The sequence below is a fragment of the Lampetra fluviatilis genome, chromosome 42 (assembly GCF_964198595.1).
Source record: "Lampetra fluviatilis chromosome 42, kcLamFluv1.1, whole genome shotgun sequence".
In the NCBI taxonomy this organism is placed as follows: domain Eukaryota; kingdom Metazoa; phylum Chordata; class Hyperoartia; order Petromyzontiformes; family Petromyzontidae; genus Lampetra; species Lampetra fluviatilis.
The window spans coordinates 376,770-447,052 of record NC_136316.1 but is presented as its reverse complement, the minus strand read 5'-3'; the positions used below and the strand labels follow the sequence as shown (position 1 = coordinate 447,052).

The following is a 70,283-nucleotide window of genomic DNA, read 5'->3' as shown; positions in this document are numbered from 1 at the left end:
CATGTCCGTCAGCCTATTCTGTGTATTTAGAATTTGTACCTTCTCCCTGTGGACGTGCGGATTTTTCTCCAGGTCCTCCAGTTTTTCCCTCCACATGGGTTTAGAGTATTTGGCTGCTATACATTTCCACGTGATAAGCGACTTCGTTGAGCGATCATTTGTGGCCAGGTCGCTTCTGATAAACAGCTATAGAGCTCAGCGTACCTTACCTGGTAAAATAAAAAGTTTTTACTTTTTACTTGCCCCTACAGCCTGTGAGGCTACACGGGGGGACCTTTGTCTGTGTGCGGCTGTACCTCATCGTATGTGTAGTCCCGCTCGGAGCCAGCCCATGCCGGTCCCGACATGCCCATGGTGAACGACACACCGTCGTCATCCAACTTGTCATCGTCGCCTCCTGCAGGAGATGGAGAGGAGTGGCAGTCGGACATCAGCAGAGTAATCAGAGCAGGCACAGACACGAGACACTAAACCAGTGGCTCGCCATCGAACAAAGGCGGTCACACCGCATCGCGCGCTTGCAGATGAACTTCTTCGGCCATCTGCAATGCTCTTCCTTCTGATACTAGGAAGCCACTGGAGCTATGCACTTTTAAATCATCTAAAGTAACAAAGTAATTTCTTTCGAACTTATTTTTTTGTTTAGTTTGTTGTCTTTACCCCGCATCTCCGATTACAACAGTTATCTAAGTACGGTGCGAAAGAAGTTCAACATATACATAGATACAAATGGGAAAATACAATTTGCCTGGAAAACTTACAATATACATAAGTAACGATAAAGTAGACAAAACCACTTTAAAATCTCAGTCAGGCGCCTACTTCATAGCCCTCGAGTGACATCACTGCTGTTGCACGAACACAAAGGGGTGCAAACGTCACGATGAGGGCCTCATCATGCACCAAGCCGCTCGCTCGTGTCGCGCGGCTACAAGATAGGGGGGCTGTTCTATTCCTGAGCTGCGGCACATTCCCTTGGGGCCCTGCGCGCGCGTGGCGGCGGCGGTGCTGAAGAGCGCGTACCGTCGAACATGTCGTCCCCGTTCTCCAAGTCCTCGATGATGCGCTTCTTGGGCTTCTTCTTCTTGTTGCCGAGCCCCAGGTCCAGGTCGCGCTCCAGGTCCCCGTCACTCTTGGGCTCCTCCTCTTCAGGGATCACCTCGTCCACCTCGGCCAGCAGGCCCTCCTCGCTCTGTCGGCATCAGCGGCGTAGGGAGGGGGACAAGGCGGAGCGAGGGGGTGCATTTAGAACGAGGGGGGCGGCACACGGAAGTAACGATAGGAAAGAGGATATGGACGAGACGGGGGAAGCACAGAAGGAGGGGTGATAGATGGGATGGGATGGACACGTAGGAGGAAGCAGTGACGGGAGCGATGGGAGGGAGTGATGAGAGGAAGCAGTGATTGTAGCGATGGGAGGGCGCGATGGGAGAGAGCGATGGGAGGGAGCAATGGGGGGAAGTAGTGATTGTAGCGATGGGAGGGAGTGATGAGAGGAAGCAGTGATTGTAGCGATGGTAGGGCGCGATGGGAGAGAGCGATGGGAGGGAGGTAGTGATTGTAGAGATGGGAGGGAAGCAGTGATTGTAGCGATGGGAGGGAGTGATACACATGTGCAAGAGACACAGGAATAAGAGATTCGCCTTTTTTATAAAGCCACTTGTGGAAATTCCGCATTCTCATGGTGGGAGTGAAGTCTACCTGTATGTCCACTGTTAACTTCTCATTATTTTAATCCACCTTGTGCGTATGATGGCGAGTGGTGGCACTGCGATTAAAACCACTGTCACAATCCCAAAAACCTGGGCTCAATTCCTGGCCGTGTACAACACCAGTGGGGTGGTACCTGAACCTGCCCTTGAGTGCCCCTGAGTTGACACCATCTTAAATCAGCGTGTTGTGGGCATGCGTAAACCTCAGCAAAGCCGGGAGGGCTACTGGCCACACCACCCTGTCGAGTGTTAGACTGACCTTACCAGTTTCTCATTGACAGCACACTCATCTACAGTTTTTATGAGGCTAAATGGGGGCTGTTTTTCATTGTGTGTGTGCGTGTGTACGTGTCTTTGTGCGTGTCTGTGTGCGTGCATGCTTGTGCAGGTGTGTGTCGGCGTGAGCACGTATCTATCCGTGCACGCGTACGTACGGGCAGAGCAGCATCCACCTCCTGCAGGTCAAATGCCTTCTTTTTCTTTTTTTTCTTTTTCTGGCTGAGGTCGAAGTCATTGAAGACATCCATGAGCTCTGCAATAAAAATTAAAAGCACACGAGATGAAACAAAACGTTAATTGGCCGCATTCAGCAATGCGATTGCGAGCGTGCAGACTTGTGCTTGAGTAACTGCTCAACAAGTTGACTCCTGACTTGATTGCTGCAAGATACGACCGTGTCCGTCCAGTGCTCGCTGAGCTGCATTGGCTTCCGGTTGCCGAACAAATGCATAAGGTCGTACCCGTTACACACAACGTGCCAGCCACAAATGAACCGCAATACCTTGCCGATCTCGTTAAGGAGCATAAACCATCACGCGAGCTCCGCTCATCCTTGCAGCGGCTTTTGGCTGGCCATCAAACAAAGACGGTCATCGCATGCTTTGAGAAAAGCATTTGCAGCCGTCTGGAATGCTTCCTTCCGAATATAGGAAGCCACTGGAGGTATGCACTTTCAAATCTCGATTGAAAATAGAACTGCTTTTTGTGTTAAGTTTGTCCTTCCCCCACACCTCTGATTAGCACGGTTGGCTACGTATGGTGCGAAAGAAGTTCAACATGCATACATTTAACTGCTGTAACTCACCTGCTTTAAACCAACAGTGCAGGGGCAGATAGCACTTTTAACTTCTTTTGGTGGGCTACAGATTAACAAACACCTTAGTGTTATCCAATAAGAGAGCGTCAAATACTGCACGTGCCAAACGAGTACAAAGCGGCCCTTGCAGTGAACGTAGAGATTGAGCACGGTCATAAAATTTGAAACACTGTTGCCAAGTCAACAATATTCCCCTCGAGCACTCGTTTAGTGCAGCTAAGATGCTCGTAGCGACGGAAACACGTAATTTGCGGGCCGTTTTGAAAGTGGTAGGCTCATGTGGCCACGGGCTGTATCTGGCCACCCACGCTGTCGTAGAATAATAATAATGTGATTTATTTAAAGAGGAAAGATTCACAGGCTCACAAGGCCTTTTGAGGAATGGCCCTGCATTGGGAATGTTTGGTCAATTCCATGACAGTGTTAGGTGTCAGAGGGAACCAGAAAGAGCGGGGAAAACAAAAACCAAGAGAAAACCTTTGAGTGGCAATAACATTCAAGGATCTGCATAGATGGGTTCGCAGACCTCTTTGTATATTGTTATCTCCTGGCCAACTCTCAGCCAAGAGGGTTCTCTTAGGAGCCTCAGAAAAAAATCTGATGATCCACAAACCCTTTTCTGTGAGAGTAGGATCACAGGCGCCGCCTTACACATGCAGCAAGCAAACAGCTCGCTCGGCGGGCTCACCATCAAACATTTCAGAGTGCAAATAATCCCGGTTGGGGTTAACATCTCTGCCTCGTACTAATTTGTAAGAAGTCAAAAGTGCTCCTCTTATGCAGGGGACTGGTCACCGCCATGATACGTGGGACATTTCCACCGCCGTCTCAGGGCCGCAAGGGCAAATGAACAGATGTTTTGTGTAAAAGAGGGAACAATATTTTGGAAGCTACACAGTTTCCTGTTGAAGCTGCGGGGTAACGTTGTGGCTGTGGGCTCATGCGAGGTTGCGTCTGGATGCCTCTGTGCAGTAGAAGCGTGCTGCACGAGCCAGGGGTACACTATCGCGTCCTCGATGTCATTTGGCTGCCCTCCGTTTGTAATGAACACTGTACAACACCCACGAGTGCTGCGGTGGTGCTGCTGTGGCATTGCTCCCGAACGTAACGTTTTCATGAAACAAAAACATTTTACCTCGTGGATATCTACCTAGGCTGTGCATGGCAGGCTATCCAATATGACTTAAAGCTTTCGTGACAGCAGGAATTCATACTCTTTGGGTCTTTCGGTAAAGTCACGTAGACAGAAAAATAATAAAATCATTAAAAATCACTACGTTTCGACCCAAAGAGTATCATATGACTTAAATATTATATTGTAAAAATATATATAATTAAAAATCAAGGTTAAGTCTATCATTACGGCACTCGAATTGTCACTGCATTAAGTCAATGCCACTGTCATGACAGTGACATCAGTAGATGTATACAGTGGCAGGCCTGACAACAACTTGAAGGTCTTATTTTACACTAACAACGCTTCAAGGTACGAAAGGGGGAACATTTTCGACCTGGCAACACTGCGTTTCTAAATTGGCACGCTCAGTCACTGCTATCTCACTACAAGGGCCCTCTTGCGGTGAGAGAAGTGACTGCGGTGTGCGCCTATTCATGTGGGGTGGCCCGCCAAAGGCTTTTGAAAGTCTTATTCAGTCCTCAAAAAGGATAGGTTCCCAAGCTCCTGCTTGACATTGTGCCAGCCTAGTAACATCCCAGGAACGGACACCCACATGTGTGTCCTTATGAAATGTAGTTGCAGGTTGTATCCGGCCAATGAAATTAATTTGGAGGCCTACTTTAGACCATGACGGCGGCCCACAAAGTCCAGAAATGGTCCTCACACAGACCACACAAAACTAAGTTGCAGGTCATCTCCCAGCATGTGAGCCAGATCAAGATAAAGTCACAGGCCAGTCATAAGTTCCCTACTCTTCATTTAATCTACACAATTTTTTGTTATTTTACCAGGTAGGGCCCACGGAGCTATCTATGATCGTTCGACGAAGTGACTTTGTGTGGAAATGTATAGTTGCCAAATACTCTAAAAGGCATGTTGATTCTATATATGGAGGGCAAAACCGGAGGATGCAGAGAAAAAATCCACACGACCACGGGGAGAGACAGATGCAAACTCCAAATATACAGGCATCAGGGTCAGGATCGAACCCACAACCACCTGCATACCAGGCGAGGGATTTAACATCTCACCAACGCGAGGCCCTCAATCATGTCGACCCAGGCACAACCCCAGATCGAACCCCCACGCACCAGGCACCCCCCCCCCTCACCCTTCTTGGCTTTGCTGTCCGCATCTGCATCGTCGAGGTCTACTCGGTCTACCGGCTCCACCGGTACCGGCACCGGCTCGATCGTGTCCGTCGTGGCGCCAGCAGACGTGTCTTCGGGGTCCACGCCATCGCCGTCCTCCTGGACAAATGGCTTCTTCTTCTTTTTCTTCTTCTTTGTTAGGCTCGGGTCGAACAGCTTGATCTGATCGGTGCCACCGTTAGAGATAGAAAGAACAGACAGGGAAGAGAGGGCAGGGCAGACAGGCAGACGTGGAGCAATGGATTAGTCAGACAAATGCCAGGGATAGACAGATATACAGACATTCAGAATGGTGCACAGACACACAAGATCCTCCACATAGCTTTTAACAGACTGTCAGGACAACTGCAGTTAGCGAGCACCAATGAAGGCTGGCACGGCACACAAGGGGGTGAGTGATCAGAACCACACTAGACCGATTGTCTCCCCAGTGCTGATGTTTACACACCATGCCCGGTACTCATTTGAGGCTGAGTCAACTGAGGGGAGGCCCTAGATTGGTTTTGATATTGGCTGTGAGCAGAATTCGAAATCGGGTCGCTGAGTTCTTAGCGCAGTGTGCTAATTACTATATTACCACTCACCACACAGAAACAGACACACAATCAAGTGGACATAGAGACACAGACAAAGTTAAACACGACTCGGCCTCGTGTACATTATACACTGCTCGTGTTGGCTATGAGTCATGCACGCACCTTGGCCAGAAGTTAAAACGACATTCTGGGATCACAGCACAGTACCTGCACTAACCTCTATTCCTCTGTTAAACACGTACGCAAGAACACAATGATTCTAGGATCATGGTGGTTAAAGGTATTTGGACGTTTGTGCTGTACAGTTGGTTCACTGTTCATTGGTCCTGTAGAGCTGATCATCACTGACAATTTTACCCTCACTGGGATTTGACCTCATGACATTCTTAGCATCTTGCCAATGTCATGGGTCTTTGACATATTGCGACTAATCCATCGCAACATATGTTGCGCCATATGTGTTGTTACTAGACCTGCCTTACTTGACCTTATGAATCTAAGGAATTTAGCTTCATATCTTTAAAAAATCCTAAGAAATACGTTTTTATTCAAAAACCAACTCGGGTTACTGCTGAAGAAAAAAAAAGATGGATATTAGTAGTGGCAAAACAGCACAAAACAAAGTTAATATTCACCATTAAATTACTAAAATAGTTTACATTCCAATCAGTCCACTGCTGGATGTGGCCTCCCCTCGCCGTGTCGGTGGCGGGGATTGTTTGACCATACTTCACTACGCTGGTCTGAGCAAGTTGCTGAAGTCGGGGGCCTAGGAACGATTCATATATCACTCGCCATTGATGTCAACGCTAACCACTCCACCCTAAAATCCACCATAAACGCGGCTTCAGAAAACATTGATGGACAATGATGATATTTCTGGCAATCGCTGTTCTGTAGTGCAGAGAACTAAAAGGTTATTTTGACCAAAACATCATCCCGTCACATCTTTCTTTTTGCAAAGCAGTGCTGATGAATGTGTTGGGTATTTTTACTACTCGAATTGCTGACACATGACTCCTATTTGTCATTATGAAGGCTCAGCTAAAAAAAACCCATTGCAGCCACAAACAACACAATCACACAGCGCCTTGCAGCTAAATGACATCAACACTAGTGTAGCGAAAACAAACCTTTCACCTCGAGATATATGGAGGCTTGCTTTGCCTTCACAAAATATATGTAAGTTTCAGTGAAAGGATTCGTAAACAAGTTTACATGTTTCTCTCAACTGAAAAACAATGCCAAGGGGAAAACCTGAGGACACAGGTTGTGCATGTCGCGTGGCAACCCGCTGCTGGATGAGACCTTCCTCACGCCATTGCAGACCATGGGGGGCTATGTTCTGCATGGCCAACCAAGGCGGTCACCACACCGCACGCTTTCAGATGCACTGACGACGCGTCCGCCTGGAAGACTTCTCCCTTCTCATATTAGGAAGCAACTGGAGATGTGCACTTTCATCATCTAAATTGACAAACTCAGTTCTTTAGAACTGCTGTGTGTTTAGTTGTCCTTTCCCGCCACCTCCGATTAGCACGGTTGGCTACGTACGGTGCTAAAGAAGTTCAACGTACATCTGTCCGTTGTTCAACATGATGGTGAGGGCATGTTGGTTATGTTCGTTAATGAGGGGAGGCGTAGACATGGGCAGGCATAGCCATGGGGAGGCGTAGACATGGCAGGCATAGCCATGGGGAGGCGTAGAGGTAATCTCCTGTAGACCAATGTATGCTGCTGCACTGCGCTCTCCTGGCCACCACGCAGACCCGCAGGCACCGACGACAACCATGCGGCGCTTATCGCATAGCGATTGCCCAGGCAAGCACTATAAACAGGGCTCACACTTGCTTAGCTTCTGAAATCTGACGTGTGTATGTATCGGTTTTTTTCTTTAGATTGTTTTCTACCCAGCAAAGCGGAACTGTTGTTGCAAGTCGAGTTTTCTAGGGGGGCTGCTGCTGCGCATCGCCCTTTCAACGTCTGTTTTGAACAACTGAGAAAACTGCTCACAATTAAAAGTATTTACACATTTTCTTTGTAAAATCGAGATGGTTTGCCCACTCTGTCAGAAGAATTTACATCATGGCAAAAGCCATCCTCCAGTGATGACAATACAGAGTCTTAATTGAGTTATATTATCCCGTTAAAAGAGTATTAAAGGATCAGAAGTGGCCTATCCGAGCATGGTGGCAATTCCACATGCCTATGACATGATCATTGTCTACAGAGGACGGCGAATCTTGGCACGGTAGTAAATGTAAGTCCACCACAGGCCATGAACTGGACCCGTGCTAAGCGCTGTAAACACGGCCTTGCGTGTAAGTATTACATTGGGTACACCTTCAATGTGCCGATAACCAGGTATTCACTGCGGTTGAAATAATGACTAATCCGCGCTTAACGATAACAAAAAACTCAATCGGATTACTTTACATAATCATTAATCATTTTTGAATCAAACTCGCAAAGGAACCGCGAGCGGCGCTGCCGAAACGACGACGCATTTAAACGTGTCGAGACGGCCAACCCAACTAATGAAAGAGTCCGTGTATAATCGCGTATAATTACAGCACATTTAACACAAACAGAAGGCATGGATGGGGGGGGGGTGCTGCCATTGCGCAATGGTTGGCGTGACGGTCTTGCAATACGGAGGCCGTCGGTTCGATCGCTCAGTAATCAGCAGAGACGCACTCGGTTTCAAGTGTTGGGCGCTCCGAATACGCCTGGGCCAGCGTCGCGCTACCCCCCGTGGAGGCTCTTCAGCCAGCAGTGGAGTGAGGCTGGACACGTTGTTTCAGGGCTACACTTTTACCCCTTTTAAGCCGCATCGGGAACCCGTCAAGAACCCCGCACGTGGCCGAACCAGCGACAGCTCTCCGCCTCAAGGCCTGGCTCTGCGTCGAAATAAAGCTTCAATTAAACAAATGTTTACACGAAATGCCCTACAATCCGAGGCGAGGCAGCGACTCGACTTACAGTCAAGACCCCCCCACCCACCGCCGAGGCGACCGACCGCCGTTCCGTGCAAATGAACAGAGACGTGTTCCCCCTCCACCCCTCTCAGACGCGGCGCTCGCGGCCTTCGCGGCCTTGCAAGTCCAGGCGGGCCCCGCGCTCGCCTGGGCCGCGAGCGCCACGCCGGTCGCCCGCTCGCCCGCCCCGCGCCGCACGCACCTCCTCGTCCGACATGTCGGCGGCCGCGCGATGTTAGTCTCCCTCTTCCTCGTCAAAATCCGCCGTGAAGAACTCGCTCCGAGCCCAGAGTTCCGCTGCTTCCCCAGTCGCCGCCGACAGGGAGCGAGTTGCGTCAGCCGCGTGGTGGACGCGAAGCGACCCCGTGGTGGGTGAGGGGGGGAGGAACCGGATCCCTCGGTAGGAACCGGATCCCGCGGAACCGCCTCATGCGTCGGGCTGCGGAACCGGTTCCCGGAGGCTGACCCCGCCCACCTCCCGGGTCCCATTGGCGGGCCACGGGGGGCGGGGCGCAGGTGGTGGACCCGGATCTCGGTCTCCAATTTGCCGGGGAATCCCGGATCCGGTTCCAGGATTTTTTCCCCCCAACCCCTCCCGTGTGGCGTGGCCCCGCCTGCGTGACGTCATAGACACGCCCGCTCCGTCCCGGGCCGCGTGACGTCACACGCCCGCCCGCTCTGAAGCAGGCCGCGTGACGTCACACGCACGCCCGCTCCGAAGCGGGCCGCGTGACGTCATACGCACGCCCGCTCCGAAGCGGGCCGCGTGCCCTGACTTGTTCTCGATTAAAAATCTAGATTGTTCTCGAGTATTTGTTCCACAGTTTGTGCTCTGTGTGTGGCCTTCAAGGGACATATATATTACAAATGTATACATATTTTGTAATAATGCAAAATAACAAGCGACGTTTCGGGCAATGCCGTTCTTCACTTCACGTGCTGTGGGCAATCTCGTGAGCCGCTGTCGTCTGCGCTCCACTGCAGGAATAACAAAACGACAGTATACGAGTTGCGCAATCCAGGATTCATTCAAGACCGCTGAACTCGTCCTGCGCAATATCGATGTCTGTTCTGTTGTTCCTGTACACCTTGGCTCTTGTTGTTGCTGTTGTTGTGCTCACGCACCACGGATCTCGCTTGTAAAATAGCCGTGAAAGTGGCTAGACGGGATCATCCGTGTAAACAAAAATTGTATTCACTTAAAACTCTCCCGAAGCGCTCCTTGTGACCACCGCTCGACTGTGGCATGAAGCTCACGAACATATTGCTGCCATACGCATTTCATTACATTTGTTTGGTTAGATCGCTTCAGTAAATGTGTTGTAAACCCTCCTCCACCCGACACAGCCAATTATTAAAGTTGTCACGTGATGAACAAATGCGTCAATTGATTGCTGCATCATCAGCACACCGTGTGTTCAAGAACGTTCCACAACATTTAACAACTGGGTACAATTGTTACCCTCTAACGAGTTAAATATTCATCATGTCCTGTACGGAATGGTAATTGCCTGACACCATCGGGTTCTCTCTTGACATTTATAAATATGCGTTTAGAGTAATATCTGGTACAAAAGATGTATTACCGAAGCTCTCAACAGAAGGTGTGTACAGGATTAACTGCACGTGTGGTAGATGTTATGTTGGGCAAACAAGACGAATGATCAGCACGAGACTAAAAGATCATAAAATTAAATTCTCCCAAATGCAACTGTCAGCAGTAGCAGAACACGCGTGCCAACAAGGACACTCAATTGATTTTGAAAATGTTGAAGTTCTGTGCAAAACTAGCTACTACTGGCTAAGACTAATTAGAGAATCTATCGAAATTGAAATAAATAAAATAATTTTAACCGTTCGGATAGCTACCGCCTTAGTGCTGCGTGAATCATCAAATAATACATTATTTAAATGCATGCCTACAAAGGGCAGCGTACTTCAATAAGGATTGCCGTTGGTACGGCTATTTTAATACACAAAATAGACAGGAAGGATACGATCAAAGGGTTCGCATAATACACATGCATAATATACTTTGACTCAGTAATCCCCCCCTCCCCCACGTGGTGTAAGAGCGCAGACGCGTGGTCACCACATCTACGCCTCGATATAAGGAACGAAACAGACTTCTCCGCAAATCTGTCTATCGCCTGATGAAGCAAGTTGTAATTACTGGCGAAACGTCGTACTCAGATTTCAAATGTTGTGGATTTGCTCTCCAACACACCGGTGTGCTGTACTAGTGACGAATTGGCACGTTCTGTTTACGTGGCAACCCTTACTAGTTGTCTGTGTCGGGTGGTGTCGGGTTTTAACGACACATTTGTATATTTACGCGATCTAACCCAAAAAAACTCTATTATGGAGTATTTGGCTGCTATAAATGTCCTCAAGATAAGCCACTTCGCTGAGCTATTATTTGTGACCAGGTCGCTTCTGAAAAAGAGTGAAAAGGCTCAGTGAGCCTTACCTGGTAAAATAAAAACTGGTTTTGGTTTTGTCTATATTGACGACGATAAACCTTTTTTTCTGTTAAGTGCAATCGCTGGCGTCCATTATTAGAAGATGCAGAACTACCATCAATGCAAAACTATATATTTTTCTAATCTACAATTATGTATAGATTCACATCTTTATTCCTCAATATAAAAAACCCCATAAAAAACTTAAACATCTAATTGAACAAATTATTTGGCCACACCGATATTATTTATTACAATGAGCCAAGAATGTCTGTGTGTCCCGCACGTGACGTCACTCCACGTCGACCAGCCCCCCTCATTAATACTCATGAACAGGTGACGTCTTCCAAATGGACACCCCCCCCCCATTAATAATAATTAGCGGGTGACGTCACTCCACATGGGGGGGCGAGGCGCCTCCTCCCCCCTCCTCGGCGTCAACTCACAACCCTCACGACAAAGGCAGAACCCTGACGTCACGCGGTCTCCGTCACGCTATTGGACGTCGTGATGAACAAGGGATTATCACCTTTACATGAAATAAGTCTGTCACCGCAGCCTTACAAATTGCACATGAACTGATGCAATGAATATCACGTCGCGTTCTGCTTTTCGCTTGCAAGTTTCAAATTTACTGAAATACACCCCTCCTTGGACGGGCAAAAGGCGAGTTTCATTATGTTGTATGAAGGGATGTTACCCGAAACGTCGACTATGATGTGTTAATTTTTAAGCCACAATATTGTCGACGAATGTGTTGAGTGATTGTTTTATGATTGTCTGTCTTATATAGATATGAATAGATATGCGTGTAGGGATTTTAACATATGGTTCAGGGAACAGACACAAATCATGAACATCAATGCCGGACGCATCTGATAGAAGAGACTGGTGACTGAATTGCAGCCATTCAGCACGTCCGAGATTGGATGTCCACAGCAGGAGATGACAAGAGCTCTGGGCCGTGTGTGATGGTCACAGAATGCGGAGGCCTTCATACAGCAGTGGATAGACAGTGGCTGAATTATATGTTTTGCTTTGTATTTTTAAAGCCCTGTCACCAGTTAAAAAATAAATATCACTTGACATATAGGTAAGAGACTTGACTTCTCGCATACAAATTCTCCAAACCTGCGTGACATCATGTAACCAAGTCTCTATGTGACGTGCTCACAAATCCGCGAGGGGGGTTGACGTCACGCGCCACCACGAATATTCCGAAACGTTCGCGTGACGTCGTAGAAAAGTAACCACGCCCCCTCTCGTGACGTCATCACGGTCCCAGGCTACCCGGTGCTCCGGGCCCCGCTGAGGGAAGAGCAGAAGTGCGGCAAATCCCCTCGCATCCGCGCGCTTCTCCGCCTCGTCAGCCCCCGAAACCCCGGCCGCGGCTCTCGCGAAGCGCTCCGCCGTGCAGCGCGAGCGTTCTTTTCGCGCGGCGTGCCCCATCTCGCTCGCGGAGCGCGGAGACGGAGCGCCGGGTCGGGCGCCGCGGACTGCAGAGGCGCCACCATGGCGGACGCAGATTACGACAACGGTGGTGAAGAGTCTCTGTACGGGCACGAGGAGGGTGAGAGCCAGCCCGTGATGGACGACTCGACGGATGGCGCGACCGATGGAGTGGACGACTCGACCGTAGAAGACCCCGTGAGTTTTTAAAGGGAAAAAAAAGTTGAAGGCGAGCGGAAGAAATGGACGAGGGGATTATTTTTTGGCGCGCATTCACCTCCTTTGCGCTACTAAAGTAGGCCCCTCGCCTAGGCGGAGGCCAGGCTTCTCTGTGCACGCGTGACGTGTAGGCCGACGCCTCGTGCGATTCTAAATTTACGATTTTAATCGCGTTTATTTACCCTGTGTACATAATTGCTTTGTTGTAATCTACTGTTAACTAGGCGGCGTGTCGCTGGGCGTAGCGCAAGGTGTGTGTGGTTTTAATGTTGAACAATGGAGCCGGGGCTCGTGCAGAGAATGAATGAACTTAAGGGGCGCCAAAGGCAGAAAATTCGTGAAAGATGAAAAATTAAGGGGCCGAAAAGCCAAGCCGTCATTTAACATAATGGAGACAGATGTGCATCAACAGGATTTTCGTCTGCGAGCGAATGATTGATTATGGAGGCCAGTGTGGGATATAAGGAATGTGTTTTGTGTAATTAGTATGCGCATGTGCGCGTGTGTACGTGTGGTTGCGCCTACATGTTTATGTACGCATGCATTTGTATGTGCACACTTTGTATTTTAGCAATAATCTAGCAGTTGCCCACTTAACAGGTCTTGCTCCCATTGTTTTCCTGGCGATGCAATGATCTTTGTCTTGTGCGTACATACACCTCGGCGTGTTCGTACAGTGAGTACACGTTTGTGCATTGTTTAGCGACCCAATGTGCGGCACTGGTCGTTGCCTGATTCACTTAAATCTGTTCATGTACGTGTGTCGGTACCATACGTGTGCCATGAGCTTTGCCGCCTTTATTGAACCGTCGAGGCACGATTCGGATGCAATTCATGGACGTTTGTAAGAAAGCCTTCGCAGCTCGTCGGATTTTTCCAGGATAAATATTCTGAATCCGGTCATGTTCTCCTTTAGTGATGCGAGACCCCATTCAGATTATATTTGTCCAGTTTTCTCACTGCATTGACTCTTATTTAACCGAGTGATGCATATTGAGATTAATTGCATTAAGTAATATTTTTGTAAGTAGTTTTAAGACATCACTGATATTCGTTAACGCTTTTCAGTTGTCATTTCCTGTGGTAACCCACTCATTGCATCATGTCCACGGGGTTAACTGCTGTTATCCGCTGTGTATTTGGCTGCTGTGAAATAATGAAAAAATTCCAACTTGTTTTCAGACTCTCATAAAATAACTTAATAGACTTTGCCTTTAAAAATCCATGCGTAAGAGGGCGGAAGGATGTTGGGCTTAGCTATATCTTAAGTTCTTATTCACGCGGATTCAATTGGTATGCCCTCTACAACTGGGGAAACCGTTGAGATTCATGACTTTACAATATTGGTTGTTCAGTTGGTGGGAGTCCTTTAAGATTCATCACTTCTCTTGCAAGGGGGCCCTTTTTGATAGGTTGAGGTTACTAAGAGTAATTGGCAGGCGCTGAGAGCTGTATACTATTCACTTGAATTGGGCCTTCCCCATTAGTGTAGATGGCTAACTTTTGGCACCATGATTCAAGAAGCCCTGTGGCTAGTTGTACAGGATTCTCTAAGAGAGTAATGGCTGTGGTTTAGACATTCATTGACCAGTGAATTAGTACAGGTTTGTGAATTGTAATATAATTCAGTGATAACATCTTACATTTCTATACTACCAGCCATTGGTCTCAACATGCATTATTACGAAATTGTTGTGTGTTAGAGCATAGTGAATGGAAAATTTAAAAATATATAACATGTAAAGATGGTATAAATAATCAAACTTGTCTGCCCCCTTTCCGCAGAACACGTCATTACATTCAAGTCAAAGTGTCTCCAAGCTCAAACATCTCTTTGTCGGTCCCAGTGGTGAAAATGGCACATTTCAGTGACGGCACAAGTTGATTCGTAGAACCTCTCTTGCATTCCCACTAAGTGGTACTCTTGTCGATCAGCTTCAGTGATTGGGTGAATCGACCCCTAGGTTTGAACATGCAACCTTCTGCCTGTGAGCCAGCCCCTTTGCTACAATGTGACATGGTTGGCTACAGTGATAGCAGTAGCCCAATTGAATGACATTTGTTGCATTACAATTTTCAGTTAATATTTTTGGTTTACAATAGGCGACTCCTCATGAGATGATGATGAACTTATGGAATCTCGTTCGACTGATGATACTTGATGTGAAGTAAGATTTCTGATCATGAGGCAATTGTCAATATAAATTAAAACACGCTCACCGTTTCTGTGCAGGAGCTTGCAGTGCTGTCTCATACGCTATATAAATCTAAATAATATAAATCATGAACCACTTAATGTGAAATCAAGAGGGCATCCTATAGGGATGGACTGGTTCCCACCATGGAAACTTGGGAATTCTACAATCGAGACTGCCGATGGAGATGAGCATTGCCCAACACTCGTTGAGCATGGAGACACTTTCACTGGTGTTTAGCAAAAAGAAAGTGACAACTCTTATAATTTTGTTGTCTGCACCATATGGTTGTTGGATTGCCATTAAACTAGTCTTGAAAGAGTCGATTCTGACTACAGTAATGAGTCAGACTTCTACTAAGCACACCTTGTTGAACAATGTTATGGCCAAGACATTTTAAGTCCACACACAAACGTATTCAAAGTACATGCATGTTTCATAACACTGCATACATTGCTGGCATGGAGAAGTGATTGATTGAGCTGGTTGCTGCTGATCATCATGCCTCAAGCCTTGGGTCAAAGGTGCCAGGAATGAGGCCTTTCTGCTCTTGAAGGAATTTATTTCACCTGGCCAAATCAATGTTGGACTTGCAAGTTTTTCAATAACTTACAGTTCCCAATTGTCTCGTATTAATAAGTAAATTCACAAATAGCTAGTTTGTATATTGAAACTTAGTTGCTGGAGGCAGGGTTTAACGACGTGGCAGTATTGCTGAAGGTTTGACGCATACTTTTAAACAAAAAATCGTGTATTTTCTTACGTCTCAGTCTCCGTTTAAAATAAGATTATTTTCTCCACCTGCTTGCATTCCGGAGCTAATTACACATTGATGGAAACTAAGTTTGTACTGCTTGGCAGGAAAGGCAGCTGAAACGCAACTGTTTTCTGCCAGTTTTGTTATCTGCAAATATTGGCAGAAAATTAAGCAATTTATATAATGGCTCTTGACTTAAATTTTACACACTGCTCGCAGAGCCCATTTTTTTTTAAACAGCTAGAATTTCCTCGTGATTTATTTATAGGATGTTTGCTAAGGTAGGTGAATTTTATTACAATGCCACGATATGTCAGATTTTGTTGCAATTGAAACAGGTCAATCTGAAGGTGAACATTTACCATATGTTCTGAAGGTTCTAAAGTGGGAAATGGCAAAAGGACTGAAAATTAAGACGAACAATCTAATTGAATAACAGATAAATGTCATGTTGCTTGAATGGAGCATTTCAAATGCCCAATGGTCTCAAAACTATTAAATATGTTTTTCTATTTTCCTTTTTTTACATTGCTCCTGGCAGAACTTGACATCTGTATTGTCTTTAAAGTGACGGGGCAAACACATCCTGAGATGCGGCGCAGTGCATAATGTGCTTGTAAAAGCAATTTTTTTGGCTCTGCTTATACGATAGTCGATTGTGCCTTGCATCCTAGGCTCATTGCTCTTCGAGCTGATGGCTAGAGGACTCCCCCATGATTGGCCATAGTCTGTATTTATCGTTGAACTGTTGTGACAGATTTTCATATGCGTCAAGAAATTGTCGGAAGCATAAAAAAAATATATACATTGACCATTGTCTCCTTTGGTCCGGAAGGCGACGGCGATATGGGTGCACGTGCATAACCAGTGGGAGTGTTTGTGCCTGCGCCTTGTGTTTGCGTGTGTGTGGGTGTGCTTTTTGTGTTGCTGTGTGTGTGTATGCGTGCGTCCGGGTGTGTGCATGTAGGAGCTGGAAGCGATTAAAGCACGAGTCCGCGAGATGGAGGAGGAGGCTGAGAAGCTGAAGGCTATGCAGAATGAAGTGGAGAAACAGATGAACCTCAGCCCCCCTGCAGGTACCGGTTTAATTCACATGAAGTATTAACGTCAGCCCCAGTCACACTCCGAAACTATCAACTGTAATTGTCAATACAAATTTGAAAGGTCTTGGACAAATTCGAATTTGTAGCATTTAGCTTAATCTAATGGTCGCTCCTGCTGTAGTTAACTAGTCCAGTAGTGGTTGTTGGATAGACTGACATCTTCAATAAGAATGTGGTATTTAGACCACTGTCTCTCATCTTGTCACGCCAGTAGAGATGAACTCTGCCACGTGCTCGCTTGAGCAGAGAGACTCTTTTGAGTGCAAAGTAAAGTTATTTTTAAAATTGTAGTTTTGAATACTTCTCGCTCGAACATGCATGCTTCCTCGTGACGTGATGATCAACTTTTGGAATCTCGTTCGACTGAAACAGTTGATGATAATTAATATTTCTGATCCCGAGGAACAATGCCAGAGATGGGAAAATGCATTTTTAGCTTGTCATAAAAAATTACTTTGTAAAGACATAAAACATAGTTCTGCTTATATTTTTTTACTGTAAGAATGTGGGTCTATGCAAAACTGACTTTGCCCAAAGGTGCTCATGAATGTGACCGAGTGGCTTCGTAGTCTGCTTGTGCTGCTTCTCACTCTCAGCCTCTCTCCACAGCGGGACCCATGATCATGTCGTTTGAAGAGAAGATGGAGGCAGATGCACGGTCCATCTATGTGGGAAACGTACGTGGGTCTCCATGACTTTCCTTTTAACAGATTCTTTTCCGGGGAGACAGCCTGGAGGTTCTAAGTAGACGTGCAGCTGTCAATAACATCAATAATGCAGGTGCTAGGAGGCCACGTCAGCTCTGAGCCAGCACCATTTGCGATTTTTTTTTTCCTCATTGCAGTTGCTCTGCAAGGCCCAAAATACCAAGCAGATTTGGGTAGGGATATCAGCCATGGTAAAATTAGATTTTAAAGTTTAGCGACAGCACTTTTACTCTTAATCTGATGGTTGTGAGCTCAAATTCTCGGCTGGGTCGACATAGCCCATCGTCTCTATGGGGCCAAGAGAATACCTCTTTGTGGGACGTCGCCAGTGGTTCACATTGAGAAGCTTGCAAATTGGTTCTCTGATTGATACTTCCCTTTCCATTGTAGGTCGTTGAGGGCTGACAACTAACATGAGCAAATTGTTCATTGCTTGTTGGAGCAAGGAAGACTCTTTTACTCCCTTCTGAATGGGCCCTTACTTGGATTTATATATATTTATAGATACTCTTTGGTTCTGTCGGTAAAGTCACGTAGGTATAAAAATAATATATAACTAAGTTAAATCACGACGTTTCGGAAGCAACACAAGCTTCCGTCATCAGGTGGGACAACCACAGCAAGAAACAAAAATTACTGTAGTGGGCAAAGAAAGCTGTGTGTGACGAGATATTATATAAGGTTTATATATTATTACAATTTTCAGTCTCTATTTTCCTCTAAAATACATGTTGCCTCGTGAAATGATGATCAACTTATGGAATCTCGTTCGACTGATGACAGTTGATGTGAAGTATTAATTCTGATCACGAGGCAACAGTGAATATAAAATAAATGCGCTCACCGTTTGTGTGGCAGCTTGAGGCGCATTCTAATTTAGACGCTCAACAGAGGGCATCCTGTTGAGACTGGTACGCACCATGGAAATGTGGAATTTCTACCAATGAAGATGAGCATCACCCTAATGCTTGTTTGACCATGTGGACACTTAGGCTTATTTTTTGGCAGCTTTAATCAACAGCCATTGCCCACATTTGTTTTTTCCATAATGGAGGGTTTTTGAAACGGTATATTGTGACTACACGGAAATAGGCCCTGCCATTTATGTTATTCAGGGATGACAACTCAAATGAGCAAGGATACACTTTTACTTCTAAATTGCCTCTTATCAGGATTTAAATAGATTTATATATTTATTAAAGTGTCAGGTGAGTATTAAACACTGATACTTATTTAAAGCCATGGTGTAAGTGCTGCAGAATAAAAAAATAAGATGCATGTTTTAGTGGTTAATTCTCATCAAATAGTTTACTTAACACAAAAAATGTGGCTTAAATCAAATGTATTATTACTCTTCCAGCCAATATAGCCATCTTTGGCTCAGTTTTTTGGTACTCAAAATACATTAATGACAGAAAATGTAATGTATTAACTCGGAACCATTCATATGTTCATCAGTAATTAGGGCATCGCAGTTTAAAATGCAATATCAATATGTGAGTTGGTTAAATTTTTTCTGACAATTCCCTTTGCCCAAACTTGTAGATTTGTATATCTTTCCATTCAAATCGGCATTAATGGTTAACGTGCAGATTTTTATAATATGTGCATCTTCATCACTTGCTAATGCTTTCTTTAAATATATGAATGCAGGGGTCTACAACCTGCACGTCCGGAGCCACATGCGGCTCTTTGGCTGTCCTTTGACAGGCAGTCGTTCTTTTCCAAAACTGAATTTACTTTATTAAATCCTTTACACTGTAACATGTAGTACAGGCGGTCCCCGCTTTTACGACACAATGGGTCGTGGCTCCTTCTTTGAAAGGTTGCCGACCCCTGTATCAGTGGATCACCTGTTGTTGTCCGTGTGGTGAGGTTGACAATGTATGCCGCCCTACACCGTCCGGACCTCCCAGGTGGATTACCATGCCACAGCAGAGGAGTTGGAGGCGCACTTCCACGGCTGTGGCTCCGTGAACCGCGTCACCATCCTGTGCGACAAGTTCACCGGACACCCCAAAGGGTACGCCGAGCCTCGCACCACAACCACCAACCACCACGAGACATTACTACCACATGAGACTTGTTTGAACACGGAGCACTGTTTATATTTCATTATCACCGTCAAAACCTGTACACTAGTTGATGTTATCGCTTTCGGTCTTTGGTGGACATTCTGTCAGGCACATTTCCTCCTTTCACTGCCAACCTGTCATTCTTGTAACATCCTCCCCAAGCCTGCTTACGGTTTTCTTTTTGGATTAATAAAACATGAATACCCTTTATCCTAGTTTTTAGCAGAATCCTGAACTGGGTTAATTGGACGATCTGATTCATATACATGTGGGAGGAACCTGGAGTGCCCACGCATAGTGGGCACTGAAAGGGTCTGCACAGATAGATTCAAGGATGAATTTGCTACACTGCCATTTCCTGGCCAACCCTTGCCTCAAATACTGCAAGAATACAGACATGCACATCGACACCTAGATAAATGCGATCTCATCTTAAGATGTACAAATGGGGTAGACGTGTAAGTGGCCTCGCCCCCTACTGCGAGTAATTGCATTTACGGGACCTTATTATGATGTGACTTTACCATTTCACCTTAATGAATGCTTTTACCAGCCCATGGTACAACCTTCAGAACTTAAAAACACGGTGAATGAAATGTCTTGGTCAGTGAAGTAATTACCGTGTGCTCCCCGCAGGTTTGCGTACATTGAGTTCTCGGAGAAAGAGTCAATTCGTACAGCCATGGCGCTCGATGATTCTCTCTTCCGTGGCAGACAGATAAAGGTGAGGGCGTTTTAAACTCGCACGCTGTCTATGATTATACCAGGCCACTTTGCCCTTTGTGGTCCGCTTTGGAAGACCACAATGCCTCATGGGACTTGTTAATTTCTCACATACATTTACAGCCCTTGTGGTAATCCTCCATTAGATGAGGGCCTCCCCACACCATACAGAGCCAATGGGGGTTATTTGATCATAATTTCACCATGCCGATTGGTGCAGGTTGGTGAAGGTGGGGAATAGAGGGAGAGAAAGTACAGCACAGCAATGTATTTTTACTCTTCTAACTGTTGCTGCATTGCATGACCATAACATCATGTCCATTTTTTGAGTGATAGCAATTAAGCATGTAATGCTTAATTTTCTAAAATTATGCATGTATTGAATGGTAAGACTTAAATGTAAGCAAGATATATACCATTCCTGCCATACGGATATATGAATCGGTGAGTCGGAATAAATTGGATGAAAAGGAATTTATTCTTTCATTTTATTGTGACCCTGAAACATAATAGCGGTTTAATTCCGCACCTGTGGCACTGCCGTAATAACCACTCGGGTTTCCTTTTACTTCTCTGCACCCACCACAGGTCCTGCCCAAGCGCACCAACCGACCTGGCATCAGCAGCACAGATCGGGGCTTCCCGCGGTTCCGAGGCGGTCGGGGAGGACGTGCCGGGTTCGCGCCGCGGGGTGGTGGCAGCCGCTTCTACGGTGGCGGCGGTGGCGGGTATATTTCCCGCCCGCGAGGACGAGCTTTCAGGTAGGGGACCCGCTGCACCGGTGAAACGCACGCACACACCATCCCTCTGTCCCCCCAAAGGTCTCAGCCGGTATGGGCTGTTGTCGCCGTGCTGGGTAGGCCAAAAGTTTATCGTGCAAGCCATAATTGGAGTTTGTTTACGGAACTTTCACTTTTGTGGTGGATGCTCCTGTAATCGCTCGGTATGTAAAGGTTGGTGAATTTCATTAGACTTTATGCTCACAATTTGTGCGATGAATTGTGTGCATATGAATGGATTATTTTAGACTTGTGGGCATTGATAAAAAAAAATCCATTATGGTCTCGTCAAACCCAGACAGTTCAATCGAAATCGATAAAATGGAAAAAATAAGATTAAAATAATAATCCATTCTCGAATCAATTGGTGTTCTCAAATCATGGCAGTTAAACAAATCTTGATGGGAGAGAAATCGTTTCATCCCTTTTACATGTACAGCTTGTTTTTGTCAGTCCACTGCTGGATGAAGGCCTCCCCCCACGCCTTGCTGGCTGTGATGGATATTTAAACAATACTTCACCACATGTCTTGTAAATTAAATAATGTAATTTGATCGCAGCCAATTTATCATATATTTGTTTGCAGAGAGGGAATAAAACGCCTCACCACGGCCTTTGTTAACACTGCCTTGTGGCTTTTTTTGTGTGGATAAGTGGCTATCAAAGTGACTTCAGAAGTAGTTCTGTGCCGTTGTCTGTTGGGGGCCATTGTCTGACGCAAGGTGACACGACACTGCTCACTGTGAGAGTTTCAGGTGGAAATGTCTTCGTCCCAGAACGATTCTAACAGCACAGTGGGAATTCAATTTGGAAGAAAAATGTAATTCTAAAGTAACAATCATTGCCCTGAATTAAAGAAAATGATAGTGTAGGGCAATGGCTCTTCAAACAAGGGGGAATATTCCATTGGTAGTTTAAAGCAGTGGTTAGTGGCTGACGAACTGCACCATAAACCTGTTTCTCAACCACAGTTAACACCCAATTGCAAGTGAAAACTTAATTTAGCCTGAGTTCAGTTCCAGGTCATGGCTAATATCAGTGGCATATGATATCTGAAGTGATCCTGCCTCCCACCCCCAGCTATTTTTTTATGCTTGAGATGCAATTCCATGTGGAGACTTTTGGCATTCCGCACCTGAAGGCTGGGTCGCTAGAGTCGTTTGCGGAGATCATGGCAACCCATTATGTGCAATTCTTGTGGGATTTTGACCACCGTGTGTTTTATAAACACTTGTTAGAAATGGTACGCTTTTGCATCTGCCTGACACCAGAATTGTTCTCAGTCATAAGTGCTGAGTGACGTTTACGGAAAGGAGCCACTGGCAAAACATACTGGACATTTTTAATTCCACTTCCATTTATGAAATTGAAGCCCAGGCACTTGACCACACCTGTAAAACTGTGAAGGTTGGAGCATCTTTACATTGCTGCACTGTTAGGCGATTTTGCCGAGTTTTCTATATTGCAATTGTGTGTTATTTGAACACTTAGTAAGTCACTAATATCTCCACAATCTCATGGTATTTCTTTTTTTGGGATAGTTTACTTGGTTTGACTTGGAGATCTGTTAATTTGTGAGGCTTTTATGAAAACTTCTCTTGTTACCTTTAGGCTGTCACGTTATATATAAATTCACCTACTCGTGGCAATTTGGGGGAGAGATATTGTGATAAACTGTAGCTTTATGCTTTTAATTAAATAAATAACCACTTTGGTCCTTTATGGACCACACAATTGTTTAATGCTGGCCATTAAAAGTGTAATACTATCTTGAATGGTATATAATTGTTCTTTTTAAGATAGTGTTAGTTTCGAATGTAGAAGTTAACTTTTATCCTTAATGATACATTATACATAGGCTGTTAGGCATATACCTTTTTTGAGCAGATAGGTTTTTGAAGTTTTTCTATTTCCAGGGCACGAATTTGGGGTTTTGGAGAGTAATTGTGCATGAGGAGTGGCAGTGTTGTGCAAGGGTTGACTGCATTAATATCCCAGAAACGTGGGTTTGACATCTGGCAATTAAACTCTAGGGATTGTTCGCTGGCCTTTCCCGAGATCTCAACTCTGCCTGAATTTAGTGCTTGTTGAGTGGTCATCGGCAGTTTATAAAGGGAGCTTGGGTGTGGTGCTATCCACTATTCTTCTGTGTTGACCTAAATAGATGCGTGCTAACAGTATCATCTGCTATAACATGTTTAGCTAAAAGGAGACATTATCACTGGCCAGACAGTCACTCCTCAAGCAAAGTGTTTCAATAGGGTATTGCCTGTCCCCATGAGTGTCTCCAGACAGTGGGTGGATATGCCGCATTCCTGTGTATGGTGCCATTTGATGCCACCACTGTTGGCTTGCTGTTTTCCATATGAAGGGATGCAATCATCACCAATTATTTATACATGTGCAACGTTGCTTAATAGTTTGTGTGTGTTGTTGATTTCAAAATTTTGATTTTGTCATCAACAAAGTCTCTGTTTACAGAGGATACAATGATTTATACTTTTCAACTGCTCATCCGCACTCACGTTGTAAGTTGGAGAATTTAGTTGGCGTGAAAGGATTAGGGTTGTTAATTGTTTCCAAAAGGCATTGCTTCCATTAAATCCGGTTAAATTTTTGTAACAGATTGCCTTGCAAAAGTTTAATCAACGCCGTATAATGAAAGGTGCTTGGTCACATGACGAAGCATTACAAAAAAAATAGCCCTTTTGTCAATCCACTGATGGATGAAAGCCTTACATGTTTGACTAAACTTCATAATAATATGCATTATTGCCTATGTATATTTGTATTGTTTTGCATTTAATTAACGTGCTAAAACCAAAATTAACCCTAGGGAGCGTGAATGAATATTGCGCTCGCGAGTGTCCTTTGTGATGTTGGCGTGGTGGATGTTAGTAGCATTGATGTTGCTTGAGAGTGTTGTTACTATTTTTTGGGTCTTGTTTTTTTATTGCGTTCACTCCCTCTCTGTGATTTTGTCATGACCTGTCTCTTGTAACTCTCTCTTTTTTTAGGGGCCGGGGTAGAGCGAGCACATGGTTTTCACCTTACTAAGATGGATTTAAAAACAAAAAAACAAAAAAGCCAAACACAAAAAAAAACAAAAAAGAAAAAAAAGGAAAAAAAGAGAAGAGAAAAGGAAGAAAAGAAAAAAATACAAAGTGAATTTTTCGTGGGGCAATGTTGGGGTTTTTGTTACTAATTATTTAAAAAAAAAACAAAAAATTGTAAAGTTAACAAGAACAACAATGTTAAGATAATGACATGTACACCATTTCGTGGATTTTTTTCTAGTTTGTTGAAAGCGTTGTGCTGCACGCAGGCTGGTTGTGAGATGATTTGCCGTCTCTTACCTTGTCTTGAGTCTTCTCTCTTTGCAGGTGTCCTGATGGAGAACACCAGAACTTTGCTGTTCTTGCTCTTCAGTGAAAGGGCCCTGTGTTAGCTAAAGCCCCGAGCTAGTTTCGATCACACTCGCGCTAAATTCCCCTTTTGAAGATCGGTGGAAGACTCTTTATTTGATGGCACCAATTAATCGATTGATACGGGGGGGGGGGAATCATAAATAAAATTCCGGCAGCCGTTTGGTTTTTGCGATTATTATTTTATCATTGTTATGTTATTTTTCCAAAATTGGGTGACGAAGAGATCTTGCCGCGTTTCAGTCGGCAAGCATTTTTTGGGCAGTTATGCTGACGTGTTTTCTACGCTGTGACCACCTTTTTGAGTATTGAAACTTGCGTATTTAAAAGCTCATGCAGCTACAGTTATGAAATCGATTAATTGTTGCGGAAACTGCTAGAGGTGAAAATTAATGTATCGGAAGCAACCTCTACCCCGCCCCCAGTTTACATTCATTTCAGTCGCGAACCATTTAATTATAGATCACCCTTCATTGTATTTATTTTCTGGCATAAGCGCGCAAGACAGACTCAAGCATAGTTTTTTTTGTTTTTGTATTATAATTTTTTATTCTTTTTTTATCATCGGGCCACAGGCAAGGCTAGGCCACGAGATACGAAAAAGAAAGTGGCATTCGTTGAGCTAGCGTGTGGATTCTGATGTAATGTAAACTTGTAGTGACAGTTTCATGGTTAGAGATAGGAACCCACTTTTATTGTAACTTCTGAGAAAAAAACACTTCAATAAAGAGTTTAAATGTGACGTTACTTGAATTGTTGTGAGTTTTTTTAGAGTGTAAGTTTGTGAAACGTTAATTAAAACACTAGGGGTAAAAAACGATTGACCTCATGCGGATGATTCAATAATGTTATTGGGTTAAACACTTTTTGTATCGTTTAAATATCTGGTATTCTAATTTTTACAATTTGTTGTCTGCATTATCCTAAGTCAACATTATTTGCATATTGTATTAATAAAAAAACATGCTACGCTCATAAGGCCGCGCTCATTTTATATAAGGTCGCGCTCATTACACATTGCACAAATGAACCACAATATCTTGCTGATCTCGTCAGAGCAAAAACCGTGATGAACATTTTGGTCATATTCGCAGCGGCTTTCGGCTCACTATTAAACAATGACGGTCGCTGCGTCTCGCACTTTCAGATGCGCTTCTGCGGCCGTCTGGGACGCTCTTCCGATTTTAGGCACTGGGGATATGCACTTTTAAATATAGATTTGAAGCTTTTTTAGAACTCCTTTCTGCACATCTGATTAACACGGTTGGCTACACCCTGTTCGAAAGAAGAACAATGTGATGCTGTTGAGGTTTCATGATTAGCACACTGGACTTGCAATCCAGACGTCGGTTCGATCTCCTGGCGTGGCAGTTGAAACAATGGGCGAGTTTTCTAAACCTCGCCTTGCCATTTGCCGCGTCCACCCATCAGTATAATTGAGTGCTGTACGCAATGGATCTGCAGGTCGTGTGCTTGGGGTAAAGTGCAGGTACTCTGGTCTGGCCAGCATGGAATACGTCGAGCTACCTCGAAAGGTCATCTCGGTTAGAGAGCTTCCCCTGCCAGCAGTGACGTGGGCAAGCAATTGCAAAGCTGCGCCTTTACCTTCTATGAAAACAATTTTGCTTAAAGGTTTTATTTACAAAGAAAGGGGCACAAAGTGAAATCGCGTAGCATAGACCGCACGTCAAACAACCCACCACGGTAGACCACGAGACGGCTGCCTGTAAGCGCACACAGTACGCACAGTACACGGTATACATGCACTACACACAAGCGCACATCTGATTAGCATGGTTGGCTACGTACTGTGCGAAAGAAGTTCACTGAATGCTTTTCCACATCTGGCCGCATGCGAGTGAAGTCAAACCGCAATTTCGCTAATTTTGGATGGATATCGGCAAGCCACGTGACATCGCAAAAACAAACCGCGTAAAGCGAGTCAAACCTGTATTTGATGACATACTGATGAATTACTCTGGTTCTTTCGGCAAAGTCACGTAGAAAAAATAACAAATAATCGGATACGACGTTTCGATTGCAATACGGATTAATATTTGGCCAAAAAGTCCTGGAAATTAAACTTGGTACTTGGCAAAGGAGATCCCATGATGTAGATGATCACCCAGATTGTATGGCTTACCAAAAATCCTTAAATAAGGCACACTACTTCGTCCTATCGTCTCCACCATTTACTCACCCGCCTACAAACTGGCCCGATTTCTGTCTGAGACCTTACATCCATTCACTGGTAAGACCACCTCGGCTGTACTTAACTCACTTGGTATCGTAAATTAAGGACATCTCACCATCTCCAGGTGATTTGCTCGTTAGTTTCGATGTAGTATCTTTGTTTACCAAAATTCCTGTGCCTGACACCATTGCAATCATTGGAGATTTGGTCCAACAAGGACTGAATGCTGATGTACCGGCCCTGGTGAAACACTGCCTCACCAACACTTACTTCACCTGGAATGGAATATTCTACAAACAGTTGTAGCCAATGTTTTCATGGAAAAGTTTGAGACAGATGCCATCCAGGCATCCACTCTACGTCCGTCCTTGTGGAAGAGATGCGTAGATGACACGTTTGTCATCTGGCCACATGGCCTGCCAGCTCTGAACCAATTCCTCAACCACAGCATTTCCATACACCCAGCCATCAAATTCACCATGGAGGTGGAAAAGAATGGCAAGTTACCGTTCTTGGATGTTTTAATCGAAAAGAGACCAGATGGCTCAATGGGACACTGTCTACAGGAAAGCCACCCATACGGATGCCTATCTAAAACCTGACGACCACCATCCATCCAAGAAGAATTCTCTCATCAAAACTATACCATAGAGCTCGTATTTCCAGTGAACTGGAGCACGTACACCAAGCTCTCAAGATGAATGGATATTCAGACTACACAATCCGTAAAGCTATCACCCCAACCGTAGGGAAAGAACCATCTGAGGACCCAATCAAAACCATCACCTTACCATACATAGCAGGGGTCACCAAAAATATTTCCAAAATCATGAGCAAACATAAGATCCAGGTTCGATTTAACACAGTACACACAATTCGTGATCTGGTCCGATCTGTTATATTTTTATTATTACCATAACTGAGAAAGTTTAATCCGACCAAACAATTAATTTAACAGCCCAGTATTCAATAAAACACGTAGGCTTTCGCGACAAATATCATCCATAATACAGCTTTGTCGGGTTCTATTGCGTAAATATATAAATGTTGCGTTAAACCCGCTATGGCTGCAGGGTTTTGGTAGTACATGTTGTTTACATGTTGTTTATGCCATTTATTGTGAAAATTCTGTCACAGTTCCTATGATTGCTTTTTCATTGCTTTCATGGCTTTATTTTGGTGATTTCGAAAAGTGTATTGGTTTAGCCATGTTTGTTTGTTGTAGTACAGAGTTAGACTGATGGCCTTAATCTAAGCTGTCTTGTGGTTGTTGTTGTTGTTTGACTTGCATCCCACTGGGATTTTTGCACACAGCGTTGGTGTACGGTGTTTTTTCTGCAATATTTTGCTGTCTTTTCTTGGATTTTCTGTTTGCACTTAGTCACATATTCACTTTAAGATGTTTTTTGTTCATGTTTTTGTTTTTTGTTTGTTGCGGTTGCACCCGATTCAAGAGCTGAATGGCTCACAGGGCTATACCTAATAAATGAACTTGAACTTGAACCACCCGACACAGCCAACTAGTAAGGGTTGACACGTAAACAGAACGTGCCAATTCGTCACTAGTACAGCACATCGCGGTGTGTTGGAGAGCCAAGCCACAACATTTACAATCCGAGTACGATGTTTCGCCAGTAATTACAGCCAGCTTCATCAGGCGACAGCCAGAGTTGTGGAGAAGTCCTGTTTCTTTCCTTAAACAGAGTGGTAGATGTGCTGACGTCACTCGTGAGCACTTCCTGTGCGATGTGGGGGGGGGGTGTGAATGCACATAAATCATAATGGATATCCATTACCGGTTGGGTTATGTATATGGTAATGAAAGTTCATTATGCATGTGCGTTATGCGAGCTCATTGTTGACCTGTATAGGCATGCATTTAAACAATGTATTATTTGATCATTCTCTCAATTTCGATAGATTCTCTTATGAGTCTTTGCCTAGTAGTAGCTAGTTTTGCACAGAACTTCAACATTATCAAAAGCGTGTTCTGCCACTGCCGACCGTTGTATTTGGGATAATTTCATATTTACTTGGTGTTCTTTTAGTCTCGTGCTGATCATTCGCCCAACATATCATTTGCCACAAGTGCAATTAATGTAACAGCCCTACATTCACTTCTGAGTTATTCGAAACGCGATTTCCCCCCCCCCGCCCCCCCATATGTGCCCCTCACGGGCCTCCGTAGGAGCCGAGGCCTAGCCGCCTTCGACTGCGCCCGGCCAGCGGGGCCCGGGATTTATATTTTCTTTACAATTTCAACTAAAACCCATTTCCTTTCTTTTTTCTACGATTAACATTTTTTTATTTCACTTTAATTGTAATCTCCACAGTCGGCGGCGAGTGAGCAATGTCGGCATTTTCTGAGGCGGCGTTCGAGAAGAAGTTGTCGGAGCTGAGCAACTCTCAGCAGAGCGTCCAGACGCTGTCGCTGTGGCTCATCCACCACAGGAAGCACGCGCGAACCATCGCCAGGGTCTGGCACGGCAGCCTCAAGAACAGTAGGAACAGACTCATATCTGTGCTGTTGTTGTTGTCGTCTACACACGCGCGTTACGGCGTGCGGAGAAACGCCGTTGCATTTGCGCTGTTTCACGGGGCGCAGAGTCGTGTACCGTGCAGTGCGCAGGAGGTCGTGGGTCCCATCCCGACCCTGACGACGCCTGCTGCGTATTTGGAGTTTGCGTATCTTTCTTTCTTTCTCTCTCCGTGGTGAGATGTTGACGACCTCGCCCGGTGCGCAGGAGGTCGGGGGTCCCATACCGACCCTGACGACGCCTGCCGCCGCTGCTGCTGTGTAGTTGGAGTTTGCATCTCTCTGTCTCTCCCCGTAGTTGCGTAGATTTTCTCTGGGTTTCCCTCCACAGTTATAAACGTGCGTTTGAGATGATTTGGCTGCTCTAGATTCCGCACGGTAATGAGCCGCTTCGGTGAGCGGAATATCTCAGTGGGGCCTGAGCTGACAAAATAGAACCCCGATGTCTTGTGACCCCCATTGAATCCTCTAAAACTTAATATGTATTTTAAAGTAAATATTTATGTAAAACAAGTGAATATGCAAAGAGAAAAAAATATGTGAGGGGGGTCAATTAACTGTGGGTCACAAGACATATGGACCACCCTTGTATCGTACTGCAGAGTGTGAGGTCAACACGGGGACATTGGGCGCCTTGGGTACGGCAGCCTCAGGTAATCAAATTAGGAATTAGAGATATACACAGCACATGTTAGACTGTATATAATACACGTGAACGTGTTGCATTCCCATAGAATATGCCGTGATATTTCAGCGGTAAATCCTTGTACGGTGGTTGCGGGCGATTGACACGGGAGCTTCAAGAGAGATAACCAAACATTTGAATAAATAAAAACATACATTATCATATACAACATTATAAGAATGTTACAAGACTATACCCTACATACTACGGTAGAGTAATATACAATGTTGTACATTGTAAACATTTTTCATATTGCACGTGAAAATGTAATGCTATAATTCATGAGGTAAATATTGCTGTATTGAATAACACACTCTTATTGAATCTATACCACAGTATAGTGTGCACACTGTGTTCTAGTGTTGTGTACTTTGGGAAACATCGATCATAGAAGGGACCGATTTAAAAAATATAATACTTGCCACTGATAATAACCGTGGCCAGGGTTCGAACTCGGGTTGTTAGGTCTATAGTGCATGCAGTGTAGTTCACTAAAGTGGAAACCACTCCTGCACCCTCTACCATTCATGTGCCAGAGCACCATCTAAGGTAACAAAACCTGAGTGGTATCAATTGTTTGATAACCCCACTCATCTCAAATGGTTTTCACAAAATTCACCGTTATTGGCCACATAAATTGGACACATCAAAGTTTATGTTTCTCAGATGTTACGGACAAGTGAAATTCTCCCTGTGGTGGTGTGGAATTTTCTCCGGGTCCTCCGGTTTCTCCCACATTTAGAATCAACGTGTGTTTAGAGTATGTGGCCGCTATACATTTCCACATGATAAGCCACTTTGTTGAGCTATCATTTGTGGTCAGGTCACTTCTGAAAAAGAGCTGTATTGCTCAGTGGGCCTTACCTGGTAAAATAAGAAGTTTTGTTTAAATATCTGGTCCTGGCTTGTGGACTATTGCATGTCTGTACGTATGCCTGTTGGCGATGGGAATGTGTGTAGCGAAACCAAGCCGAAAGCTCACCTACCTCTACCTGGCCAACGACGTCATCCAGAACAGCAAGCGCAAGGGCCCCGAGCTCACACGAGAGTTTTCCTCAGTGCTGCTCGACGCCTTCTCCCACGTGGCCAGGTCTGAACGGTGTGCGGTCATGATATGGGTGCCATGGTGGTGAGATGTTAACTCCGTCGCCTGGTATGCAGTAGGGTGTGGGTTCGATCCCAACGCCTGTGTATTTGGAGTTTGCCTGTCTCTCTCACCTTGGTTGCATTGATTTTTCTACAGGTCCTCTGGTTTTTCCCTCCATATTTAGAAACGTGTTTAGAGTATTTGGCTGGAAACTTTCCACATGGTAAGCCACTTTGTTGAACTATCATTTGTGGCCAGGTCACTTCTGAAAAAGAGCTGTATTGCTCAGTGGACCTTACCTGCTAAAGTAAAAATAGTTTAGTATTTATATGAAGAATCTGTTTGAATCTCTCGAAGAGCAGCCTGTGAATGCTACACTGTTTGTCTCATGTGCGTGCAGAGAGGCGGATGACGGGTGCCAGACGCCCATGCAGCGGCTGCTCCACATCTGGCAGGAGAGAGCCGTGTACGATGGGGACTTCATCGAGCAGCTACTGCAGGCGGCAAGTACGGGCAGGTGCACCGACACGTGAGCAGGAGCACAGGCTCAAATGTGTGCAGACGTGTGCGGGAGCGGTAGTGAAGCGGTTAGCCCGCTGCACTCTGAACCCGTGACAATTACTTGAACCGGTCCTGGGCCTCCCCGAGGTCAACTCAGCCTCAAATGAGTACCTGTTTTGGTGTGTAAACATCGCCACTAGGGAGACAAAGGCGGCCGGGTGTGGTGCTGGCCATCTACCTCCCCATGTGCTGTGCCAGCCTTCATAGGTGCTCTCTAACAACACTTAACAGTCTGTTTAAGGCCATATGGAGGATATTCTTAGGTTTTTTCGGTATGGAGGATATTTGTCTTTTGGACGTTTGGGTGGCTAATATTTTGTCCCATAAAGCCTTGGCGCTACTTTCCTTGACCTAAAAATGCATCCGACCTCCCTCAAGTGCCAGGGTGACATCACTGCCACTTATCAGCAAATGGCGATGGTAGTTGTTTTGTGCATGGTATCTCCCGTGGCTTGTACCCAGAGCAAGGTGGCGTTGGCTGAGCACGCTGCTTGTGCAAGAACCACGCTGTGCTGCGTCTGCACTGTGCAGGCGAGAGAAAGGCGAAGAAGCGGACGCGCGAGCTGACGGTGCCCGTTCAGCCAACACGGCGGCGTCGGTTGGCAGAGGAAGAAGAGGAGGAGAACGATGAGGAGGATGAGGAGAAGGTGGTGGTACTGCCGGCGGCCGTGATGGAGGACGACCACTACCTGGAGAATGCTTCGCCCAAGGAACCGCCCGAGGTGACTGAGTTGGCGGCACCGTGGCATTTCTGTCTCTGTGTCCAGGAGAACCTTTAGAAGCCAGATTCGTTGGAGATGGACTTTTGAGGTATGCCAGAATACTTCCCCATAAGTAAATCAGATTCCAGCTGGAATACCTTTCGCACAAAAATTAATGATCAAAAATTGGAAAATGGAAGGCCCCACTGCTAGCAGAGCACATGGGAGATGGACGCAATAGTGGACCCTGTGGTGCATCAGGCGACCACGTGCTCCGATTGTGACACCCCTTCCGCTCTCTTTAGGGTTAAATTGTATACAAATATTTCTATTGTTTTATCATTAATAAAATGTAATTTTAAGATGCACACTTATAGAGGTGAAGTTTACTCGCATTAAACTGTAGCGATGTGTGACTTATTTGCTTAAAATTGGAAATGCTTCCAAATGTTTTATTATTGTTTTGTTAATGGTTACTATATGTTAAAGAACTGTAAATCTTAAGTGTATTAATTACATTTATAGTTTTGATTTAAAGCTTTCGTGACTGCAGGGATTCATATTCTTGGTTCTTTCGGTAAAGTCACGTAGAAGGAAAATAATACAAATATAAAACGATACAAATTCTCACGACGTTTCGACTGCAACACAAGCAATCATCATCAGGTGTGAAATCCACAGCAAGAAAATTTAAAAAAAGTGGCAGTTTTTCCTGACATCAGCACCACGGACAGCGATTTGGCAGTTGGCCAGATGGACGAGTCCATCTATGTTCGGAAAAGAGAGGGGGGGGAGCAGAAAATAGAATGCGGTCTGAAAGTCACCGTCAGCGTGAACACAATCAATTAAGACCCGAAATGGTTTATCAAATCCTTCCAATGATTGCTAAGCCAGAATCCATCTTCTCGGTTGAAATTGTCTCTATGTTTGTATATGTGAATAGCCTCATATTCCTTATACGTGACTTTACCGAAAGAACCAAGAATATACATTGATAGTGTTCTTATTTTGTATGGATATTAATTTAGAAACAACTACAAATCAGTGTCTAGGTTGTAAAGATGGCTCCGGCTTCAACAAATTGAATCCTACTCATGCCCTCGGAGATCGCTCGCTGTGGACACGCGTTCACACAGAGACCCATAGACATGCAGTGGACACACGTTCACACAGAGACCCATAGACATGCAGTGGACACGCGTTCACACAGAGACCCATAGACATACAGTGGACACGCGTTCACACAGAGACCCATAGACATGCAGTGGACACGCGTTCACACAGAGACCCATAGACATGCAGTGGACACGCGTTCACACAGAGACCCATAGACATGTAGTGGACACACGTTCACACAGAGACCCATAGACATGCAGTGGACACGCGTTCACACAGAGACCCATAGACATACAGTGGACACGCGTTCACACAGAGACACATAGACATGCAGTGGACACGTGTTCACACAGAGACCCATAGACATGCAGTGGACACGCGTTCACACAGAGACCCATAGACATACAGTGGACACGCGTTCACAGAGACCCATAGACATGCAGTGGACACGCGTTCACACAGAGACACATAGACATGCAGTGGACACGTGTTCACACAGAGACCCATAGACATGCAGTGGACAGGCATTCACACAGAGACTCATAGACTCGCACAGAGATCCGTAGACTTCCCACAGATCCGTAGGCTCGCAATGGACGTGAGTTCACGACGTGTTGCACTTTTGCGGTGCGCTTCAGTCAAATTTTGCAGATAATTTATTTTCCATTGGGAAAAAGTGATTTTACCTTCTATGGCCAATTCTCGAATATGATGTAGACCAGTACTTGCTAGGCAGTGAACTTCCTGATGTTTGGATGGTGATCGAGCTTATTTGGAATTAAGTTGACGTATGTATATATGTTGAACTTCTTTCGCACAGTACGTGCCAACCGCGCTGATCGGAAGTGCGGGGAAGGACAACAAACTAAACACCAAAGACTATTCTTCAGAAATTCGTTTTAAATCTAGACTTAGAAATGCATAGGTCCAGTGGCTTCCTAATATTGAAAGGAAGAGCCGTTCCAGACGGCCGCAGAAGCGAATCTGAAAGCGCGTGATGCGGTGACCATCTTTGTTCGATGGCTAGCCAAAAGTCGCTGCTGCAAGGATGACTGGAGTTTGCGTGATGGTTTATGCTCCTTGACGAGACTTTGTCCACCAGTTTTCAACGCTATTCAGCTTGCGACTTGGTCTTTCTTGCCATGCTCCAGAATGGCTTTCTCGATTCCAGGCGCAATTACAGGTCTCTACTTAGGTTGTGACCTCCCGTGACACGTTCATGCATGTGCTGGCCATCTTCTACATCTGTGTTGTACCGGGGTGGTGGTGGTGGCGGTGGTGACGAGAGGCGGGGGAGCTGGTGAGGGTCCTCACGGAGTTGGAGAGCGCCGCTTCGAGCGACGCCGCCGTGAGACGGAAGATTGCGTCGCTGCCGCTCGCGGTGCAGGACGTATCGCAGCTGTCACGGATCACCGGTGCGTACGCCCCTCCCCACTCGGACTTTGCGGCAGTGTCGACCAATGCGGTGTAATACAATGTGACAGTACACGAGAGCGATTGTGATGCAATGCAGTACTGTACGATGTGATGCAATGATACAGTGCAATGTATTATTTCGCACTGTACGTAGCCAACCGTGCTTATAATAGAGTTCAACATAATATAATGGGGTACAGCTTTGAAATATATTGCTAAACAACGCAGCTCTGTGTCACGAAATAAAAAAGTCCAATTGCAGTGCTACACTAATGTGCAGCGCATATTGTACAGCACCATATTGCGATGGAGTGATACGGTGCAGTGCACGCACCATACAACAAAGTGTAAAACGCAGTTTTGCACTTGTAGTTGGCCATGTGTGGTGGCGTCAATGTAAAAAATAGATACATTTCGTGCAAATATACAGGGTGGTTAAAAAACAAAGTTAACACTTCTGAGAATTTGCAACAACACCACAAGAAATGTGTCTCTGGCCTCAGGAGACCACCTGGAGAAGATTCCAGACACGCGTTGACAACGATGGCGAACAAGTGGAGACTCTTTAACGTTTTGAAGCTATTAACATGACAATTGTTATCATGTTACTGAGTATTATCCGTTCTTTTTCGACTAAAAACGATAGTCCCATTTAAGTGTTAAAAATGTTTTGAAGCACCCTGTGTTTATTTGGGAATCCCTGTGGCAACATCGCCCCTGCTGGCAAACTAATGCGCACTCGATGGATGGCACCGCATTCACCTTTGTTCCACACAAGGACAGCTGCCACCTGGGGTCCACTGCCTCAGGGTGCCTCGTTACGCACCCCATGGGGGGGGGGGGTAGATGTACCGTGTGGGAGGGGCATCGCGAATGTGTAAGCGACGACAATGATGGTGTGGTGGATGAATGGTCGCGGGCCACCCGCATGGCACGTGAGCCCAGACAGGGAGTCGGCGGAGCGGCTGACGCTTGTGGTGGACGACGCGTGCCTGCTGCTCGCCGACTACAACGGGCGACTGGCGGCCGAGCTGGAGGACCGGCGGCAGCTGGCGCGCATGCTCGCCGACTACACGCGCCGGCAGCAAGAGCAGCTGCGCGAAAAGGAGCGCAGGCTGGAGGTGCGGGGGCGGGCGCGGTCGTTTTTTAATTGCCGAGTCAACCGATGGGCATGGACGCGTGGCCGAGAAGTTTTGGCGAGTTGGAGTCGCCGACGGTCGTTGTTGCCGCTGGCTTCGTCTTCCCGCTCGGGAGGGGTACCCAGGGTGACCTCCTCACCACGCCCCTGCTATGGCACTGGAAGGGTTCCTCAACCGTATTTTCCGACGGGCCGTATAATGCAATGGTGCTGGTGGGCCACGGGATGTGTGTATGTTGAACTTCTTTCGCAGCGTACCGAGTCATCTGGGCTAATTGGAGGTGCGGGCGAAGGACAACAAACTAAACACAAAAAGCGGTTCTCAATAAATTAGTTTTCAATCTAAATGCGTTTTCCATCCACGTGACGTCACGCAGCGTCGTGACTTTATAACGTCCGTACGCGTGACTATAAAGAATGAAACGGGACTAATGAGAAAATACAAAATTAGATTTTTCAATCTGATTTAAAACCGTGTTGGTGCGCGTCTCTTCCCTTCCCCGTGCGCTCCCAGGAGTACAAACAGAAGCTGAACAGGGTGACGTGGGTGAGGAGGGAGCTGAAGGCGCACATCCAGAGTCTTCCCGACCTCTCTCAGCTGCCCAACGTTACGGGCGGCCTGGCCCCACTGCCCTCGGCGGGCGACCTCTTCTCTCTGTGAGCCTGGCCCCACACCCTGAATTACAGGAAGTTGATGCGCGAGAGGCATGACTCGAGGAAGCAGCGCCAGCGCTACCAAGCGTCTTATTTATGGCATTGGATCACTGCACCTGGTCCGCGTTTTTGCTTCTGGAGGTATGTTTTATTGATGTACCCTGCTGCTTGTGAAGTTTCTGCACCGTGCGTTGTATCATGGATGCATTTAATTACTTATTTGAAACCCAGGCTTCGATTGGCTGCTTGTCACTTGCCCCGGTGATTTGCGTTTCTACACAGACCGCTTTCGTTACGTGTTGATTCTATTCAATGCCCGAGGTCTGCGCTTGATTGGACTGCTGGCTGTGTATACAGATGTCCATCTGGTCTGCTGTGTGTGCAGCAAACCAGACAGACATCTCCCCATGTCTCCCTGCACCTCCCGAATGTTTCCCCTTGTCTCCTTACACCTACCCACGTCTCCCCTTGTCTCCATTGCACCTCCCTGCGTCTCCCTGAAACTACCCATGCTTCACCCATGTCTCTTTGAATCTCCCCAAGCTTCCCCCTTATGATCTTATTTTCGGGCAGTCTGCAGTTTGCTTTCTGGACAGGCACACAAAACTGCGTGGCTGTTGTTTTGTTGTTGTTGTCACGGACAGCAAAGTTCAGTATGTTGCAGTGGCTGTGCATGTGTCCCCCCTTATGTGCAGGCAAGAATTGCAATTTGTTTACGTACCGTTAAACCTCCATACTTTCAAGTCGACTTAGCCACGCTCTACCTGGCGAGTCATAGGTGTAGATTCTCATGGTTATAATTGCACAGTGGGAATTAATTTATTACTTATTTATTTTGGGGACGGGGGTGGGGGTTATGTTTTTGCATTAAAACCTAAAACGTAGTGCTGCAGAATGGGGGGGGGGGTGCAAACCACTATTAGTTGCCTAAACCCAACACACAGTGGTACTGTGATCAGAATGTGCACGCTGGAACACATCCTGTCAATATATATAGTTTTTGTGGGAATTTGTGATTCGTTAGAACTGTCATTAAACTCCAGTCCGCATGCTTTATCGTCCCATGTCTGCCGATTGTTTAGATGGTTCAAATAATGTAAGTTTATCCGGGAAGTCTCACTGAGTCTCACGACTCCGTTTCAAGAGGTTTCTGCACTGAGATGCTTGGTCAGTTCCATTTTTTTTTATCCAGAAATGTTTCGTGTGCATGTGAGGGAATCAACACACCTGAAAAACACACCCATACATGGGGAAAATGTACATTGAACTTCTTTCGCACCGTACGTAGCCAACCGTGCTAATCGGAGGTGCACAGATAGGTTCGTGGGCCTGCTTGTTGTACTGCAATCGGCTGGCCACCTCAGAGTCTCGCAGCTTTTGGGAGCATCGCATGTTTGAATGATCCACCAACCCTTGGATCCAGAGCACTGGATCATCGGCATTCCCCACTTCACCCGACCAAAATACAGACAAAGCATATTTATGTACGAGCTATGTTTTACACTTGGTATTAATAATCACTCCGAGCGATTGTGTTCTTCTTTAAGGGCAGGAAGTCAACCTGCCCAATGCTGCACAGTGTGTGTACGTATGAATGTATGTGTATGTACACATACCTGTCAACCCATGCGGTTTACCCGTATTCTTGTACAGATCAATTCAGTTTTTAGCTCCATAACGGCATACAGCCGTTTCTCCCTTGTGATGGGATTTTGTGGGATGAATACTCTGGTTATTTCGGTAAAGTCACGTAGGTATAAAATACAAAAAATGTTTAAATCACGTTTCGGAAGCAACACAAGCGTCCGTCATTAAATCACGAAACGTCGTGATTTGTTTTTGTATTTTATTTTATACCTACGCGACTTTACCGAAAGAACCAAAGAGTATGGATCATTGCAGTCACGACAACTTCAGATCTCGACTTGTAGGATGAACTTTGAGATTTATAAGGGCACGGCGTGACCAATAAGGTCTGAATTGGTCTGTAATAAGGTCGGCACTAAATGTTGACTTAAAACTTTTGTGACTGCAGGGATTCATATTCTTTGGTTCTTTCGGGAAAGTGACGTTGATAGAAAAATAATGTGAATAATTTTTAAAAAAATGTTTCTATCTATATGACTTAAAGAATAAGTTTGGCACTGATAAGGGGTTGACAGGTATGACGTACAGCCCGTTAGTCCACTGCTATTTAAAGACCTCTCCACGCTGCATTGGCCATGGGGGTCGTGCTTCCAGACTGGTCAATGTGGGTTGGTGAAGGTGGCGGGGACGAACCCAGGACCTGTTCGGATATTGCTCGCTCACCGTCGATGTTAGCCGTGTCCAGGAATTGAACTCGGGGTTGCTGGGGTCATAGCGCAATGCGCCAAGCACTGAATCACAGCTCCATGTCTATTACCTTTGCTCCACCACCACTCGTTCACCGCACCACAAGAATCCACGCGGAGAGCTGCATTTTAACAGGATGCAAACACCGTAAAGGAGTGTAAATTGGTTAGAATTGGATTGCTTGACAAAGGTTTGAACATGTGGTAAAAAAATTATCTAAACTCAATTCTTAGAAGTCCCACTTGGGAAAACCCACACAGCAAACATCATCCCCTACATGCAGACCACCAATGCCGACTTGTAGCCCAGTATCACGTACACCTTCTGCTGTACAGACAGCTGCCACGAGTTCCCTTTGGCCAACAGTTTAGGAATTAACCATCCTGTAGTTACATAGGTTTTGTTATCCTACGTAATTATTAAATACAGATTGTGCAGCAATACATGTAACATTCACTGATCTGTGCTTTAATAAATAAAAATGTGTTATTTCTGTGAGTGGCGTACGTCACAAGCTTTGTGTGATTGCATCTCATGAAGAGTACAATCTACTCTCCAGTGACTGCATTGGCAGTGTAGTTAAATAACAGATTTAAGGCATCTTAACATCACCGATAGCACTTCCCTATAATAAACTGAAATAATGTACGTTATAGGTTGTACTTACAATCTCAGCCCGTCGGGATTTTTAAGGCTTCGCTTTGGTCACCAACCACTGGGAGCCACTTCAGTGCCTTTCTCCTGAACCCGATCCTCACTTATTGTGTTTCTCTACATGTAGCACGTAGAGTTGCGTACATATAATTCAAATGCAGCGTTTGTTAATCGTGGACATATATTCGACCTGTGCCGTACGCAATGTTGTCTGTTCCCAATTCACATTTGGGAATTAAAAAATACTATGAGCATGAAGAAGGCAGACTTCAATTGGTGCATCTAAATGTCGGGAAAAAACCTACAGAAAATACCTCTGATATTTAGTGTTCCATAGTCACGTGTGTGCGTGCGTGATTGTATAGCAGTGGTTGTGGTTTTCACTACACTGCTTTCGAACCCCACTGTCTGCACCTAAATTCCTGCATGCATCGGTGTCAATTGGAATCTAAACCTGGTCTGTGCCTGCCTTAGATCCGCTCCGCTTAAAACGAGTACCTCTTGCTGTGTTCATGAACCTAGGCACTGGGGAAACAAAGGTGGCCAGCAGTGCAGGGTGCTGCCGCCACCACTGCCTCGTTAAGTTCCTTTAATGGGTGCTCTCAAATGACACTTGTCATAACCCTTGTACAAGTCCTATTTTTTTAAGTATATACTGAACCTGTAGTGCACATTTTAGATGTTGCGTGTGGTTGAAATGCATTACGGTGGTTATTTTTAGCGTTGTGGTCAAGCGTCACGAGACTCGGTACTCTGTAAAAAAACATCAAAAGCTGCAATGAAATTCAGTTGTGTTCTTGTTGAAAAGCTATTTTTCCATCACTGCCGACATTGATTTCTCCAATTGGCATGAATTGGGAGTTTCGTTATGATAAAGATGTGAACAGTTTACGACGGTAAGTTTCCATAGTGCGTGTGATTTAACATGGATGCGATTTTTCCCGAGCCATTAATAAACGTACCATGTTGACAGGCTGATTGTGTCTGAGTGAATCGCGAATCCCAAGTGCCACACACCGGATAAAGTTATTTTAGGGAATGTGCCTATTGTCTTAACTTGGTGGGGGACAAGGCTGGGTAGGGAGTTGAACCCAGGAGGCCTGCCTCGACAGGGGAGAAGACGTCAAGAACGTTCTAAAGATCTGGCCAATTGGGCAGGAGCTCCCAACAAAGATGAGGTAATCAGGTTTTAGCCAACGGGCGGTAGTGACGTGAAGATACTGGTCTCGCCAAGGGGCATAAACCATGCGAATTCCAATCATCCTCGCAGCGGCTTATGGCTAGCCGTCAAACAAAGACAGTTACTGCATTATGCACTTTCAGATGCGCCTCTGCGGCTGTCTGGAACGCTCTTCCTTCCGATAAGAGGAAGCCACTGGAGCCATGCATTTTAAAATCTAGATAATTAACGCATTACTGTAGAAATGATTTTTTGCTTAGTTCTCCCCCGCACCTAATTAGCACGGTTGGCTACATACATCCAAGATTGGCTCCAGTGAGGTGAGGGGGTGGAGCTGGCTGCCTCGGGACGATTGAAGCACCGCACTCGTGGTGCTCGTGTCTGGGGTCGCGTTCATCGAGTCTCGGGGAGCACGTGGTGCCACGAGCGGCAGCCGCGTCTCCTCCTGCTCGTGTGACGGAAGCTCCCACCTGGAGGGCTCAGGTCCTGTAGCACAGGGAGCTCTCGGCCACAAGTGCTTTTCGTGTGATAATTGTTTTTTTTACCCTTTTATCTGGCAACAAAACTGACACCTTTTTTTACAAGGAGTCATGTTTGCATTGACCACAATACCTGCGGCCAGAATGCAAACAAAAAACACAACTCTGATAATGTATGCATTGTCCTTGAAATTGATTGGTCCACACCTGAGACAGCTTTTATTAGAGCCTAGTCTCATGGTGTTGGACCAGATGACGCCAAAAGGTGTCAGTTTTGTTGCCAGATACAAGGGTAAAAAACAAATGATCATATTTTGCTATTGGCAAAGGAGGTTCCAATGGTGCTTCGTGTGTTGAGTGTCATAGTTGTCGCAAGGTTCCCTTGAGCCATATACTAGTATTAGCTAGGAAGTGTCTGCTGTAATGGTAAGTTACTCAGTAACGACTTTTGCAAAAAAATACAGGAATAAACGGTGCCCAAAAAGGTGGATAATCAATCTGCCTTTCCTTGGGCATCAAAGTTTGTTTACAAAGAAATTGATTGTTGGCTTGTTGTTTATTATAGATGTATGGCTTTGTGAAAAGTGTCTTCAGTCGAGAAATGGACATTCCATGGTTTACTACATTATTTGTAGTGTACATTGTCCTATATAGCAGTGGACAGCACGGTTTAGACATTGTCGTGCAACAACCCCTCGCCACCCATGGGGGTTACGTTCCTGAAAACCGCTGTGGTTGACAAAACCGCGGTTGTCAATACTACGGCCTTATGGGAAATGGGGGGTTAGGGAAAACGCAGCCACGGTCAAAGCCTAAGTTTCCTGTTCCTGCACTAACCACAAATAAAATACACAATGATATAAAAAAAACACATTAAATGTTCAAATAACAACATTTAAAGCAGTGAAGTCATGTTATTTACTTTTAATACAAGTTCAAGTCTATGGTGATGACGTTGACGGTGATGACGATGACGTTGATGACGAGGCAAGGGGCGACGAGGTGGTCGTCAGAAGAGGGGCTTTGCCCAGCCGCTCCCTCCACCTGGCGGTGGGAAGAGAGCGGTGGTGGGGGGGGGCAGCTGCGAGATGAGACATCCACGGAGGGACCAGATTGCCGGGCGATTTGAAATCGGAGGTCGTGCTGGTCGCCATGCTAAGCCACGGATCCAGAAAAACTTCGCACCGCGGTTAGCAAATCGGTTTGCGGCAGGAAAACCGTAAATACCATGGACGCAAAAACCGCGGTTGGTGAGGGATTACTGTTATTTATACTAAATTGGCATTTAACGATTCACCACCCCAGGAATTTAATGAATTGTCACGATTTAGCACAAAAACAAGAGCAGCTGCCATTCACAATGAAGTAGCGATGTCACCAAGTGCTTGTGCCAGGCAAGGTGCATTTTAATGCAATGTGGGTGTTGCAGGTCACGGTACACAGACCTATTTTTCATGGGTTATGAGACCCGGGCAACTGAATATAAACTCTCCGATGTATTTTATTAACATATTTACAATATCGTTCAGGACAACACAATGTAAAACACCGGCGCAAACAGGTCCTGTACTCCAGTATTCGCGAGGACAGATGAAACGCTTCCAAGGGGGGAACAGCGGCAGTGTAGTGGTCAGCGCGCTGCACTACGAACCCGGCGACCCGACTAGCACCAGTGACGATTACCCATGTCCACAGCACGGAACACACCGCCTAGATGATGAGCAGCTCCAAGATTACCGTTTGTTTTCTGAGTTCCATCTCCCTCTCATGATGTCCACCTCCGCTTAGCACGGTTGGCTACGTACGGTGCGAAATAAGTTCTACATACACACACACTTGATGGGCAGCATAAGTTTGTCTCCTGGAAACACCAACTTAAGTGCGTCATAAAAAATTACATTACGACATAGTATGAAATGAGACGTGAAGAAAACCCAATCTGCATACATACGGTCTACCAGGCTGAGAATGGCTGCTTCTATTCAGACTTTATTCAAACATCACATTGCAGGTCCAAATATGTTCATCTTTCTGCTTCCTTCATCACGCCGCTAAAGTTTGGAATTCCCTCCCAACCTTATCATTTGCAAAGTTCGTATGACCTTCCCCAATTCCAGAAACACAGACTCCATTAGACCTTCCCAGTAGCGGTGTTTGTCGCTGGCCAGTTGGCTAAATGTAATAAAGAAACCTACACTGCACACAGAAGGTGTGCCGACCGCTCGCGGGGAAGGAGGGAAGCTGCTGGCGTCTTGGTCCCGTCCCCCTTTCAGAGGTCCACGCTGCCCTTGGCCTTGAACTTCTTGGCGGAGCGCTCGCTGGAGCGCATGCATAACATGGAGCCGTAGATGTGGGACACGAAGCCTCCAAACGCCACGGTGAAGATGCTCTTCCGCTTGGGGATCACTGCAGGCGACGGACGCCAATAAGAAACCCAACTCCAACCACCGACGTCAGCCCGACATTAGGAAGCTCCTGGAGCTGTGCGCTTTTAAATCTAAATTGAAAACTCATTTCTTTACAACTGCTTCTTGTGTTTAGTTTGTTTTCCTTCCCCCGCACCTCCAATTATCATGGTTGGCCAAGTACGGTGCGAAAGAAGTTCAACAACAACAAATGTACATACAACCCAGACACACGAAACCCTCCATCGTGCAAAGCATTGCTGACCCTGGCACCAACCCAGCTGTCTATCATAGCCCTCAAGCATCACAACTCTAACATAAACCATAACCCCAATGCAGTTGTCAACCATGATATAAATCCTAGTCCTAATGTAAACCATAATATGGTATTGTTATATTTGATTTGTATTATTGTTTACCCAGGAAAGCTTCCCCGAGTCTCATAACTCTTTTCAGGAGCACCTTGCAAAGGTTTGCAGGAGAGGGCAATGATCACTATGCGTATTCCAATTCAGTAATTTGCTTGGAATTATCATATCTGGCACATTTGGACTCTGACGCAGGCACACAACGGCCTGCTCTTTACGAATGCATCTTTGTCATCCACTGTGAAGCAGACGGCGCGTATTATTAGGGTTGTTACACACAACCGCGGTATTAACCAAGGCGGCCGCTGGAATCGAACCATCAACCTCTGTAACAAGCGGCAGCACACTGCCGCTGGGCTACATCACCACCCCGATAACGAATTTACCGTAAACTTGATGGCAATCGTGAACCTCATTTAAACTATGAGCCTGAAGTCAATTATAAGCCTCATGTAAACCCTAACAATAGCAAACCCACCCCAAATAGACTCCAACCCCGATGAATAATGAAGTACAGCCCTTGATCATTCTCCTGCTGGGTGAACGCCTCCCCATGGCGTAGGTACGTACACGTTGAACTTCTTTCACACCGCATGTAGCAAACCATGCTCATCGGACGTGCGAAACTACTCACGGAGGTTGTTTGACCGTACTTCGGCAATGTGATGCCCCAGACTGATTCGTACATCGAATACCACTGGCGGCCGTGGGTAACATCAGTGGTGATCGATGTAAATCCCAAAGCAATTGAAACACTGGTGGCATCAAAACATTTATGCATAAACATGATGATGTGTGCATTATGGGGACTTGGTCACAGTGTGTTTTTTGTGTCCCTTAAAATGCCGGCCGAAATAATTCACCTCGTACAACGATACATGATCAAACAAAACACAAGCTCTGCTGAACGTCGGGGGAAAACATGTGCTTAAGGGTATTTGGCTGCTGTAAATTTCCACACGATGATGAGCCACTTCGTTGAGCGATCGTTTGTGATAACCAGGTCGCTTATGAAAATGAGCTACATAGCTTAGCGGGCCTTACCTGGTAAAATTAAAAGTTTAGATTTGAGTTTCAAGAGGAAGCTGGATGGCGTGGGGACGAGCGTGGGTTGCCTCATATTGCAGTCACCCTCACCACCACTCACCCTTCAGTTTGTCGTCCTTCGTGATGATCTTGAACACATTCTTGAGCTCCTGGATCATGATCCCTGTCGTTCCCACGTACGTGGGACACTTTGACTTCTCCACTGCGGCGTTCAAAAAAAGTAATTAACCGACTGGCAAGCCAGGCCACGAAAGGAGCCAACTACAGCATGTTATGGGAATCGGTCGTACACACACACGCGCACACGTAAACTTGAAAATGTACATGCAAATGACTGCACGCATTAGGCACACACACACTTGGGGCTGCATTCTTAACCCTTTCCTGTTCCAAGTCCCGTTCACCGCTGAATCTCAGAACTCGCAAGTGGTTCGCACTAATTTTATATGGAGAGCCATAGTGCCGTTGTTTTTAAAGACACCGTTCTCACCGCAGAGAACTGTAGCGACACGAGCGCACTATGATAGCTGGTGCCATTCTGTGCCACACGCCCTCCCCCACATCGCCTTGTGGGAGCCTCAGTTACTTTATTTCTAGTTTTTCTTCCGGTTTCCGTTCCGACGGCGTACATGTACGTGCACGTGTACTCCGTCAAAATGGAAGGAAAACTGATGGCGTGCACGTACGCACATCGTCGGAACGGGAGAGGATTAATCGCGACTCAGCTTTGGCTCCGCCTCGAACGCACAAGATCAGCTCAGGCTTGAGATGCTCGCTCTGCTTTCAAAGACACACGAGTGAGCGACTCGGCCATGGCTCAGCTCAGTCTCGGCTCACGGAATTCCCCGAGTGTGGCTGGGACCGTGCAGGCCGGCTTGGGTTGGGCGTGGCTCTGAGCCAACTCACTCGAGCCGGAACCAACCCAGAGCCAGAGCCGTGATAAAAAATACGGGCCCTTACACTGCACGTGCTCGCACCTCCGATGAGCACGGTTGGCTATGTACGGTGCGAAAGAAGTTCAACATACATACATTCCCAGGACACGGTATTTTCTAGATGGTAATTTTGTATAAAAATTACTCAAATGTTTGGAGATCATCTTACTCTCAGGATGACATTCTAATCTGGAGAACACGGTAACGCTAGGTACGGTGCGAAAGAAGTTCAACATACGTACATACACTTGATTCAAATGCACACGCCTTCCAGCTGCGCAGGAGCATTATTATAATAAAACTTCCCCTTCTCTTCTGCCTATGACTATCTTGTAGAATATATACTATATATACAATACTGTCTAAATGATGTGTATGTAAAATACTGTCTTTGTACAGCGTCTTGAGATGCAGTTGTGCATCCACGCTATATAAATCCAAATTGTATTGTATATCGCGTTGGCGTTCACAAACTGGCATTCTTTAACGCCGCTTGTTCTGGCAGCCTGCTCAGGCGAAACTCCGTGTTTGCACCTCACCGGTGATGATGGCTCCGTGTAGGTCGGCCTTCAGCATCTTCATCTGGATCTGCTCCGAGCGCCTGGAACGATGGGAGAGAGAGATTCATGTCAGAGTCGCGTCATCCGTCTGTGGCCGATTAACTCATCCCATCTGATACCACCGTAAGAAACATCCACGTGGTTTGATTACTCGCGAACGTTGAAGTTAAGCGCGTAGCAGCATCCACCCTCTTCCTAGGGGGCCCCAAGCCCCGAACAGACCCCCTTCTTCCTATCCCCAAGTCTCAACAGTAACGGTCGAACCGATGGCACCGCGAGAACTATGGCCGACCCCTTTGTGTACACATGTCTGTATGTTGAACTTCTTTCGCACCGTACATAGCCAGGAGTGCTAATAGGAGGTGCGGGGGTAGGGCAACAAACTAATGATGAGGTTCTCTATTGTGTCTTGGCCGAGGTAATTAATATTTTTAAAACGCGTGCTATGTTTTAGCCAAATTATGTTCCGATTATGTTATTAGCATCACGTTATGATACTAAGATGTTTCCATGCGGAACTCTTTTTAGAGAATGGTAGATGTTAAGGAATGGCCTCTGGAGAGTTATTAATACTGCGGTTGTGTTTAATAACCATAATAATAAACGCCACCTGCTTCACAGTGGTTATTGAAAATGCAGTCGCATCGTTCACAAGTGAATGCGAAATATGGCAGATTTGAAAATTCCCAGATTACTGAATTGAAATGCACATAGCAATCATCACCCTTTCCTGCAAATCTTGGCAGGATCCTCGAGAAAGGGAGATGTTAATGAATGGCCTCTGGAATGTGAGGTCAAAACTACTTCTGAGTTTCCTTCAAATATCTCTTATTCACACTTCGTATTGTGTCTTATCTCAAGCTCTGCCAGTGGTGTTCATCACATGGCAATAAAACTTTAAGTGCTTATCGCTGGAACTTGACAAATTAGATTAAAATAACATTTTAAATGTTGGGTTTTTTCTGTGTAGTCATTGATGATGGCACTGAGACCATTATTTCACTACACTTGAGAACCCAGAATAAACACAGGTGACAAACCTGGATTTCTAAAACAGGACCTCAGCGGCGTCGACTCTAAAACAAATCCATTTCTTATTTGCCAGCCAAGGCCCACTGAGCTATATGGCTCTTTTTCAGAAGCGACCTGCCAACACATGATAGCTCACGTGATAAGTGAGTTATCATGTTGAAATTTCTAGCAGCCAAATTTTCTAAAGGCATGTTTCTAAATGTGGAGGGAAAAACCAGAGGAGCAGGAGAAAAATCCACGCGACCACGGGGAGAACATGCAAACTCCAAATATACAGCAGGCGTCAGGGTTGGGATCGAACCCACGACCTCCTGCATACCAAGCGAGGTAGTTAACATCTTGCCACCGCCCCACTCACTGCGCTAACACAGGCATTATGATGAACCCACTTAGACACCCGGCCACTTGGTGTATATACAAACACATTTAACTTAATTAAAAAATTCAGTAATCTCATAACTCTCATGAACCGCACTCATGACTCTCATGACCCGCACTCATGAAGCAGTGCATATGTGCTGGTCAAGTACTGTAACACGCTATTAGTCACCTGAGCAACTTGGGAGTGTGAAAACTGGGTCATGTGATGAATGAAAGGCAGAGACGTACGTTGTGGACTTGAGTCCCCCAAAGAGGTCGTCAATGTACTGCAGCCAGAGTTGGTGGAGGGGCAGGAACAGGGCGTACCTGTCGAGAGACATACGACACACGAGTGACAAAGAGGTTAGGGGCTCTCATTCTCCGTGCGAAACACAATGATGCTTCTCCCATGGCCGCCGTTCCTTCACTGGGACACAAGTGCTGCAGCCAGTTAGACAGCATTTGGTCAGCTGACATAGTGGCAGGGCATTCGACGAACAATCGGAAGGTATTAAGTTCAAACACTCGTCAAGAATCGTCTAAGCCAATCATTTGTCTGGGGTCGATAACAAAACATTTGCACCACTTTGTTGGAATGGAACAGTGGGTGCGCTATGGATGAAATGGCACCTCGACATTGGAACGTGGAATATCCACCGCTGGCTCAGAGACACGCCAACTGAAATTAACCGATTGATTGATTATATAGTTATTGATAATTGTGAACATAGTGGAGAAATTGGTTTTATATTGCAGATGGGTTAAAAAAAACTGTAGTGCACGAGTGACTGAAAGCACTGGATAGAAAAAAGATTTCACAGGCAGAGGATAAGAGATGACGGCAGATAATAAATGAAAATACTGAGCAGAAACAGTGATGAAGAATAAGAGCAGACGAGGAATGAAAACATAAAATGAACGGCTAATAGAAATGATCACAGACAAAGGATAAGAGCGGTTGACGTATTATTAAACAATAAATAAGCAATTTGATAGAAACATTCACGGGAAAAGTAGGCAAGCAGTCGCCAAATAAAATAATCGGTGCAGCCGGCAGACGCCACCTCTGGTTCTCCGGCCGGATGTCGAAGAGGCCCAGACGACGGCGCTCGCGGGACGACAGCGGGCGGCCCGACGCTGGCGACACGCTACAAGAGGCCGCTGACGACGATGCCGCTGCCGCCACCTTCTTCTTCTTGCGCTTGGCGCGAGCTCCCTTCCCGTCCTTGTTCAGCACAACGGCGTGCCGCTTCAGCTTCTCCTCCAGCAGGTCGGGCTTGGCGCGCGGCATGACGCGCCGCAGCATGGCGCTCACAAACTGCCTGCTCCTGTCCCTGCCGAGTGGCTGCGTGGCGCCGAGGGGAGAGCAGCAGAGAGCGCAGTCAGGATGGTTGGGGGCGGGTGGGGGTTGGTGCAGCGGAGGGTGTGAAGGAATAGAAGCGGTGACAATGTTAGCGGAGTCATTCTAGAAGGGGGCTTAGAGCTATTCCCAGCGATTATTTGCAGGAGCACTCGCACGGTGGTCGGGTGGGTGACGATTCGTCACGGAGTAAGGACGTGTCTCCCGAATTGAGGGCCTAGCAGGCACTTGGTGGTGCGTGGGTGCTGTGCTCTGGATGGAGACGATATTGAGAACTGCCATGATCCTGGAGTTATGTCGAGGTGTTTTGATTGGTAAGGACGGTTTTTAAAACTCGCCTGGATGCTGGCCGCCTCCACCTCGGCCGGAGAGAGACATCCATAAATTCCTGCAAGAGGAAACATCACAAACAGGGTCACGTCAAGCGGCATGTACTAATCCATCTCTTCACGTCGATTTTTGATATGTGCATAAAAACACCCTCGTAAGGACAGCTTATTTGTTTCAGTTGATTCATGGAAAGGACCAACTGCAACATTACATTTATAGACAATTTTACGAGCTCAATTATGCACTACAACACAATCGCTAAAAATTAACTCTTGTGATGGCCTCGATGCTTCACCATCAACATCCGCTCAACAGAATCATCCATTCTACAGCTCCCCAAAACAATGTTGTCACAGGGCACGAATAAAATGTTCAAATGCTTCTTTATATTTGTTATTGAGTAACAGCTAACCCAGTGGGCAGTGATTAATCTTTTTTGTTTACGTAACATTTCATATTGCTCTTCTTTATCCTTAATGGGCACCAACAATCCGTGCAGCAACTTCCAGCAGTGGATACAATTTAGTTGCTTACATTTCATATTTTTTGTACACGGTCAACATAAACGTCGTTCTGTAAACAGTCTGGAATTTACTTCTTGTATATTTTACTCACCGACTCTACTGAATCAATGGGCATCAGCACGAAAGAGGTAAATATTGTTTTAACTCGCCTTTTGCCTGTCCAAGGACGGGTGTATTGCAGTAAATTTGAAACTTGCAAGCGAAAATCACGTGACGTGATATTCATTGCATCCATTCGTGTGCAATCTGTCACGCCACGGTGACACAGAGCTATTTCATGTCAAGGTTATAATCCCTTGTTCATCACGACGTCCTTTTTACTTCGATGTCTCAGTAGCGTTACGGAGATCACGTGACGTGAGGGTTCTGCCTTTGTAGTGAGGGTTGTGAGTTGACGCCGAGGAGGGGGGAGGAGGCGCCTCGCCCCCCATGTGGAATGAAGTCACCCGCTAATTATTATGAATGGGGGGGGTGTACATGTGGAGTGACGTCACCTGCTCATGATTATTAATGAGGGGGGCTGGTCGCCGTGGAGTGACGTCACGCACGGGACACACAGACATTCTTGGCTCATTATCGTCGTAAATTAGTTGTAATATTGAGCTGTGCCCATTAGGCTATTAATGTAATGCAACAGATATCTAGATTTTGCTAATGTCTCGTAAGTTTATCCCATTCTCGTTCACGGTCAATTCTACATAAATAATTCCCGCATGAAACGAAATCCTGCTTAAAAGAATAATTGTATTTTAAGATACACGTGGCAAATACTCTAATTGTGTCCAGTGGCTCTATGTGGGGGGAGTCTTGGATGTGTGGCCATTGAGTCGGTCTTTGGCCAATATTTGTGGAAGTTTATTTGGAATAATTATCACGGAGTAACACAAATTCTGCCTCCACCCCCCCCCCCCCCCCGAAGATCCGAGCCAACTTCAAGACGATGGCAGGGCACTGTTTTATTCAAACCCTCTTTGACTGCTCCACTAGTAAGGCTATGATTCAGATAACGCCTATTACATCAAGTTAAATCGCACCTCCGATTAGCACGGTTGGCTTCGTACGGCGCGAAAGAAGTTCAACATACATACAAGTCACCCCTCTTCATGGCTTGCTCATAGTAAGCCGCGGTGGCTAGGAGATGTTGACGACCTCGCCTGCGATACAGGAGGTCGTGGGTTCGATCCCGACCCTGACGCCTGCTGCTGCATGTTTGGGGTGGCGCGTCTCTCGCTCTCAAAGTCCTCCGGCTATTTGACTCCATATTCAGAATCACGCGCTTAGAGCATTTGGCTGCTTTAAACTTCCACTTCGTTGAGCGATCATTTGTGGCCAAGTCGCTTAAGAAAAAAAATCTATACATCTCAGTGGGCCTCGTCTGGTCAAATTCAATTATAGTATTAAAGTACCGCTTACAGTCCTCGCGTGCATAATTGTATTGTTAAAAATGTTATCTTCTCAATGTATTTATGCCGTTGACTGCGACCAAATCACTCGAAAGTTATCCGACCTTATCAGACCACAGAAGCTAAGCGGTTGTTGAGCGTGGGGAGGGCTCGATGAATGCCGATACACAGCGCACCACCACCGGGTTGGGTTGCTGTGCCGCTAATTCCACCGTTGTACTGTATTCTATGTCGCCGCGTGTATGGCTGCCCCCCCAGCCGAACACGTGCACTGAACCGGCGGCTCTCAAACTAGTTTAGTAAAAGACAACCCCCCCCCCCCCAAACAAAATGTATCTCTTCTTTGTAAAGTCGCCGATCCCGGGTCTGGAGTCTGCGCGTCTCCCGCTCGCTCCGTGGTCGCTGGGAATGTCTCCGGATCCTCCGGCATCGCCCGAGCCGCGCCGAGGCCTGTGGCACCACAGCGAGAAATGTGCCGCCGTGAAACCGCCCGACGCTGAGGCGGGGCGAGCGCGTCTCACCGTGCCCATCGCGCTTGCTCGCCATCTCTGCAGCTGCAGCAGCAACAACAACGACGACGAAGACGACGACGCGAGATCCGAGTCCAAACACGCAGCTCGCTCCCTCGCCCGCCTCGCCAAACAACCTGGTGGGGGGGGGGGTCGACGTGACGTCACACACACGGGGGTGGGGTCATGGGTCGCCTCGCGGAATCGATTCCCGCGCGCGTGTCGATAACTGCGCTCCACCGCTATCGATTGTCGATTCCGATACGCGCCGTGCTCTCACGCCTTGGGGTTATCGTTGTTGTGATCCGGGAGAGCCACGAAACACGAAGTGCCAAGTGTGGGAGAGGTAAACAAAGTCACGATAATCGTGATGTTTGATCTCGTATCGCGAAACATTTAAATCGGCGCGATAACCCCACGTGACTCGTTCGGTAGGATGACGTCACGCCAATCGCCTCGGCCCCATGCTGATTGTGAAACTCGTTCTGGGTGAAGATGACGTCGCAACGATCCCAAGTTACTCGTTCGGTAGAGATGACGTCACGCCCATCTTTTCGACCCCCTGCGATAGTAACTCGTTCACGTGGGGGGAGGGGATGCGACGATGACGTTCCGCGGAACCTCCTCCACCCCGTCTTACAAAACAGCCGCGTTCCGCGAAGATGACGTCACACGTACACGTGACGTCACCGAGGCGGAAGACAGCAGCGAGAAGCCGGCGGCGGCGCTGTCTCGGATCGACTGCGGGAACGAGGCGGGCGGTGAGGGGGTTAGTGGTGGTGTTGTTGTTGTTGGTGGTGTTGTTGGTGGTGGAGGATTGACCGCGCTCATCGCCACGAAGCGAGCCATGGAGCTGCCGCCGCTGCTGCTTCTGTCCGTCGTGCTGGCAGCGGGGGCCGCGAGAGGCGCCCCGGCAGCGGACGCGGTGAAGGGGCTGCCCGGGCTGGAGCCGCAGCCCGAGTTCGCGCACTACTCGGGGTTCCTGATCGGGGGGCACGGGGCGCACCTCCACTACTGGTGAGGGGGGGGGGCACGAGGGGGGTGCAGCGCGCTCGCCAAGTCATGCCGCTCGCTCACCACTCACCCTCACCACTCACCACTCGCGCTCACCACTCGCCGCTCGCCACTCACCACTCACGCTCACCACTCACGCTCACCACTCACGTTCACCACTGAAGCTCACATGCCTGTCAACCCATGCGGCTCGCCCCGTGTTCTTGTACAGGGAAGTTGAGCGTTCAGGTCCATACGGCGTGCAGCCGTTTCAATGCGGGCAACGAAAATAGTCTTTGTCTGATTTGTGTTTCTCCCTCGTGATGGGACTTTGTAAGGTGAACGTTGAGATGTATAATGGCGCAGTGTGATCAATAAGGTCTGAATTCGTCTGTAATAAGATAGGGCACTGATAAGGGATTTCCAGGTATGCGCTCACCACCCTTGAGCACACCCGCACGGACACTCCACTCACAACCACTGCCACTCACCAGACACCCACAGACACCCACAGACACCCACATACACCCACATACACCCACAGACACTCACAGACACCCACAGACACCCACAGACACTCACAGACACCCACTGCCACCCACTGCCACCCACTGCCACCCACAGACACTCACAGACACCCACTGCCACCCACTGCCACCCACAGACACTCACAGACACCCACAGACACTCACCAGATTCACTTGACTTCCCCAATACCTAACACCTCTCACCTGACTCCCACCTGACTCTGACTCCCACGTGACTCTCAGCTGACTCTCACCTGACACGCGTCATTCACACTAAACCCTCACACAAGTCACAAGACGCACTTTCCAGAAACTGACGAGTGAAGTGCCCGTCTCACGGGAAGTGCTGCAGTACGGCACTGTCAAAATCAAGAACCAGGCAATGCATCCGTCATTTTTGTCTCTCCACGTACAGAAAAAAGTTGTGGTCAAAAGAATACACTTGTATGACGACATACACGTCCATTCCAATCACCAGGAATAATAATAATGTAATAACAACAATAATAATAGTTTACATTTCGAAAGCCTCTTTCACCCCGGAGGTCACAAAGCGCCGATCTCGTCAGATCTGGTGAGCCAAGCAGGGCTTGGCGATAGCCGCAGGACACGTGATGCAACGTGTGGCGACACTTCTGCTTTCCATGCAATGTGGTTTATACAGAGGAACCATGCCCTCAACACTCCTTTACGTCTTCATCCCGTGGTACAGCATCAACAAGGCGAAGTTCCCCCCGTAGCCTGAACAGACAGTCGGGTCAAGTGGTGTGAGCGAGCACTTATTAAGGTCTGAACTGCACACAAGGGGGTGGTGTGGCCACCACCGCCCCAGCCACCTTTGTCTCCCCGGTGATGACGTTTACACACCACACCAGGTACTCGGTTAATGCTGATTGGACTGAAGGTTCAGATCGTCATTTGTTTGCAGTCCAGGCTCAAATAATTTTTTTTCCAGATGGACCCTCTCCATCTTCAAGATGTTCCAAGGATTCGCCACTGCCTACTTCATCCCCTCTCATCTTACCCTAGTCCCCAACACTCGCTCTCCACTCCAGTAATCAACGTCTCCGAACAAAACCTGCAAGCAGCCTTCCCTGCTCAATGCGAGGTCGCGCATTCTCTGCTGATGCCACCCTCCCTCGTCTGGAACTCTCTCATCCCACAGCCACGCGTACTTGTCCCTGTCCCTTTTCAAGTCCAGACTCAAGGCCTTTCCCTCCACCTCTGCCTATGACTGAGAAATAAAACAATTTAAATCACAGCTCATTGAAAAAATATAAATAATCCCCATTTAGCCCGCGCGATGTTCCTGTCCCACTTTTTACATATGTTATTGCACGCTTTTATCATCATCATCATAGTGAGAGTAGAGCTCATTGCAACATTGTAATGGGTGAGATTAATGCAAAGTAGGTAAAAGGTGCGTAGAAGAATGGACGATTCGGACATAAACACAACTTGTTTCACATTTGTCTCACTCCCGTCACACCCACTGCCCCTTACCTGCTCTCTGCCCCGTGCCGTCTCCATCCCCGATGCCCCAGGTTCGTGGAGTCGGCGCACAAGCCAGCGAGCGACCCCGTGGTTCTGTGGCTGAACGGCGGGCCCGGCTGCAGCTCCGTGGACGGCCTCCTGTCCGAGAATGGGCCCTTCCACGTGCGTCCTCGTTGCTGTGGCGGGGGAGGGGGTAGGGGGTGCAGTCGTTCCGTAGCATGCTTACAAAGTGAGGTTATCACACGAGGGTTTTTTCACAGTTGTGCTGTATAGCTTGCCGCGAGGCGTTTTTTCGGGTTTTGCCGCATGTTCGGAATGATTTCACTCCATGCACTGGGAGCTTCTTCGGGCACATGGAAGCGAATGGTCCGACATGCCGCACGACATGAGGGTACAACATGAGGGTACAACCTGTGGAAACCCATTGGAGAGCTCATGCGACAATTAATTCAGATACAGAGTTTCAGTGGTGCTGGGTCATTGCCCTGATGTTGCCATCATGAGCCGCCTAGGCCCCCACTCCTGGGTCCGACGACGCGGTGCCAGAAGGGGCTGTGTGTGCCTGGCCCCAGGTGAACGATGACGGGCGGACGCTGTACTACAACAACGACAGTTGGAACAAGGCGGCCAACATCCTGTACCTCGAGTCTCCCGCCGGCGTGGGATTCTCCTACTCCGACGACAAGAACTACACCATCGACGACGACCAGGTGACCGAGGCAGCCACCCTCGCTTCACCAGCGGCACTGCAGCGCTGCAGCGCTGCAGCGCAAGGGGTCTTGCTGCGATTCACTCACCTGGCCACCACGATTCGATTGTCATTGATTCAGAGTCGCAATTCAAGTACAAATAACATTTGGCTCATTGTCAACCCACTGCTTGATGAAGACCTCCCTACGTCGTGTTAGTCATGAGGTTATTTGACCATACTTCACCACGCTGGTCACTGCACGTTGGTCAGGAGGAGGTGCTCAGGACCAGTTTAGTTGTGGTTTAAATATCACTCCCAGCTTTGAATTATTTCAAATATTTATCTACAATGAAGTCTGTTTGTCAAAGGACTTGATTTAAATTGATCTCACGTGCCGGTTATGATATTGCTTTGTGTGTTTATTTAGCTGTATTATTTTTACAATTTACTTATCAGATTACAGGCTTATTAGGTTGGTTCCGTTGGTTAGTAAGTGAGTTTACTTTGCTCTTTGGTTCTTTCAGTAAAGTCACGTAGGAAAGATAATAGATCACAAATTTTTATTTTAAATGTTGTGGATTCACTCTTCAACACACCGGTGGGCTAAAGGAGTGAACTATTTGTATTTTGTCAACGTGACACTTTTTTTACTGATTGGCCGTGTTTGGTGGTGGAGGGTTGCTACACATTTATAAATGACGCGATCTAACCCAAAAACCTTTATGATGAATCACTCTGGCTTGTTAATGGCAATGATTTTAGCATATAAACTACCATGGAGCACCACCGATTAGCACGTTTGGCTACGTACAGTGCAAAAGAAGTTCAACATACATACAACGGCAAAGATCCCCTGTATAGTTTGAAGAGACTGTTATGGCAAGTGCTGTTAATGAGCACCTATGAAGGCTGGCACGGCACTCGAGGGGTGGGTGACCAGCACCACGCCCGGCCGCCTTGGTCTCCCTAGCGGCGATGTTTACACACCGCACCAGGTACTCATTTGAGACTGAGTTTACCGAGGGAAAGAGGCCCTGGTGTTGGCTGTGAGCGGGAACTGAACTGGTCGCCAGGTGCGTAGTGCGGTGCGCTAACCGCTACACTACAACTCACCCACAACATACATAAATACAACCCAAAACCCATGTGGATCATTGCATTGGCAAGGAAAACCTACGTTTCAGTGTTGTACGTTTTGCCCCCCCCCCCCTCCCCGTTGTGTTCAGGTGGCCGACCGAAACTACGCGGCTCTCCAGGACTTCTTTGCTAAGTTCCCCGAGTTCTCGGGCAACGATTTCTTTATTTTTGGGGAGAGCTACGGAGGCATCTACGTGCCGACCCTGAGCCTGCGCGTCGCGACGGGCGCCGCCAAAATCAACTTCAAGGTGATAGCAGCAGACACGCTCCAGTTTTAGTTCCGCTCCGGCAGGTGGTTTTTTTGTGTTTTTCCTTCCAGGCCGCAAGAACAGGTTGGAGCGCTTTGTGAAAGCTGAACTTCGTAATGAAAAGCAACGTTCCAATGTGCCTAAAATTATTAATCAGCTCATACCACCGGCTATGACATCCATATGTCGCCCACCTCCAATTAGCACGGTTGGCTACGTACGGTGCGAAAGAAGATCACCATAGATCAGAAACACAGTTGTAAACACGAATAAGATTAGAAAAACTTATAACTACACGACAAAACGGAGAGACATGCTTATAGTTACAATGATAGATGGATCGAGGAGCAATTTGATTGGAGAACATACGCAGTTTATGGCATAATACAAAATTTAACACGTGGGCTTCCGCGACCAATATGACTCTCCAACACACAAGCGGTGTGCTGAAGTGGTAACTAATTGGCACGTCTTGTTTTAAGTGACAAACCTTACTGATTAGCCGCGTCGTGTGACGGCGGGTTTAATGGCACATTTAATATTTACGCGATCTAACCCAAAAAAACTTTAATTAGCATTCAAAGTATTAAGAAACGTAGAGAGTGGGCTTGAGCAGCGGCCGCTGTCTCCGGCGGAAACAGAGCGACGATGAAATCGGCTCGTGTGCAGGTGCCTGGTGGATTATTACATCGCGGGATCGTGAGCATTGTTGGCGGATTTGGGGAAGTCTTAATGCAGCAAGTGGACTGACCGTGGCTGACGACGATAATGGCAGGGGGGTGGGGAACCTTTTCCTTACTCAGGCCCGTATAAGGCTTTTAGATAACCTTTGGCGGGCCATTCATTAACACGCGCACACCCCAGCCACTTGTGTCACTGTGGGAGCGATAGCAGTGGCTGAGTGGGCTAACATTAGAAACAAGTGTGGCCAGGATGAAAATATTGCCCTCTGGCACCCGATTAGTACTGATAAGATGCTTCCAGTGATGGGGAAATACAATTTTGCAGGCCGTTTAAAGAGTGGTTGGTTTCTCTGGGCCGTGAACCCGTTGAGACGTGTAGGCCGTAGGTTCCATGCCCCTCTTGTTTGTGAAAACAAACAAACAAAAGCATTTCTCATTCATTCATTAATACAGTGCTTTATTGATAAGGCAGGCGAGAAGCCCATTGAGACTAAATGTTCTCGTCTTCACGTGAATTCCGGGGTTAGAAATAAAAAACATCCGTAACTGCCCGCGGCCAAAACGCCGTGAATGCGCGTGAGCTCATCACTCCTCGGAGGCTAAGCAAGTTTTGGCCTGGTTATTAAATGATGCGATTCTGCTTGGGAATGCCATGTGTTGTCGGCTTGGACCGTGAGATGACCAGGAGGTGGCAGTAGAGCGGTGTATTTGTCAATCACCGTGGAGCTTTGAGTCTACCCGAGGTAGTTTTTATTTGCCTATATGCCACTCGTGCAATTGGCGAAAACATTCCAATGCAAGAGTCTTCTGAAACAGTCTTGAGACTTGGTAAGTATTTCCTGGATAAACAAAGGATTGTTGTTATAAAATAACAAACAACATACCGTTACCATGTACGGGTACTCTCACCCCCTGCCTCCACCTGTCCCGTTTATCCGCTACCATTCCACCCACTGCAGTGATGCGAACCTTTTGCTCGGTCTACTTACTCTCCATGATAAAATGTACGTCCTGCTATCGCCTGCTTCTTTGCTTCTTGCGCGTCTGGCGACGCGTCCTTGGCTGGGTCAACTGTGCCAGACGATTGGAGTCGAGACCAACGTGCAAACGCTCCGCCCGTGCCCCCCCCCCCCCCCGCAGGGGTTCGCGGTGGGGAACGGCCTCTCAAGCTACGCCATCAACGACCAATCGCTCGTCTACTTCGCCTACTACCACGGCCTGTTGGGAGAATCGTGAGTGTGTGCGCGTGCGCAGCACGCGTAGTGCCCACACTCCGTTCAGGCACCATGCGTGTGTGTGTGTGTGTGTTGAACATCTTATGCACCGTACATAGCCAACCATGCCAATTGGAGGTGCAGGGGAAGGACAATAAACTAAACACAAAAAGCAGTTCTAAAAAATTGAGTGTTCAATCTAGATGACATAAAAGTGCATAGTGCCAGAGGCTTTCTCATATCGCAAGGCAGAGCATTCCAGACAGCCGCAGCGCGCGATGCAGTGACTATCTTTGCTCGATGGTTAGCAACAAGCCACTGCAAGGATGACCGGAGCTCTCTATATCTCAGTGGGCCTTACCTGGTAAAATAAAAATAGTTTAGTTACATTTTTCCTGGGAATTTTTACGTGGCTCTCGGCTGCTTTTGAAGCTGGCAGTGTCTTGTGCCTCGAGCGTTACCGTGTTCTCCAGATTAGAATGTCGTCCGAGAGTAAGATGACCTCCAAACATTTGAGTAATTTTTATAAAAAATGACCATCTAGAAAATACCGTGTCCTGGGAATGTATGTATGCTGAACTTTTTTCGCACCGTACGTTGCCAACCATGCTTATTGTACCAGGGGAGGCAGTAAACGAGCGTGAGAAATATAAAATTCGGAAATATCGAGCGGACACTGGAGAAAAAAGGTTCGTCGTGTGATATGAAAAATACGGTGATGGTGGAAGTGGCTGTGTGGTTGCGTTAACGTTGTTGACTCTGCCCGGTGCCAGTAGAGCTATTCAAATCTAGTCAGACAAGTAATGGTGGGATTGACCAAGGTGGAAATAGAGGCCACGTACTGGATTATAAGACGCACCAAGCAGCCTGGTTTTGACCCCCATCCACGGCTAACACGAGTGGCATCGTGATATCTGAGCCGGTTCTTGGCGTCCCCTCGGTCGACTCCGCGTCTGTCTCCCCGGTGCTGTAAACTCTGGGGAGGCGGCCGCGGCCGGGGGCGGCACCTTCCACGCCGCCGCCTCGTGTTCCATTCTGGCCTTAATAGGTGCTCGCGAACAGCACATTCCGTGCGAGCTACGTGGGAGATCTTCCCGTTTGTCCCTCGCATGCCTGCATCCCCCCCCCCCCCCCCCCGCAGGCTGTGGGCAGACCTCAACCGCTACTGCTGCAGCGGCGCCAAGTGTAACTTCTACAACAGCTCCTCCAGCGACTGCAAGGAGGCGGTGAGTGGCACCTCCACGGCCCCCTCCGCGCTCGTCACGCTCGTCACGCGCTCGGACAGCGGCCACCTTTTCCCCACTGTCGACGGGGCATCAATCGAGCTCGTCAATGCCGGCCACGATGGCACACGCCAGAAAATGTTTTTTTTTATTGAATTATTTTTTTTCCAGGTTAATTCTTTCGCAATGTATGTATACACGTTGAACTTCTTTCGCACCGTACATAGCCAACCGTGCTTATCGGAGGTGCGGGGAAGGACAACAAACAAAGCACAAAAAGCAGATCTAAATAGAAGAGTTTGTTAATCTAGATGATTTAAAAGTGCATAGCTCCAGTGGCTTCCTAATATCGGAAGGAAGAGCGTTCCATTCGGCCACAGAAGCGCATCCGAAAGCGCGCAATGATGCGGTGACCGTCTTTGTTCGATGGCTAGCCAAAAACCGCTGCTACCGCTGCGAGGGTGGCCGGAAGTCGCAGGGTGTTTCATGCTCCTTGACGAGATCAGGAAGGAGGTCCAAAGGTACCTGGTGCTTTTGAGGCAGGGTTGGTGGGCCACACAGAGATCGCTATGTGCCTTGTCGACTGCTAGCGTATATGCGGACTTGGGCTGAGCCAGACCACGGCGCCAACGTCTGCGGTGGTGCTCTCAGAGGGCAATCCTCCACAACGATGTGCCGTCACAGGGCAAAGAGACGCCCACACTTGTTGGCCACGAGGTGGCAGTACAGCAGATGGGTTTCTGGACCCTGTCTGTGGCCTTGTTGTCGTCTCGCACACGTGAGTCCTTCCCCGGGTACACCAACTCAGTAGATTTACCCATACATGCTCGTGCGGAACCCTCATGAAAAAAAAAAGAGTCATGAGTCTTGGTGGGTAAATAAATGTCATGACCCTTGCAGTGTAAACCGCGATGCTTGCAGAATGGAGCAGTTCCTCTGCTTTGATTCTCGCTCATGTTCGTGACGACGACGATGGTGATGATGATGGTGACGGCGACGATGGTTATGATGATGATGGTGACGACGACGATGGTGATAGTGACGACGATGACAATGAAGGCGGTAATGTTGGCGGTGACGATGCCCGCGGACGTCTCCGACTCGCTCGCCAATCTCCCCCGTCGCCCTGGCCGCCCCAGGTCATGCGGACGTTCCACGTCGTGTACGAGATCGGCCTCAACGTCTACGCCCTGTACATGGACTGCGCGGGCGGCATCGGCACTCGCAGCGCTCGCTACCGCGCCGATATGAGCCACCTCTTCCGCGCCTACAGCCCCGTGCTGCCCCTGCTGCCGCCGCATCGTCAGTCGGTCAGGCACCCGCCCGCTCACCGACGCACTCTCCCACCGACCCGCAGGGCCCCCATGCCATGTCGAAAACAAATCGCGCCCATGCTGTGTATCCAGCCGGGTAGACTCCCACTTAGCCCCATGGTACAGACCTAGAATCACAGCACTGCTGCGCTGCGTCAAGCCAGGAAGACACCAACCCACCGGCTCTGCTCACGATAGATCTAAAACTAGAACGCACCTATGCTGCGTCCCACCGATCAGGTACCCACCCACCCCTGACTTCATTAGATCAACAAGCACAACACACCTGGACCTTGTGTCTATGCGGTCCTACACTCACGCGGCGGCTCACAGCAGCTCTGAAAGTGAACGCGCCGAGTTGACACGGCTGACACTCGACTCCCGTATTGCAGGCGGCTCCGGGAGGAGGTCTCCGGGGCGTCCCGCCCTGCCTCAACGGCACCGGCGAGACCAACTGGATCAATCAGCGGAGCGTGCGTGCCGCCCTGCACATCCCAGATGGCGTGCAGGCCTGGCAGTTCTGCAGGTGCCGCCCCCTTTCATGCACGCGCACTTGTGTGTGTGTGGGTTGGGCCCAGTATGGGGAGCGGTAGTGTAGCGGTTAGCATGCTGGGTTATGAACCCGGCGACCAGAGTTCGATTCCCGCTCACGGCCAACACCAGTGACGATTATCTGAACCCGTCCTGGGCCTCCCCTAGGTCGACTCGGCCTCAAATGTGTACCTAGTGCGGTGTGCAAACATCACCACTGGGGAGACAAAGGCGGTCGTGTACTGTACCAGCTATAGGTGCTTGCTAACAGCACTTGCCCCAACAGTCTGTTCAGGCTATACTGGGGGATCTTTGTTTTTTTTTTTGGGCCCAGTGGGGAGCGGCTAGCACGCCGCACTACGAATCCGGCGATCCGAGTTCGATTTCTGCTCATGACCAATACCGGTGGCGAATATTTGAACCGATTCGGCCTTACATGAGTACCTGGTGCAGTGTGTGAACATCAGAAACATGCTTTTAGAATGTTTGGCTCCTATACATTTCCGCATGATAAGCCGCTTTGTTGAGCTATCATTTGTGGCCAGGTCGATTTATCAGCACTGGGGAGACAAAGGTGACCAGGCGTGGTGCTGGCCACCCACCCCCTCTTGTGTCCCAACAGTCTGTTCATGCTTAAATGAGTACCTGGTGCGGTGACTTGGACAAGCGGTAGTGCAGTTTCCGACTGTTGTGGAGGTTTGCGGTCCGAGCCCAGAGGCCATCCTGTCCACTACAGCGGGCGTATTAACCTCAACGACTACGTGCCATCCGCTTCGCTGTGGATATTAAACATTCAGTGACATCCGAAAAAGGATAGGCCACTTGCGCTGGCGTCCACGGTCAAATCTGTACTTGTTGGGGAAAAACCACCTCTCAAAATCGCCTGCAAAGCGTTCGACTTGCAGGTGTGCACCGCCAGGCCTGGCTGTGCGTTACGGACGGCTTAACAGGGCCACACGTTGACGTGAATAATAATAACGAGGGCTTCTCTTGTACAATCAGAATATTTATTTATCCTGGAGGAATCCCATGAGCTATAAAGCCCTTTTTCACAGACACCCAGTAAGGGCACTGGGTAAGAGCGTCACAACAACAAACAACACACAAACACGACAGGAGTGCAAAGTACAAGCAAGGTAAACAAATCGCCCAAACACAAACAAATAAAACTAAAACATCCCCATCCTACCAGGCAAAGCCCACTTAGGTATTAACGTATTGATTGCGGTGTCTGCCCTGTCGCTGTCCTCTTGGCAACACCACGTCCTTCGTGGTGGCTCGCGGCTCGAAGTAGACACGCGGCTAAGATACTGGCAGTGGTGAGATGGGGGCCACTTTGGAGTGTGGGGGGTCATAGGTTCTCCCACCCCGGCTCTAAGCTATATTTGTAAGCATGCAAAAGTTATGCGCACGAGCAATGCGAGTTGTGTAATGTTAAGTATTTACGTGGTATATGTCACGTACTTGCCTTCGCTGTAATGCCCACGGTTCGTGGTTAGGATTTGGTACATTTTTAGCCGCAGAGGTGACACGGTTTGAATCCAGCGGCCGCCCTGAATAATACCGCGACTGACGACCGCAACGATGCTGCACGCCGCCATACCCACTTGGCAGTCGACGTTCAAGAACCCCCGGCGTAATGCGCAGGAGAAGGCCGCTGTTTGCTCGTGCCAGGCACTCAATTCAAGTTGTGGTTTACTTTGCTCAGTCGGTGTTAGCTGCTGAGGTCGTCACGGGGTTTTTTTCCCTTCCCGTAGCTCCGTTGCGCCCCTGTACCATTCCCGTTCTGCTGTCATGTGCGCCGATGCCTAATATATTTAGGGCGATATTTGTCACGTAACATAAAGATTGATTGATTGACACCGCAGGGATTAACCATGGCAATCGCAATGCTCAACTTTGGAAGCCCCCCCCCCTCCCTTTCGTCTATTTTCCAAAGTTCTCATAACTACTTTGCTCAATTCAAGAAGTGCGTCAATGATTACCTATCACCGCCTCAATGGCGTTGTTTTGTTGCTGGCCGCTTGGCATTTTAGTCCTTGGGGGCCCTTTGCTTGGCGACCGTGAGAAAATACAACTTCCACCCCACCGGGCCCAAGCTTGGCAACGCTGCCCTCGTGAACGTCGCGGTGGAGAATGACCTCGTGCACGTGCGCCCTAACACCCCCCCCTCCCCCCATCGTCTCCCCTCGGCGCGCAGCGACGTGGTTGGCGCCAACTACGTGCGCGTCTACAGCGACATGTTCGACGTCTACCAGAAGCTGCTGGGCCACGGCCTGCGGGGGCTCGTCTACAACGGAGACACCGACATGGCCTGCAACTTCCTGGGCGACCAGTGGTTTGTGGAAAGCCTGCAGAGGAAGGTGAGCGAGGGTGGAGGGGTTTCGGTAGTAGTAGGTGGAGGAGGCTGGGGAACGGCGGTGTTTATCGTGGCCAGCAATTGGATACGTCAGAATCAGAATATGTATTTATACCGGAGGAATCCGATGAGCTATGAAGCTGCACCATGGTCCCACTATAACTCGTGTATGTAAACTAAACGATTAAACAATTTTTATTTCACCAGGTAAGGCCCACTGAGCTATGTATATTTTTCAGAAGCGACCTGGCCACAAATGATAGCTCAACAAAGTGGCTCATGTGGAAATATATAGCAGCCAAATACTCTAAACGTACGTTGATAAAAAATGTGGACAGAAAAACCGGAGGACCCGGGGAAATATCCACGCCACTATGGGGAGAGAGACGCGCAAACTCCAAATACACAGGCATCATGACCTCCTGTATACCAGGCGAGGTAGTTAACATCCCGCCACCGTAACGCCCCTTTTGTGGACACACGAGGGCCTCTCTGCGCTGTGGCATGTGTGGCAGTGTCTTGTGACCGTAATTGAAAAAAAAAATCCTCACGGATTTCTTCACTGGGTAAAACCACGTGGCAACATTGCCCCCCCCTACTGGCGGACCATACCCGTCTGCGAAAGAGGGCGCCCCGCGCGATAGGAACGGCGCGGACACCAAACGCACAAAATGTATTTCTGAAGCTACGAGTTGTTTCGTAGATGCAGCCGAGAGTGACTCGCCGCGCCGATTGCAATTTGCGCCGCCAAGCGTCTTGCACGTGGTCTTCACGCGAGGCCTCGCTCTGCCCTCCCCTCTCCCGCTCGGCAGAAACTGGCGGCTCAGCGGGCTTGGATCGTGGACGACCAGATCGCGGGATTTTGTCACGAATACGATGGCATCACCTTCCTCACCGTCAAGGTGAGTGCACTGGAGTTGAGGCCGCTCAGCCGTCTCGTGCGGGGCCAACGGCTCAACTCCCGCTGCAGGTGCTGCTGCTGCTGCTGCTGGCGACCTCCGTAGGGAACTGTCAACCAAAGTGGATGTTCATGATCCCATGATATCATTTGCAAGGGGAGGCCATCCCCTGTGCCATTGTCCTAGCCACTCTAGCGGAGGAGAGCCTCCGCTAGAGGGGCTCTCTCATGGGAGCTGTCGAGAGCCACTGTCGAGGGTGTTTGGCCTACTCTTCCATACCGGTCAGACTTCTTGGGAAGAGGTGGGAAGAGTTGGCTGGTGCACCCGTTGATACTGTTCAGTCGACAGAGGCAGGAGAGTTTAAGAATCTGCTGTGCTGTGGGGTCGCACTGTTGACTTCTGGGAATGCAAGTCGAGTGGGCTCATCGTTACATCAGGGCACCATAATCCACTCCTCTAACTCATAATCATCATAATCAGCCCAAATGTCTCCGCTACTGGCACGACTCGGTTGTAGTGGACAAGAGGTTTAAACTAAACTAAAACTATTTTTTATTTCACCAGGTCAGGCCCACTGAGCTATAGAGCTCTTTCAGAAGCGACCTGGCAACAAATGATCGCTCAACAAAGCGGCTTCCTCTAAACGCGTGTTTCTCCATGTGGAGGGAAAAACCGGGGGACCCAGAGAAGAATCCACGCGACCACGGGGAGCTCGACATGCAAACTCTAAATATACAGGTGTCAGGGTCTGGATCGATCCCACGACCTCCTGTTTACCATGCGAGGTCATTAACATCTCATCACCTTGGCGCCTGCTATATATGTGTATATCGGTGTGTTTCCTCTTCCCGTCCGGCGCTGCGTGCAGGGAGCGGGACACATGGTGCCACAGTGGGCTCCGCGGGCCTCCTTCAAAATGTTCCAGTCGTTCATCGCCAACAAGCCCCTGTGATGAGCGGCGCCCGCACCGTCGACAGAAACCTGCACTAGTATTCCCACAAGGCTCCGGGCCCAGCCGTTGTTGGAGAGCCTTGTCCTCTACTGATTTTGCACATTTCCAAAGCAGTCGATGATGTTCGGTAAAAGTCAGTTGGCTGGGTTTGGCCACAGCTGGCTGTGTAGTTAACATCCCGCCACTGAGTGCCACGGTGACGAGATGTTAACTACCTCGCTTGGTATGCAGGAGGTCATGGGTTCGATCCCGACCCTGACGCCTGCTGTATATTTGGAGTTTGGATGTTCTGCCCGTGGTCGCGTGGATTTTTCTCCTGGTCATCCGGTTTTTACCTCCAAATTTATAAACATAGGTTTAGAATATTTGGCTGCTATAAATTTTCACGTGAGAAGCAACTTTGTTGAAATAGCCAGGTCGCTTCTGAAGAAGAGCTACATAGCTCTGGGGCCTTGTCTGGTAAAATAAAAAATAGTTTAGTTTAGAAATCCAGGAACAGATCTCTTAGGCCGTGGTTTTGGAGTTCTTGTGTTCCCCGTCCAGTGGTTCGCGTTCTGACAGTGGGGACCGTTGAGAGTTTACGAAACGATTGTGCACAATTTTCACGTTTACATTTTTTAATTGCTAAATTATGAGACGTGTGTGCGCACACAGGCACTGACGTTGTGATTGGAGGCACGTGTTGGCAGTTTAAGTTGTCAGAACATGTTACCGATGTCGACAGTGGGAATGGGAAAAATTTAATCCAATCTTAACCGCTCTAATCTATCCTGTAACCTAACACCAATTTTCTTATTTTGCTTATAATCCTTAGCCGCTAAGCTATTGCCTTATCTGCAGCATCTTAAAATTTAACCATCTGTGTTCCATCAAGTCTAATCTGCATTGCTTACTGAACCACGTTCCCTTATTAACAGCCTCATCTACAAACTCTAACCCCACAACCCCAAATCTTGAAACCATAACTATTGGCGTTTGATGCCTTAAGTTATAGGGGACACTGCAAACTCCCATCTGGTTATTTCCAGTCCCGCGCGACGTGTGAAGTAAGATTGATTGACGGTGTAACTGTTCAGGCAAACTGATGACGACCATGAAGGTTTTTTTGGGTTATATCGCATGAATATAAATGTGTCGTGAAACCCGCCACCACCTAACACAGCCAAATAGTCAGGTTTGTCACGTTCACAAAACGTGCCAATCAGTTACTGCTTGAGCACTCCGCTTGTGTGTTGGAGAGTAAACCCACAACATTTACAATTCGAATACAACGTTTTGCTGGCAATTACAACCAGCCTCATCAGGCAATTAGGCAGAATTGTGAAAAAGTACTCCCGTTTTGGTCTTCCTAATTGGCTGTGTCCTTACTAGTTTGCTGTGTCGGATCATGGCAGGTTTAATGACACATTTATATTTACACGATCAAACCCCCCAAAAAAACCTTTACTATGGATATTTGTCTCGAAAAGCCTACGTGTTAAACTGTGATGACGACGATGGTGATGCTGCTGCACCAGTTTTAGGTTCCCACCAGCCCGGTTATCCCTGGTGAAGCCACGTGGGCGGTGCGCGCCCATCTGATGGAGAGAGCGTCGCTGACGAAACCACTGCAAGCGCATTCCAGCGATCAAATGAATCCACCTGCGCTCGCTGTCACTCGGACTGGAAACCCTGCGGTGGACTCTTGTGGCTTCTCTAACCGAAGCCGTGAGCCACCGATATCCTTGACCGTAACCAACCCCACCAGCCCAACTGCAGAACTTGAGCCCCAATCCCGAAAACGTGAGTCTAACCTGACTCAACACCTTTATCCCATAACCCTAACCCCATAACACAAATCCCATAACTCCATATTTAAATCCATAACCCTAACCAAACTCACCAGCCCGACTAAAATGATCTGCATTATTAATACTCAAGTTCTATTCATAACCCCCTGCAACCTTCTATGTTAACCTTACCGCTAGCCCAGAACCCATAATCCTAACCCACGGCAGCAGCGCGAGGCTGTGCGCAGTGGAGGTCGGGAGAGAATGAATGTCTTGACTCGGGCTGTGCAGGTGGGGGGCTGGGGGCTTTACAAGGGACCAAGTCATTAGTGGACATTCCTTGCTCTGACAGAGGACACAACTCCTGTTTACTTTCAAAGAGTGCTGCTCGAGTTATGAGAGCTGCGCTACTCAGTTACCCAGGTGATCGATTTACTCTGCCGGTTATCGGATCAATTATTCAAATAATCTGACCACACGAAAATGGTTTTGGAAGGGGAAAAATGTCCCACCTCTGCTGCCACGTGTGCTGCGCCATGCTGGAGGTGGTTTGCAGGTTGGGTGGGGACAGAATTCTGGTTGTAAACTTTCAGTTGGGAGGGATAAGATAAATAAATAAATGTGAATCACGCCATCGAATAAATACTGCGCATATCGTAATAGTTGCGGGCAGCGCCTGCATGCCGGCATGGCAGCATACAAGCTCAGGTGGTTTTTGAACAAGGGGGATTCAGTCGATAGAAGCAACTTACTTTTGTGTTGTGAATTGTTAAGACATTATTATTTTTACGTGGTGGTGGTGGTGGTGTAATTGTGGGAAATAGTTTGAGATCACAATCGTGGAACTTATTTGTATGGCGCATGAATGCGTACGAGACTTTTATTTCCCTTATGGTGAAATATTTTACCGTTTGCACTCGCTGTCGATTCAAGTTTTGTGAATGTTTCTGTATATATACAATTTCAACTCCTAACACCCACACCCGCTATTCGCTCACTCGTAGAGAGAGAACGACTTCCAGGCACAAGGAGCAAGCATCAACAATTTCCCGAGCTCTGCTGTCCTCTGTCAGGTTCGTTCGTTTCTCAATCCACTTGTCCTGGTGAGGGTCTCGGCTGCAGAATGTTGAGTAGGGCGGTGCAGGCCTCCCTTTCCCTGGCGACAGGCTCCAGATATTCCTGGGGAATTCCCAGGCGTTCCCAGGCCAGCCGAGCGACATTGCACCACTGGCGTCTCCTGGGCCAGCCCAGTATGAAGGTGTTCTCAGCCAATGTTGTCATGTGTGAGGAAACTGGAGCACCCGGAGAAAATCCAGGGGTGTGAGGGGAAACCACTCTGTCCCGTACAGACGAAACCATGTGGCGTCAACCTGTTTGCTGGACCGTCTTCTCCTGGAGATTCATGGTACGGCTCCTCCTCGACGCCCACAGGAAGGAATTCTCGCAACGCTCGTGTGATCCACCAACCCTGCCTCCACGGCGCTGGACTACAATCGCGCGCTACCACTGCCACCGCTGGACACACAGGATATGATTACAAAAAATTACTACTTTGGTTAAGGTGTGAATACAAAACAACCCGCGGTGGAATTTATACAAAAATATTTCAATGTAAATGTAAAGTAATTTCACTTTTAGAAATGCAGAATTTTGCTATATTCAGTCGTAATTTTGGTGTTTATGATGAACAAGATTTTTCTTCAATTTAATTAAAACAAATGATGGCCACCTCCCAGCTGCCCCTGGGTTTCGAGGCGACGCACCTCCCGACCACCCCACTGCTGACTCTCCTGCCTGACCATCTCTCAATTCATTCACCATCAACCGATTTCATCACCCTTTCAATACCATCAACATGCAGAGAGTGTTTTTTTTTTATTGAGCCACAACTTATGATCAGTCGCCAAGACCACGATGCCATGCATGTCTGGCTTGTCGATAGACAGATTTAGACGATGTCATATCCTGTTGTTAGTGTCCCACGCGTCGGGCCTCAAACACTTGCGCTCAGCTCAAGCTCGCGCCACACGGTGGCTTTCAAAGATGCACGGGAGAGTGGCTGAGCCGTGGCTCGGCTCGGCGTTATGGGAATCCTGAGCATGGCTGGGATCGCGCTCGGAGCCGGCTCAAGTTGAGCG

The 70,283-nt window shown here is 47.5% G+C and overlaps 5 protein-coding genes across 8 annotated transcripts in view; 3 read left to right on the top strand and 2 right to left on the bottom strand.

Moving 5' to 3' along the window:
* The window catches only part of EIF2S2 (eukaryotic translation initiation factor 2 subunit beta), a 15,642-nt gene extending 6,612 nt beyond the window's left edge, over window positions 1–9,030 (bottom strand). The window contains exons 1-5 of the mRNA XM_078875930.1: window positions 8,853–9,030; window positions 5,097–5,298; window positions 2,147–2,244; window positions 1,024–1,192; window positions 297–397 (exon numbers count right to left, since the gene is read on the bottom strand). Coding sequence (XP_078732056.1) covers window positions 297–397; window positions 1,024–1,192; window positions 2,147–2,244; window positions 5,097–5,298; window positions 8,853–8,867 — 585 coding nt within the window. The 5' untranslated portion in view covers window positions 8,868–9,030. The remainder of the gene's footprint in view (window positions 1–296; window positions 398–1,023; window positions 1,193–2,146; window positions 2,245–5,096; window positions 5,299–8,852) is intronic.
* Window positions 9,031–12,358: 3,328 nt separating this feature from the next.
* PABPN1 (poly(A) binding protein nuclear 1) lies at window positions 12,359–25,286 on the top strand. Of its 2 annotated transcripts, none has more exons than XM_078875925.1 (7): window positions 12,359–12,759; window positions 16,700–16,808; window positions 17,445–17,512; window positions 19,459–19,565; window positions 20,254–20,341; window positions 20,929–21,101; window positions 24,137–25,286. In XM_078875925.1, exons 1-7 carry the CDS (start codon window positions 12,625–12,627, stop codon window positions 24,174–24,176), a joined length of 720 nt encoding a protein of 239 aa, XP_078732051.1. In that variant the 5' UTR covers window positions 12,359–12,624; the 3' UTR covers window positions 24,177–25,286. The 2 variants fall into 2 exon arrangements, with proteins under 2 accessions (XP_078732051.1, XP_078732052.1); XM_078875926.1 differs by having other exon boundaries at window positions 12,362–12,759; window positions 24,503–25,286.
* Window positions 25,287–28,913: 3,627 nt separating this feature from the next.
* Window positions 28,914–37,456, top strand: LOC144946769 (regulation of nuclear pre-mRNA domain-containing protein 1B-like). Its single transcript, XM_078875931.1, has 7 exons — window positions 28,914–29,239; window positions 30,920–31,049; window positions 31,447–31,553; window positions 32,139–32,329; window positions 34,713–34,839; window positions 35,786–35,961; window positions 36,493–37,456. Exons 1-7 carry the CDS (start codon window positions 29,089–29,091, stop codon window positions 36,637–36,639), a joined length of 1,029 nt encoding a protein of 342 aa, XP_078732057.1. The 5' UTR covers window positions 28,914–29,088; the 3' UTR covers window positions 36,640–37,456.
* A 4,732-nt stretch (window positions 37,457–42,188) lies between these two features.
* Window positions 42,189–52,265, bottom strand: POP4 (POP4 ribonuclease P/MRP subunit). 3 transcript variants are annotated; one of them, XR_013639951.1, is made up of 8 exons: window positions 52,125–52,265; window positions 49,685–49,734; window positions 49,051–49,331; window positions 48,236–48,313; window positions 46,574–46,635; window positions 45,200–45,301; window positions 43,475–43,685; window positions 42,189–42,323 (listed from the first exon to the last, which is right to left on the bottom strand). XR_013639951.1 is itself a non-coding variant. In XM_078875924.1 (7 exons), exons 1-7 carry the CDS (start codon window positions 52,147–52,149, stop codon window positions 42,289–42,291), a joined length of 633 nt encoding a protein of 210 aa, XP_078732050.1. In that variant the 5' UTR covers window positions 52,150–52,265; the 3' UTR covers window positions 42,202–42,288. The 3 variants fall into 3 exon arrangements, 2 of the variants coding, with proteins under 2 accessions (XP_078732050.1, XP_078732049.1); XM_078875924.1 differs by lacking the exon at window positions 43,475–43,685 and having other exon boundaries at window positions 42,202–42,323; XM_078875923.1 differs by lacking the exon at window positions 42,189–42,323 and having other exon boundaries at window positions 42,739–43,685.
* A 277-nt stretch (window positions 52,266–52,542) lies between these two features.
* LOC144946761 (lysosomal protective protein-like) lies at window positions 52,543–69,061 on the top strand. Its single transcript, XM_078875921.1, has 11 exons — window positions 52,543–53,129; window positions 55,177–55,288; window positions 55,699–55,836; window positions 57,044–57,202; window positions 59,026–59,117; window positions 60,241–60,325; window positions 61,462–61,632; window positions 62,028–62,161; window positions 64,367–64,529; window positions 65,338–65,427; window positions 66,293–69,061. The coding sequence occupies exons 1-11, from the start codon at window positions 52,717–52,719 to the stop codon at window positions 66,374–66,376; spliced, it is 1,641 nt and encodes a 546-aa protein (XP_078732047.1). The 5' UTR covers window positions 52,543–52,716; the 3' UTR covers window positions 66,377–69,061.
* Window positions 69,062–70,283: the final 1,222 nt, after the last annotated feature.

What these genes read in the sequence shown, in the direction of transcription:
- LOC144946761 (XM_078875921.1), top strand. Translation starts at nt 52,717, where the DNA reads ATGACGTTCCGCGGAACCTCCTCCACCCCGTCTTACAAAACAGCCGCG. An exon ending in TGGAAAGCCTGCAGAGGAAG is followed by an intron (nt 64,530 to 65,337) that starts GTGAGCGAGGGT and finishes CCCGCTCGGCAG; the next exon opens with AAACTGGCGGCTCAGCGGGC. An exon ending in TCACCTTCCTCACCGTCAAG is followed by an intron (nt 65,428 to 66,292) that starts GTGAGTGCACTG and finishes CGCTGCGTGCAG; the next exon opens with GGAGCGGGACACATGGTGCC.
- LOC144946769 (XM_078875931.1), top strand. Translation starts at nt 29,089, where the DNA reads ATGTCGGCATTTTCTGAGGCGGCGTTCGAGAAGAAGTTGTCGGAGCTG. An exon ending in GCCTTCTCCCACGTGGCCAG is followed by an intron (nt 31,050 to 31,446) that starts GTCTGAACGGTG and finishes ATGTGCGTGCAG; the next exon opens with AGAGGCGGATGACGGGTGCC. An exon ending in CGCCCAAGGAACCGCCCGAG is followed by an intron (nt 32,330 to 34,712) that starts GTGACTGAGTTG and finishes TGGTGACGAGAG; the next exon opens with GCGGGGGAGCTGGTGAGGGT.
- POP4 (XM_078875923.1), bottom strand. Translation starts at nt 52,149, where the DNA reads ATGGCGAGCAAGCGCGATGGGCACG. An exon ending in GAGCAAGCGCGATGGGCACG is followed by an intron (nt 49,735 to 52,124) that starts GTGAGACGCGCT and finishes TTCCTCTTGCAG; the next exon opens with GAATTTATGGATGTCTCTCT. An exon ending in ACACGGAGCCATCATCACCG is followed by an intron (nt 45,302 to 46,573) that starts GTGAGGTGCAAA and finishes TGAACGCCGCAG; the next exon opens with TGGAGAAGTCAAAGTGTCCC.
- PABPN1 (XM_078875926.1), top strand. Translation starts at nt 12,625, where the DNA reads ATGGCGGACGCAGATTACGACAACGGTGGTGAAGAGTCTCTGTACGGG. An exon ending in ACTCGACCGTAGAAGACCCC is followed by an intron (nt 12,760 to 16,699) that starts GTGAGTTTTTAA and finishes GTGTGCATGTAG; the next exon opens with GAGCTGGAAGCGATTAAAGC. An exon ending in TTCACCGGACACCCCAAAGG is followed by an intron (nt 19,566 to 20,253) that starts GTACGCCGAGCC and finishes TGCTCCCCGCAG; the next exon opens with GTTTGCGTACATTGAGTTCT.